The sequence below is a fragment of the Phalangium opilio genome, unplaced genomic scaffold (genome assembly GCF_054372755.1).
Source record: "Phalangium opilio isolate 3A_F unplaced genomic scaffold, DU_Popi_V2 ptg000054l_1, whole genome shotgun sequence".
Lineage (NCBI taxonomy): Eukaryota > Metazoa > Arthropoda > Arachnida > Opiliones > Phalangiidae > Phalangium > Phalangium opilio.
In genome coordinates this window covers 6,380,430-6,449,534 of record NW_028324173.1, presented here as the reverse complement: position 1 = coordinate 6,449,534, position 69,105 = coordinate 6,380,430, and the positions used below count along the sequence as shown (strand labels likewise).

General features: G+C 36.4%; 5 protein-coding genes across 6 annotated transcripts; 1 reads left to right on the top strand and 4 right to left on the bottom strand.

Annotated features, from left to right (window-relative positions):
• Positions 1–6,019: 6,019 nt before the first annotated feature.
• Positions 6,020–9,414, bottom strand: LOC149672213 (uncharacterized). Its single transcript, XM_089840416.1, has 6 exons — positions 8,917–9,414; positions 8,420–8,855; positions 8,181–8,354; positions 7,066–8,112; positions 6,654–6,972; positions 6,020–6,587 (listed from the first exon to the last, which is right to left on the bottom strand). Exons 1-6 carry the CDS (start codon positions 9,264–9,266, stop codon positions 6,130–6,132), a joined length of 2,784 nt encoding a protein of 927 aa, XP_089696542.1. The 5' UTR covers positions 9,267–9,414; the 3' UTR covers positions 6,020–6,129.
• A 6,708-nt stretch (positions 9,415–16,122) lies between these two features.
• Positions 16,123–16,581, bottom strand: LOC149672212 (poly [ADP-ribose] polymerase 2-like). The gene has a single exon (XM_089840493.1). The coding sequence runs from the start codon at positions 16,579–16,581 to the stop codon at positions 16,123–16,125; it is 459 nt and encodes a 152-aa protein (XP_089696619.1).
• An 18,577-nt stretch (positions 16,582–35,158) lies between these two features.
• Positions 35,159–37,688, top strand: LOC149672211 (uncharacterized). 2 transcript variants are annotated; one of them, XM_089840414.1, is made up of 7 exons: positions 35,159–35,683; positions 35,760–35,983; positions 36,059–36,189; positions 36,253–36,707; positions 36,773–37,016; positions 37,075–37,322; positions 37,409–37,548. In XM_089840414.1, the coding sequence occupies exons 1-7, from the start codon at positions 35,266–35,268 to the stop codon at positions 37,417–37,419; spliced, it is 1,731 nt and encodes a 576-aa protein (XP_089696540.1). In that variant the 5' UTR covers positions 35,159–35,265; the 3' UTR covers positions 37,420–37,548. The 2 variants fall into 2 exon arrangements, with proteins under 2 accessions (XP_089696540.1, XP_089696539.1); XM_089840413.1 differs by having other exon boundaries at positions 37,075–37,688.
• Positions 37,482–39,619, bottom strand: LOC149672210 (uncharacterized). The gene is made up of 3 exons (XM_089840415.1): positions 39,165–39,619; positions 38,558–39,078; positions 37,482–38,495 (listed from the first exon to the last, which is right to left on the bottom strand). Exons 1-3 carry the CDS (start codon positions 39,465–39,467, stop codon positions 37,679–37,681), a joined length of 1,641 nt encoding a protein of 546 aa, XP_089696541.1. The 5' UTR covers positions 39,468–39,619; the 3' UTR covers positions 37,482–37,678.
• A 5,677-nt stretch (positions 39,620–45,296) lies between these two features.
• Positions 45,297–46,290, bottom strand: LOC149672209 (uncharacterized). Its single transcript, XM_089840511.1, has 3 exons — positions 46,101–46,290; positions 45,913–46,039; positions 45,297–45,825 (listed from the first exon to the last, which is right to left on the bottom strand). The coding sequence occupies exons 1-3, from the start codon at positions 46,111–46,113 to the stop codon at positions 45,636–45,638; spliced, it is 330 nt and encodes a 109-aa protein (XP_089696637.1). The 5' UTR covers positions 46,114–46,290; the 3' UTR covers positions 45,297–45,635.
• Positions 46,291–69,105: the final 22,815 nt, after the last annotated feature.

Here is a 69,105-nt window from a genome sequence, read left to right as displayed (position 1 = left end):
AAAAGTTCTACAAAATTTCCGAAGACCTTTTTTAAACAATCATGCCAAAGAAGTAAAGGATAAAAAAGTTAAGGTTAAAAAATTAAAGGTTATGAAGGGGTAAAAAAATTCCTTTTATGGTATATTAAAACTGTGAATTAGCAACTTCAAGAAGTTTTCTTTTATTTAAAAAAAACAAGAATGTTAAAGTCTCATAGTTAATTTTGTTGTCCATACAATCTAACCAATAGATTCAATAAAAAGTGAATAGCCCCTAAAACAATAATCTTAATTTAAGGGTGAAACCTTTCTCATTCATAATTATTTTATAATTTGCCCCTAAAATATCAACGATAATTTATGGAAGACCCCGGTCGCAACGGTAATAAAAGCGCCAGCTTGTAGGCATATAGGGTGCCAATGTTTCCTCTATGAAACTGGACATTTCCCCACATAAAAATCGACACGCACGGGCTTAGATAATTTCGGAGGCTTCGGCCGTATAGAGTAATGGCAGTAATACGTATGCAAACGTCATACCATTCTATTTCTTAGCTCAGTCTCATACCCCTACTGGGCGCGTTCAGTATCCTCTCTTACAAGAGCGCGACCAGAGGGGGAGGGGCTACACAGCCTACGCCCCTCTCTACCGCCACTAGTCTATACATCTTTAATGATGTGGAATTTATAACCTTTCATTAAAATTAGGATTTAATGGCCAAAATCCCGCTGGTAATTAACTTGAGTGGGTTCGCCGCGTCGTTTACTCTAAAGTATTGCATAGGGTGCTTTGGAAAAAAGGTAAGACATAAAGAACGTAATTCGTTTAATTGAAGACTGAAATTTCGGTTACCAAACATTTATGGGCCTTGAAGAAGATGATTCATTTTGTACAAATTATCAAGTTGATCGTAAAAGTGCAATTTTTGTAGGCTTCCTACGTATTGGGTGTGATACTTGGAGTCACCGGTTGCGTATGGATCGGCCTAGATCAGGGTTACCCATTCTGCGCCAAAGGTATTTACGGCGTGGCCGTTTTACTGGGAACTGGTTCCTCAGCCATGGTAGTCTGTTCCCTATCGTTCGTTCCGGATTTAATAGGCACAAATGTTGTAAGTATACGAGTTTAAACACGAATACACACAGCTAATAGAAATCATTGTGCAACCATATACCCGGCCGATATTGATTTCTATGCTAGTTTTGTGGACCGGCCTTGTGAACGCGTCTTCATTCTGACGTCTTTGTAATTGCGATTCCATTAGTATAGCACAGCGAGTTCAGACGCGCTATGAGATGAATAATTTTCGAGGTAAAATTCAAAAGGTATACGGGACTTACGAGGTTACCGCCCCCTTGTCGGAGAGTTGGTCTGCCAAGGCTACGGAGCGCGTTCGACGACAGGGAATGTCAGCCACTACCTAAGGGCGGCCCTTAGGTAGTGGCTGACATTCCCTTAAAGGGCCGCCGACAGGTTATGGCAGCGCCCACAGAAATACCTCTCGTAAATCCCGTATAGTAATAGGCGAAACTCCTCCCTCAAAAACCACCTAGATACGTTGAGAAAATGGCAAATACAATTATTCCTATTAGCTTTATGTATTCGTGGTTTTAACTATAAAAATTGTCTTCCCTTTCAACCTATATAATAATAGGAAAGTGGCGCCTATGTCTACGGAGTCATGAGTTTTTTCGATAAAATGTCAAATGGACTTGGTGTTTTGCTAGTTCAGTATCTTCATGGGTGAGTGTTTAAAGCGCACCCTTGGCTAGCATCAAGGTCGTTTCATTCACAATGTACTTTTCCAGGGTTTATTGCAGCGACACCTGCGTATTTTTCTACCGTTACGTCTTAGCTTGGGGGACCGGAGGATTGGCCTTTTTTTCGGCAATCGTGGTTCTGACGATAAACTCAAGAACGCTTTCACACCGATCCAAAGGACTCGCGAGTAAGATTTAAGAATTTGTTCAAAAAACATCGCCCGTGAACTATGACAAGTTAACAAAGCGTGGCCTTGGTATATGTTTTCCCGTCCCCGGTTTTTAAAGAAGAAACGTGACTAAGAGTTAATAATATAAGATACTAGCTGTTAACCGCGGCGTCGCTCGCGTGTAATAAGAACTTCTATCAAAATGTATAAAGAATGAGTAGATTTTACTGATGACTAATATTTTTGTAGGACCCTAGGAGCGAAGGCACTCGGCGTTGCCCGTCAGCCCCTAGGGATGCATTTTTTATTACTTTTCACGCGGACATTATTCATAAAGGGATTTTAAGTTTTTGGCCGCCATTTAAAAAGATGGCAACAAATCGAACCCAAAAGACCATTCAGCCCGTCTATAGCTTAAAGGAAACCAATGTACTAAATATTTAAGAAATCGCTTCAAACGCGCGGATTTAGCTGTATTGAGAAGATTTTTTTTACATTTCTGGTCGCCATTTGTTAAGATGGTGGCGGATTGGAAAATTCTTTCTTAGGACGCGCCTACTACTTATGAGTAACGTTCCTGCAAATTTTCAGCCTTTTAGGGCAAGCGGTTTAATCCACCTCTGAAGCGACATAAATTAAATAGAAATTTTAAGTTAAAGGAATAGCGACGTGGTTTAAAAATTATCTCTTCTATTTAAACTCTTCTGATTCCAAAAATATGCCTTATAAATATTTAAATAGGAGAGAAAAGATAGAACAAACACCTCGAAAACTTGAAATTTGGGGGGTCAAAAGCAAAGACGATTTTTGGTGGGTTTTTCTCCTTGATACGTCACTCACGGCATCTCGCGGAAAAGCCAAGCGCGAGTGCCCGAGTCTACTAATGCCGCGCGAATCTGAATAAAATAGGCTTAACGCGACGGCGTCACGAGAGCGACACATAGAGAGAAAATTTCTCCTTACTACGTCATCAAACGAAACAAAATTTTAACTAGGCCTTTTCCAAACACAATACTTTTAAAAAATTGCTACGAAACCAAATAGAACAAGTTGGGAAAACCAAAATATTACCTCTCCGAGTCAAGAGGTCTACTACTACAAACTTATTTACCTAGATATGGAATTATTTCTCTTTTTTGAAGTAAAAATTTACGAAATATTGTAGCAGTATTCCAAGCATAGCGAATAATACAGTAAAGCAGACGACATTTTACATCCAATAAGGATAAATCTTGGACACATGGAAATCAGTCAATGGGGAAAAGATCAGGAAATGAAGTCTACGCTTCAGCTGTTTACCGTATATTCTGATAGCTACATTCACAACTGGTTTGCAGTGTAAACACTATCGTCTCGTCTCACCTCAACAATATTCTTAGTTTGCCAACATGAATGTTAACGTTAAATAACACCAAAGCTAAATTGTAGCTAGACGCACTAATAGTCAATGCATACCATAAAGAGAATAAAAAGTCTGTAGCTACTACCCGTTTACCATTAGCCCTTTTTCTATTCTAATTGCCACCACGATCTTTTCTTCTATTATAAAATCTTAACCTGATTATTTAATAGTGTATTTAACTTTCGGCTCACTCAGAACCGTTGATGTCTCTTCATTTGAGACACGAAAATCAAAGCCCAAAGTTTACTTCACCTCAGGCCTCAATTATTTACTCTTTGTTTCACTAAGCCTATTACGGATGATACATAATATACCCGCCGGAGTCTAGGTCTTAGTTTTCTTCATGAAATCTCTAAACCAAGGATTATTCTATATACAGATGTAGTATAGCTTAAGTAATATATAAACAGCCATTTCAAATAACAATATTAAAAAAAATCTTTGGAATATCAAAATGAAACAGAGCTTTAAAGCTACAAAAGTACTAAATGCATCATAATTACGAAAAATACTTCCACATATTCACTTTATATTATGGAAATAGGGAATATTAAGGTTCTGTATGATTTCTTAACACATCAACACAAGGCTAACTGCTAACGCAACGCACTAGTGTAACAATGGACGGACACACACAGACAAAAACATAGACTGCTTTTTAACTCTTTCCGTATTAATTTTGAGTTGAGAAACAAGATTATCTTTAATATTTAAATAAATATAATATTTTTTAATTATTTTAATCTTCAATAATTAACATTAATAATAGTTAAATCGTTTAAAATAAAGTTATACCTATTATCATCTCAAACTTTGCTAATATTGACGTTTAAAGTGAAGGGTACCCCTCTTGCCCGCTTTCTTCACATTTTGGGGTATATATACGATTCGTTTCCATTATAATAGTATGGAAAATGCGCAATTGCGAAAACCTTTGGTGGCGATCCCACCTTAGGGAGGCTAGACGTTTCTCGTAACCCTAGCTGATCGCCGCGTATATCCTAAAACCAAACGATGATAATGGAGTAGAAGCCAATGAGACAGATTGGTGTCTATGTGGAATTAGAGACGAGTCGGGCCCCCGATTTAATCGGGCTTTTTCGACCCGACCCGACCCGACCCGAACCCGATTCGGGTCGGGTCGGGCCAAATTAATTTCAAAATTTTTCGGGTCGGGTCAGGTCGGGTTTTTATTTTAATTTTTTTTTTCGGGTCGGGTCGGGTCGGGTTAAGTTTATAATTTTAAAGTTGGACTCGGGCCGGGTCGGGTCGAAAAGAAAGTCGACCCGACTCGTCTCTACTCGACCCGACTCGTCTAGAGACGAGTCGGGCCCCCAATTTAATCGGGCTTTTTCGACCCGACCCGACCCGAACCCGATTCGGGTCGGGTCGGGCCAAATTAATTTCAAAATTTTCCGGGTCGGGTCGGGTTTTTATTTTAATTTTTTTTTCCGGGTCGGGTCGGGTCGGGTTTTTATTTTAATTGTTTTTTTCGGGTCGGGTCGGGTCGGGTTAAGTTTATAATTTTAAAGTTGGACTCGGGCCGGGTCGGGTCGAAAAGAAAGTCGACCCGACTCGTCTCTATGTGGAATAGACGGAAGACCAGTAGATGGAGGTGTTTAGAAGCCAGAATGTACAGACTGGTGTCCAAGTGGGATGGACAAAGACCAGAAGATGGTGGTGATTATAAGCCAGTATGTACAGACTGGTGTCCATGTGGGATGGACGAAGATCAAAAGATGGTGGTGATTAGAAGCCAGTAAGTACAGAGTGGTGTCCGTGTGGGATGGACAAAGACCAGAAGATGGTGGTGTGAGAACTCAAGTAGAGGAGCCATTTCCGTGACTGTGAAAGCAGTTCGGAAATGGCGAACACGTTTGCTCCGATTTGGAAACTGCGAACGCGGTCACATGGTTGTAACAACAGACACACACACAGACACACACACAGACAGACACACACACACGATCGTTACAGAACCTCTCCGTGACATACGTCACTCGGAGAGGTAAAAAGTAAACTTATCATAATAAACTAGATTTTTCAAGGATGTTTTTCGCATTTTAAGTTTGTGGATGACGAAAATTATGTCACTAACACTTTAAAGGGAGTGTGAAAAGAAATATCAGTTGATTCTGTTATATATTCTTCTACTAATTATATTTATAAGACCAATCTGCCTAGTGAAACATCCAGGAAATACCTCGGAATGAATTTAAAATTCAAATTATTTTGAGATTTCGTGGATAATTTGAAATGTTTGCACCCCGACCAATTGCTTCACGGCCTGCCTTCTTGTTAAGGCCCCTTCTGAGTTTGGGTACTCCGTCGATGACCTTGAGGTTTTTACCAAGGAATATACAGTTTTACTTGATATACTATGTAGTCCTTGCAGTTCACTTTCGCGAAGAAGTAAGTGGGAGAGAATAGTAATAAAAAAGGGAGCTCTTAACAACCCCATACCCCTAGGGCACGGCCACCTTTTGTCCGGTTGTCCCGCTCGTCGGAGCCTTATCTAAACATCAATAGATTCAGTATCTTTCTTCCTTCTAATTTTCAAGAATAGCGAAAGTAGTTTTACTACAATAAACGAGAAGCTAAATTACTATAGAGCATCCTGCATGTTTAGACGATATGGGACGAGAGAAATTGAAGCACTACTTTCGCTGATTCACCGATCAAACGAAATAATATAATTTGGTATAGTTGCAGATCCTAACTTGAAGTTGAGCAAGTTTCAGTAATATATAAATAAAAATAATTCAATGTGTATTATTCGAGCCGCGTCTAGGTAAACGTCACACCCGATATTTCACTTCACAACTTAGTATCACTTTTAGAGGCTTCTTTCTTTAGTTTCAGTTTATTTTGGGCCTCGATTATGTAAAGCGGATCTTTACAAATCTGACCTTTCGGAATTTGTGGGTCCAGAATTTCAGGCAAAAGGCAATCGTTAAAAAAAGCACAAAGTTTAGGAAGCATTACGTTTTGCCATAAATGCCCATCTCTCTCTATCTCTTCCACAAAAATTGGGTTATTTTCGTCTATGTACACAACGAAGAAACACTTGTTTTTATCAGCGATATTTAATTGCCCCTGAATTTGATAAAAATAGGCGTGTGATCTCTTCAGTGTAATGTTGGTTTTCCCGTCCTCATCGGTTGTTAGGTTTAAAAATTTTATTTTTTTGTTTTTTATGGCCTCAGTTAAGTTTAGGCCTATTGCTGATGGTGCCGTTTTCACTTCAACCAAAGCTTGTTCATCGTCTATGACGCCTGTAAAACCGAGACATATTTTTAAAAACCCGCTGACCAACAAATATTCCTAAAAAATTAACATACCATCAGGACTCGCTGCTAGGTATCCGTGTTTCAGGTCAACGTACAGACCGCTTGGTCTAACAAAATAGCCCGTTTTGTCCATGAAACATCTAATTGCCACAGTTTCGTTGGTTTTTCCGTATTCCGTACACTCTGATGAAAACGTTTGCTTATACAGTATGCTCTTGACAAGGTTGTGACACGATGTGGTCGCTTTACGTTTCATGCAAAGGCCAAAAGTGGAGGCAGTAAGGCGATGCTCTCTGTGCGCGACATAGACTGGGTTTGCGTGTTGACCGCGGGATATCTTTTCGATTTCAATTTGTTCAGAAATTGTAACCTGTAGAATACGTAATATACATGAAATATTACATTTACGTGAAACATATACGCCACCAAAGCTTTAGGGTCATTGTTGACCAAATTGACCTACCTGAAAATTCTCCAGTCTACTGGCTTTCTTTGCCTCAAACTGGTCCAGAGTTAATGGCACCGTATCCGCTTTAGGTCCATAGTCTTTTTCAATTGGTAGTAGAGTGGCCATCACTTTTCTGCGTTTCTCTTTTGGAATGTCTTCTTTTTTTCTGTCAACTTCTCTCTTTCTTTTTCTCTTCTCCATGAAGGTTTTGAAATGAGCTCCAGGACTCTTTCCCATAGCGTTCTTCCACGGACTTCCGTGCCAAGAAGAACCTTTCTGGTAGTTGAGTCCAGATAGCAACGATCTCCTTTGGTAGCTTCCTTTTTGAGAAAAGTTAATTCTTTTACCCGAGTTAATTTTGGCTAGGATGCTCATAAATAGCTCGGCTCGATTGCTCGTCTCGTTGGCGTATAGGCGGTCAGCCTTCGCGGCCAAGGAATCGACCGACGCCATTATAAACGGGAATATCCCGTTCTTCTTTAACTCGGGTAAAATGTTTTCTTCTCCTTCTTTGTCACCTTGACAGAAATAGGGACGACATTTAGCATGATCGCCAAATACGTGTGCCGGTCCATTATGTAGGTCATGACGTAAGTTAGCCACAGACGAATCGCCTTTTGAGTTGTGCGTGATTGCTCCCCGTGCGGCAGCTGTTAGTTTGTGTATTTTACCTCTCAACCTTTTTCTACCATTGCAAGGAAGCTTTGTGTTGAGGCTAATTTTGTGCAGTGCCTTAGTATAATTTTTAACCGCGTGGTTGGCACACTCCAGTTTTTGCACTTTGCGTCCGTAAGGCACTTTTTCGAATATTCGACACTGAACGCTGGAGTCACCATCAGCTATAAATTTTAGGTACCGAACACCGTGCATAGCCTCGCTACATTTAAATCCTTCAACTACGATGTCGGCTTCCATAGCTGAGGAAGATTTGTCCCAGTTTCGATAGCAAAGGTGTTCTTTAGGCGTCTCATTTCTGTTGGCAGATAAGGCGCAGGCATAGCAATATTTATTACGTACGCCTAGAAACAGAAGCTTTTTCGTCGCTCGTCCAATAATACAAGCCTTTCAAATTTATAAATGATTAAATATGATGCGAGTATTACTCTTAATTGTAGTATTTTAATTATTACCACGCCAGAGGCGGCGTTGTAGTTATGACCGTAACTTCTTTTGCACCAACCACCATCAAGATAAACCGTTATACATGGAACACCATCATCGTCTACGTGGTTTTGGGCAAGAGCTAGCTCCCTTTCGTCGTTCCCAGCTTCGGTCATGGAACGAAGTAAAGATTCTTCCCAATACTTGGCAATTATACGAATGGTTTTTCAATTTAAAATTAACCAATGCGTGGAGTAAGAATTAGTACCTTTTCGAGGAAGCGTTCTTGACCAGAAAACTTATTCCAAGTCATGGATGGAATGTCCATTATTCCAAACCATTCGTCAAGTTGGGAGTATCCGTTACCAACTGAAAGAGTGGCCCACACGGCTTTTGAATTTATGTCAGTTTTCTTTCGGGTGGACATAGTTTTTTCATTGGGCGATTCGGATGTTTTTAAAAATCGTTTTTTACAAGTTCGGCATTCGAACACGAATGTGCTTTGAATGCCACGTCTCTTTTCTTCTAATAAATCAAAATACCCCAGAGTGCAAATCAACCGATGATCGAAATTTAGCTTGAGACACCAATTTAAAAAATAATCTATTTCAACTATTCTATATCCTTTAATAATTGACTTTTCATTGTCTTTGCAAGGGCTACCAATGACTAACTGGTAGTTGTCGAGATCATTATTTTCCGGTCTAAAAGATTTAATTAGTTTTACAAGCCTTGCCTACATTTAAATTTATTTTAATTACTTACGATGAAATTTCGATTCTCCTCCTCGCCAAGCTTTTCGCTGATGATTTTGGCGTGCTATGAATTCTTGATGAATTTTGACCGACGGAACAGATCGCGCCTGAATTATCTAAATCATCACTAATCACTGAACACGACACGCAATCAGAAATCGTTTTGCAACAGTTGTAACATGTCTGTGTCGATGTGGACACGAAATGTATTGGGGAAATGATTTTGTTTTTACTAGAAAGTTGGGGGTCAAGCGGTTCTTCGAGTTCTAATTGTTTTCTCTCGGCGAAAAGTTTTCTATGCGTTTTAGCGCGTTTAGTTTTAGCTTTCTTATTACGCAGAGCTCCTTTGCTATTACCCATTTTTATGTTTTAGCGAAAAGGTTTTTTCAAAAATAAACAGACAAGCGATGCAGTTCGTTTCAAAAATAATACTGAGCCTCTGAGCTTGAAAAGATGTAGGTCTATCTATAGATATTCGTATTTCACCCCGTTGTCTTGAACATATTTCGACGAAAAAGTCAGAAACTGCATAGGGTGTTATAATACGGTGGAGTGATATATAATGTGAAACCCCATAGAATTGGTATACATTGGCTATAGACGGGCTGGGGAGACGGCAATAGCTTTTACGACCTGTCGATGAATCTTTGTTGTGCCGCGGACCCATTAGGCTGGGGGTGTTAAGGGGTGTCATAATTGGTAACAGAGGCCGACGGATGCCACTGATTTTGAAACTACCCCCCTTTATTTTTTTTTTCTTGACGTCATTTGTGGGTCAGCGACGTTTTTTTGACAACGGCGAACGCTTGAACTTCTTTTAATTGAGGGGGAAAAGATCATACAACTTGAAACCTTATTTACTTTCAGTAGGAAAGAAAGGGCGGAACAGGGTTAACTTTATACTTTTCAAAGAAAAGGCCTTTGGTATTGTTGGCGCTGACAGGCAACATCAGTTTTTGAATAGAATTTGTATTACGTTGGATTTAGCTCAATAATTTTTTGACTTAAAATTTTTTTGAAAATGATATATAAGGAACAAAAGCATTTTCTATGGGATATGAGGTTCTCAAGAGGATCGGAAGAAAAAATAATGTTCTACGGTCAAAAAAGCAAAACAAAAACACCTCGAATTACAATTAAATGTCTGTTAAGTTCATAAGTTTTAAAACTAGAAATCTATAACTTTCAGAGGCCGTAGCTCGAAAGATACTTCAAATTAAGACACTTTCCCTGTTGAAATAGGATTACTTCCGTAGGAGATGTTTCCAACGGAAACTTTTCAAGTTTGAACACTTTATAATTAATTTATAAAACAACTAACCCATTAAATCGCGAGTCGATTGTTTTATACGAAAGAGAAATTTGTTTTCTTCATTGGGTAAAATTCTTATAGCTTTTCATAACGATCATCGACGTGAAAATATGATTTTGGTTAAAGTAGTTTTTGAGTGAATTTTCGACCAGCTTGTTTTTTTATTCTCAGAAGGGGCCTTAACAAAATTACCGTGGCTCCAATGTCGAATGACATTAGTCGCGCGCGATGTGACAATTATGGCGCTAGATGTAGAGCGTGCAACTGGAAATTTGTCAACAAGAAGGAATGGCGTTACGCGATTGGTCGGAGGTCCACATTTCAAAATATCCATGAAATCCAAGATGAAATCCGAGATGAAATCTCAAAGTAATTTGAATTTTAAAATCATTCCGAGGATGTTTCTCTAGATGCAGATAGGTCTTATAATTAGTAGGAGAATCGATATTAAATCACTTGATGTTCCTTTTCTCTTTGGGATATTACGTATCCAGTAAGAAAAATAAATGACAAATTCCGCTTCAACTCCATTTCTCCCATCCACGGAAATGGCGAAGAAATGTTTTGAGCATTAACCGCAGTGGTTGATTTATTTGCAGGTGTAGAAACAGAGGCTAAACGCTACGATCGAACCGCGATGGAAGCGGAAGAATTTGACAAACGAATTCGAATTCAGAGAGCTACGGATTTGGACGATTCAACGTGCAGCGAAACTAAACCGTTATTAAGATAATGATTAATGAACGAGGAAAAGTCGTAAATTAATTAGGTATAATTACGAATTATTGTCCTTCAACCAACCTCGTATTTCGTATCATTTAACTCACTGTAGAAGGATCGATCTGCTATAAATATTGTATTTGCGCTAAATTACTTTGTTTTTCTTATTCTTGTTTATTTCAATAAATATTATGTTAACTATACAGCGTATTTCTGATAAGTCTGCCATAAATTAAAGGCAAGCTCACACCTAACGTCATCGGACGGACCGCACGGATCTCACGCATCGGATAATTTTCTTCAACTACGCACACTAAATTCGTAGCATTCGGATTTCTGAGATTCCAACGGGCGTATGAGCATGTAGCGCTAACAGTTTCTAGTTAAAGGGTAGATACTAAAACCAATGCGGTTCATCATATCTTTAAACCAAGAAGTATAGCTAGCTACAAAGGGGAATGAAATAAATGGTTGGTCCGGTTCGGTTACCTATTTTCATCTATAGGCTTATAGCGTTAATTTTAAGAATGGTCAGTTATGTCTAGGGGATTTGTGGGGAAATAATAAAAAGGCGGTCTTGAGAGTTACCATGATTTAATGATTAACAAATACTTAAGAAAAGCTAACAGTTCTGACTGGTCGTGACCTTTGACTTTTTAATCTAACCTAATAATAATAAACACTAATCATAAAAATAAAACTAAAATACTATACAATGCATAGATAAGATAAAATAAACAGTAATTGAAATTAAAACATAACGATACGTGAGTTTATGGTGTCCATAACGCGAAGTCTTATTAAGCGCCCTTTTCGCGAGGCACGGTCCCAAGGGACGAACGAACGGTATATATAGATGGGATGGTTTCCTTCGGGCGAAGGTTTTAGACGATGGTGACGGCGTCCAAGTTTATCGGTCCGGTCTTTGTTTTAGGAGTCCGGCATTAGTAGTAGTCCAAAGACTAACTCCAGCGGCAAAGTTCTTTTTGAATTCGCGATTATGGTAAAATCGGCATACCCGCGATTAACATAGACTCGAGATCGAGTTAGAGTTCTTTTAGGATTTTGCGATCAAGTTCGGTTTCGGGTTAGAGTCCTAACATTTATTTTGGCGCGAACTATAGTAGCCGTGAGGAACGGAGTCTGGTCATCTTTGGGCAGAGCCTTAGGCTGGAACTGGCCGGTGTCATTTGATTACTGGTCTATTGAAGGCCTGAGTATTTATACTTTTCCTCTTGACCTTGTTGGCGAATCATCGACTCGCTTTCTGTGGTCTTTGCATATGACGTCAATGGTTATTTGACGTCAGTCCTGCCTTCATCGTCCCGTTTGGGTATTTCTGGGGATCTGTGTTTTGTCCCACTCGCGCAGGTGTTAGGGTCCTTGACCGTTTGTTTCGTACATCGGGTACCGCGGGTGAAACTCTTCTTCGCGCTTATTAAAGAATTCTATGTACACTTTGTTCGGTATTTTGAGTATATACAATATTTAAACTATTTACAACAATATACTTGGTAACTCTCAATGACTTATATATTTGTAAGAAGGCATGGGTTTCTATGGAGACGCTTTATACCAGTAGATAAAAATAGGGGTGTAACTTCACGGATTGTAATTTTGAGGTAGCATCGCTATTCTCTTGGCCTAAAGAATGCTAGCTAAGGGTATATGACCTTTCTATTACGACCCACGACCAGCGTTAAGGCTTTCATAGAAAGGGGTCAAAGGGGAATTTATTTAAAATAAGCTGTGGATGATCTGGGGAAATAAGTATTTTAAAGGGATAGTGAAATAAATATAAAGGGATAATGAATTTCTAGTTAGATAAATAAAATGTCGTTACAAGCAATTGAGCACAGAGCACGCGCAGCGGAATGGTCGCGAGTTTTCAAAAGACGCGAAATTTCAAACTAGGCTTAACCATAAGGACATTATCTCTCCTTATGGCTTAACATAGTGGCTAGTTGTGTTGTTTTATTTGTTTGTTTTTGTTCTTTTTTTTTTGGTTCAGAAAAAGAAGCATTTTTTTTCTGATTTTCTCGCATTAAATTCAGGGTTGCCACAGTACCTGGAAATCCTGGAAAAGTCAGGGAATTTAAAAATGGGCCGAAAAGGTCAGGGAAAAGTCAGGGAATTTTTAAAGTTTCAGCAAAGTCAGGGAAAAGTCAGGGAATTTGATTTTAGTGGGTAAAATTTCTGGGGATAAGTCTTTATTGAAAGAGTAATGAAAGTTTCTCCTCATCCTCTCTCAACACAGAAAACTCTAGAGCAATCCTTAAAAATGCTGTCTAGAATTGTTTTTATAGAGTAAATGCCTCTAAAAAATCTCTTAGACTGTTATTTATAGTTAAAATGTTTCTTAATCATTTTGGTGCAACCAATACATTGGAAAACTAAATGTAGAGGGTTTATTTAATTATAAGCACTTAAAACGTGCTGTAAACATTTACGCTTTGGACCCTAAAAGGTCAGGGAAAATCCCAGAAAAAGGTCAGGGAAAACCTGGAAAAGTCAGAGAATTTGGTTCTGAAAATTCCGTGGCAACCCGGAAATTACTTACCGGAAACACTTTTAAAGGCTAGCGCACACCTAACGTCATCGGACGGACCGCACGGATCGCATGAATCGGATAATTTTCTTCGACTGCGCACACTAAATTCGTAGCATTCGGATTTCCGAAATTCCGAACGCGCGTATGAGCAATTAAGCATGCGCAGCGGAATAATAGGGAATTTTCAAAATGCGCGAATTTTCAAACTAGGCTTAAAATAGTGGCTAGTTGTTTTTTTTGTTGTTGTTGTTGTTGTTGCTGTTGATGTTGTTGGTTTTGAAAATAAGCATTTTTTCTGATTTTCCCATATTAAATTACCTACCGGGAACACCTTTCAACTTTTAAAGTAGTATTATTTTGGGTATTTTTTTGGAAAAATGTGGTAAACCTAGCGAATTTGCCTAATCTTAAAAGAACGCCATTTTATGTTTCAGCTACATATAATCTCAGCATTCGCGGAGAGATTTTGTCTTAGCTCCGTACGGACAGAAGTAAGATGAGACTAGAAGTACTGCGCTAACCAAATTATTCACTTGGCGAAAGTGAATATTCTTGATAGCACACCAACGGTTGGCCCTCTGGTAGCGGTTTCTAAATTTTCCCTCCGAAACGTGAGACGCTCGCGGCAGTAGACGTCCGAACTAGATTCCATCACCCGCGTCCGTGTTCCGCGGCTTTGGGTTGAGGGAAGGGGGTAGGAAATTTTTTGGAACTCGACCAATTTTTTCTCTCTAGTGTAAGTGCGATGGAAGCGGCGTGAAATCCTCAAATTTATTCACTAGTGCCAGGATCTATTAACAATGCTAGAGCTCTTTACTTCTAGTCTTACTTCTGCAACAGCTTATCTAGCACGTGGTACACAATCTTATCATTTAAACGGTGCAAGGCTACACGCACGCGCTAGCAAACCACGTGAGAGAGAAAAAAGTGACATGCATGCCTCGTAAATATCGCGCCAAAAACCATGCATCGCCTCTTATGAATAAATAGAAAAACAAGACGGCTCAAGGGCTCGTAATAGTACCAAACAGTTATAGAATTGACCTCACGGTGCGATGCCCATCTATAGTTTGATGAGCAGGAAAGCAAACAAAAAGGGTGAGCCTGGAAAGAATAACGTTACATAACTAAAGTATTAAGAGAATACAGAGTATCATCCTTCTTCTAATTATCCCCTTCTGATTAAATGTACCACTTAATTTTCCTCAAAATTTTTTAAAATGATCCGAAAAAAGTTAAAATGTTTTTTTAATTTTGATATAAAACCGTTCCCAAACATAAACAAAAGTATATTTCATGGAAAACGGTGGCGATAAAATGGCTAAATTGGAAAAAAAAACTTCCATGTTATTTCTAAGGGCAAATTTCAAGGTTTTCTCCAAAAACAATGATTAATTTTATGCAAATGAAAACCACCCTTTATTTTTTATAAGAAAAACTTTTGCAAGGATTTCTCTGAAATTTTAACCAAATATTTATGGCCCGGATTTTAGTTCAGTGGCAGTATCAAGTTTTATTTAAGAGAGCTGATTTGAAACATGACATAACAAATTTGGAATAAAAAAAACCTCTGGGCAAATAATAATAATAATAATAATAATAATAATCTAGGCTTTGTCCATGAAGGGATTTCCACACTAAGCCTGTGGCTTGTTTACAGGTGGGTCCCTTTACAATGCATAAAAAGATGGTAATTATTATCACCCCTTTAAATGTTCAATTACCAGATGCATCACCTCAGGCCACAACAGATGTGCAAAATTTTATCAACTGCTTCATTGTAAATCTGTCAAGTAGCCATAAGTAATTTGTCAGGGTTCATACAACTTTTGGAAAACAAATTTCCCTGAGATTTCCATGAGGTTCTTCCCCATATACTTCCCTGAATTTTCCAGGTTTTTCCCGTATATGGAGTATGCTATGGCGCAAATGTTAACGAAGGAGGGGGGGGGGCAAATATGACTATTATCATAAGTTTATAAGATATGTTCCATAAGTATGACACTTCCTATACTTCGTAATGCTAGAGACTTACTGAGAGCTAGTTCGAGAACGACGCGAGAATTGACTACACTCGATTTTGCAGTCCATCTTCCTATTTAGTCTGTCCTTAGCCTTTGACAGCGCCTCACTAGGCGTCGCTTTACGAAAATCTATGACGTTTCGCCTACGTCACTTCATGACAAGCTCTCATTAACCAGTGACACACTTATGGAACATATCTTATAAACTTATGCTATTATATAATCAAAGGACATCCCCGTACCTCTAGTAGACCCAGAGTTTTGAGCCTCCAAAGTATAGTGTAATGTTAATCCTATGGAGGGTATATGTTTATGAACATTTTGGTTAATTACTCGGCCCCTGTTTGACGCAAATTTCCCTGATTCTCCGGCCTGAATTTAACTAAAAATTATGAATTTCCCTGAGGTTTTTGTCAACTATTTATTTCCCTGATTCTCCGGCCTGAATTTAACTAAAAATTATGAATTTCCCTGAGGTTTTTGTCAACTATTTATTTCCCTGATTATTCCAGGTTTTCCAGGTTTGTATGACCCCTAGCTGTTTCTATGTTATGTTTCCCTTGAAGAAAAGTAGTGAACTAAATAATATTGATAAAAATATTGTATATTTTAGAAGCTTTCAAATATTTCCTTAGCTTCCTCTAAGTTAGCTCCGCAATGATGCAGCTTACTTAGACCTCTGAATCCGATTCTCCCCCCACGAAACCAAACAAAATAATTAGTTTTATCATTGTCTTTCAAGAATTCCATCAAATAAAACTTGTGGTTGTTATTTTTAACGTCAGTTTGATTCAACATTGCGTAGTAAATGATATTATCTTCGTAATAAACGTGGCAAGAACCAATTAATTCCTTGCATTCCTCATCAACTGGAGCCTTTCTTTGCCAAGTCATAGCTTTGATTTTCTCTTCTTCTTTGATTTGTGGGAGACCAGTCGCCTTTGATTTTGCTCCTTTCTTTTCGGGAGCTTGTGGTTTCTTTGAAGTTCTATCATCATCAATGTCGGCATTATCAGAAGATGGCATAGTAACTTTTTTATCAAGTACGGTAGCATTCTTTGCTACCATTTTTGAAACTGTACCTTCACAGGGTTCATACAACTTTTGGAAAACAAATTTCCCTGAGATTTCCAGGTTTTTGCCCATATACTTCCCTGAGTTTTCCTCTATATGGAGTATCCTATGGAGCCAATGTTAATGAAGGAGGGGGGGGGGAACAAATAGGACTATAACATAATCAAATGACATCCCCGTATCTCTAATATAACCAGAGTTATGAGCCTCTAAAGTTTAGTGCGATGTTAATCCTATGGAGGGGGCTATGCTTATGAACGTTTTGCTTAATTACTCGCCCCTGTTTGTCGTAGTGCTAAGTTTTTAGTATGGTTGGATGGGGGCAAATAGGGCTATAACATACTCAAAGGACATCCCCGTATCTCTAATATAACCAGAGTTATGAGCCTCCAAAGTATAGTGTAATGTTAATCCTATAGAGGGAATGTTCACGGAGATTTTCCTCAATTACTTGGCCACATTTTTGACGCAAATTTCCCTGATTTCCCTGAATATTACTAAAAATTCCAAATTTCCCTGAGTTTTCCCTGAGGTTTTCGTCAACTATTTATTTCCCTGATTTTTCCAGGTTTGTATGAACCCTAATAGTAACTTTTTTATCAATTACGGTAGCTTTCTTTGCTACCTTTTTTGAAACTGTACCTTCGGGTTTTCCTCATCATCAGAAGTCTTCTGAGTCTGCATTTAGCTGCTTTCCCACCACGACCACGTTTATTTGGCAGTTAAGAAGCATCTTCATCATCAGCGGCAGCACGTTTCTTGGGTTAAGTAACAACCAGAGGTTGATTTTCTTTACTTTCCAAGTTGCTGGCATAAATAAATGCAGCTGTTTCAACTTTAGCACCAAGTTATAAGAAAATTGGACCAAATATCACGTGTTCTATGACGTCAAAATTGAAATCCTGCCTAAATTGGTCGCCGCCATATTTAAAATCCGCAAAAACTATTTATTTTGCCTAGAGATGGCGCTATATTTACATCAGTTTTGGTCCAATAAATTGGGGAAATAAAGAGGGGAATCAAGGAATAATTCGGAACATGTAGTTGGCGATAGAAATACACGGGAAACACGGTTAATGAACAATCCCTAGCGTTAGTTAATCCATGGTCTCACTGTACAGTAGATGTAGACTTATTAATGCAAATTAATTAGTGGTTAAATTCTTTTAATATAGTAAAATAAATGCTTAAAAAGATTGTATGTTAGAATTAAATACAAAGTGTTTTTCAGTGTTTTTTTTTTGTTTTTTTCCAATTTTGAATTTCACTTTCCAATTTTGAAAATGGCATGTTCTATTTTCACAATTTGGAAAATTTAAGTAGTGTCTATCTCAAAAGGAATAAATTTGTTCATTCCCTTTGAAAGTTCTTCTATTTTTCACAACTTATAAGAATTCATCGCACCAATCGGCTAAACACTGATAACAGTCATTAGCTTGTTTGCTGTTAGCGTTACACAAATCCTTCATCCAATCATTGAACAGCTCTTGATTCTTTTTTAACACCAGAAATTGTCCCAACACTACATAAGCCTTCAAAAAAAGAATAGACATATTAGCTAAGAAAAATCAACGATTACAGGCTAACATTCCCTTGTCATTAGCTGAAAATTTATAGGGGTGTGGCTTAAATTAGCTCCTCCCCTTCCCGCAAGAATGGCGACATGCATAACATAGTGGAAGGCAAAAGGCGGAATGCCCTCTAAATTTTAAAAATAATTACAGGGTGACATTCCCTTAAAGGGAGATTGAAGTGGAAAATCAAGTGGATTTTTTATCGATTCTTTTACTAATTATAAGACCATTCTTCATAGTGAAACATTCAGGAAATACCAACTCCGAATGATTTTAAAATTCAAATTTGCTTCACATTTTATGGATAATTTGAAATAAGGACCTCTGACCAATCGCGTAACGCCCTGCCTTCTAGTTAATAAAATTCTCGTGGCACACTCCATGCCAAATGAAATTTATCGCGAAATTTGATGAAATTTGCTCGGTATGTAATAATCGTGGAGCAATTAAGATGTATAGCGTGTAACTGGAATTTTGTTAATGCAGGAAGGCAGGGCGTTATGCTATTGGTCAGAGGGGCTTATTTCAAATTATCCTTAAAATCTGAACCTAATTTGAATTTTAAAATCATTCGGAGACTGTATTTCCTGGATGTTTCACTATGCAGAATGGTCTTATTAGCAGTAGTATCGATAAAAAAATCACTTGATTCTCCATTTCACCCTCCCTTTAATTCTCTTTACTTTGAATTAAAATTTATAACAGGCTAGCATCTCAAACAGGGTTCGTACAAAACTTTTGGGATAAATTTCCCTGACTTTTCCCTGATTAAATTCCACAAATTTCCTTGACCATTTGCAACAAGGATGATAGGGGGTGGATACGAATTCTGAGAGAAATACGCGCCGTAACTTCGGACGCGATTGGGTCTGGTGGGACGCTAAAAATGGGGAAGGAATACTCTAGTACAGTCATTTTAGCCCAAAATTAGAGGGAACCCGCAACAAATTGAAACAAAGCTGAAAATTTCAGATCTTATAGATTTTTGGGCGCTCTTTAACGTGGTGTGGTCTCACACACTCTCCCATTGGAGGAATTTCCGCCATTCTGGAAAATGGCGGACAAAATCGAGAAAACGTTTAATAACTCCGGTTCTACTTAACTGATTAACACGTAATTAGGCTTCAATTGTAGATCACCTTCAAACACATAATTCACCTATTAAGATATTTTGTCCTACAACTAACCGGAAGTTCACAATCTGACTCTGAAGATTAGCCTCATATAAAAATGGAAATTTAAAGCATTTTATGGTTTCTATATTCAGAATACATTTCCAAAATCGAGAAAAAGTTTAATAACTCTGGTTCTACCATAAGGAAATTATCTCTCTCTCTAAGGGCCCAAGCGCATCTATTATTAAAAACATCTAGTTCTGCTAGATGTGACGTAGATTTTGTATAGGGGCTCCTTCCGAATTTTTCGTGAAATTCGCGGGAGAGAAAAATAATTTTCAAAATCAGCCACGACCGATATCGATATCCTAAGCCGGTCGTGGTCTAGAGGCGAGCTCTGAGATAACGCTCCCAAGCGGTTAGGAATCAAACTAAAACAGGCGGGGAGGCGAGTGGCGAGACGCGAGAGAGGAAGGAGTGGGGTGAAAAAATAAGTAAGAGAATTTCCAGAACCCCCCAGTTCTCTCAGACACAAGAGGTAAATTCGCGCTTAGTAAAAATCACGAAGAGCGAACTGTCGTGAGACATCTTTGAAGGGGAGGGAAAAATGTTCAATGCCGGGTTACTCTGCAGCGAATGCGCTCGGCCTCTGTTTAGGCTATACAATTATTATACCACTTGAGATGAGACGGATGGCTGACCAAATCGGACATACATACATATCAACCGTAACATAGAATCTTGGGCCCTTAGAGAGAGAGATAATTTCCTTATGGTTCTACTAACCCGATTAACAAGTTATTCGGCTTCAATTGTGGATTACTTTCAAACACATAATTCATCCAAAAGATATGTTGTCCTACAACTAACCGGAAGTTCACAATCCAGCCCAGAAGGTAAGGCAAATCTAATTTTTGAGTATTTCGAAACGGTTTCAAGCGAAGTAAATGCAAAGAGGGTTTGAAACCTAAAATATATTATTCCCACTATATTTTTACCTCTTTAAGTGACGATGACGTCACGGAGAGGTATTATACTGGACGTGTGTGTGGGGGGGGGGTCTGTCTGTCTGTGTGTCCGTCACCGCGTCCGCAGTTGGCAAATCGGAGCAAACGTTTTGCTTCTACTCCCAACGTTAGGATCAAGTGCGTAGCGATCGGCTAGGGCTACGAGAAACGTCTAGCCTCCCAATTGCAGGACTTCAACCAAAGGTTCATGCAATTGCGGATTGCTTATCATTTATTGTGAATCAATCGCCTTATAAATATCCTAAATTTCCAAAAATTGTTAAAGAGGCATAAGCTAGAATACAAACGTCAACAATAGCTATGTTTAAAATTATTTTAGGAATTAAGTTTCTTAAAACGACTTCAGTAGAATTACGTTAAACTACTGACGACTAAAGTAATTAATATCAATTATATTTTCTTAATTATTTTCTTAATATTATTAATTGCGTCTCGTATCGGAGAGGTTTATTTTGGTTTACCAACTTGCATATTAGTATATTTATCAATATTGGTTAAGCTTAAGTTTAATCATAGTCCTCTACTTGAGGTTGAGCCTCAAAATCTCAATGTTCATTTGAACAAGATACTCGCTTGCATTGTCTACAAATTGAAGAACAGACTGGACCAGTTTTACCGCATTCACATTTCAAGTCACAGACTTCCTTGCATTTACGAGTGATCATCTGCAGAAGCTCAGCTGGAGCAGGATGTAGAGTGGTAACGATTGGTTTGAGTACAGATCTTACCTGTCTCCAACCCCATTCTCTAGCATTTAGGCTGCTTCCAAGCCACGTTTGAACTCGGTGATAAACTCTTATTTGAATGCTGCTTTGCTGCCGCACTTGTTGGTGGAAAAGAAGCTAATTCAAAAGCTCAATTCCATAATCTTCAGTTTAAGTATACACTTGGTTATGTTAACTTTGTTTCACACGCTTTAACTCAACCTTATCCGTATTGACAAGTGTGGGCGAACAATGGTATATATTAAAACATTAAGTTTTATGATGGTAAAAAGGCTGTTTTACCCTCTCCCGTACTATACATTATAGCTCTTGTCAGAAAAGAAACAAAATTTGTCAGTAATAGGAACTATATGTTTAATTTTGGAAACGTATTCTGAAAATAGAAACCATAAATGCTTTAAATCCCCATTTTTTACATGAGGCTAATCTTCAGGGTCAGATTGTGAACTTCCGGTTAGTTGTAGGGCAAAACATCTAAAGAGATGAATTATGTGTTTGACGGTGATCTACAATTGAAGCCTAATTACGTGTTAATCGAGTAAATAGAACCGGTGTTATTAAACGTTTTCTCGATTGTGTCCGCCATTTTCCAATATGGCGGAAATTTCTCCAATGGGAGAGTGTGGGAGACCACACCACGTTAAAGAGCGCCCAAAAATCTATAAGATCTGAAATTTTCAGCTTTGTTTCAATTTGTTGCGGGTTAAAACCTATTTTTCCTGTACTATTACTGCTTTAATAAATTCGGCGCGTATTTCACTGTGTATCTAAAGTAGGGCTGTGTGAGCCTTGAATTTTTGGTTTAAAGCTACTACATCCCATTTTCAGAGTTAAAGGCCTTCCAAAAGCAGGTTCGAGTATTTATCGAGCCTTGGTTTGATACTCGAAACTTTTTCGAGTCTCAGAAAATCTCTTATCGAGTACTCGACTCGATACTCGATCGAGTACTCGCACAGCACTAATCTAAAGTAACGCAATAAAATCAAACTGAATGATTACAACACAACCCGGCCTAACCAAACCCGACCCGACCCAAACTAACCTAACCCGACCCGACCCAAACTAACCTAACCCGACGCAACCTAGTCTAGCCTAACCTAACCCAACCTGACAAAACTCAACCTAACCCAACCCAACCCTACCTATCCTAACCCAACCTAGCCTAACTTAACCCAACCCAACCCAACCCAACAAGGCAAATTTTTCCTAGGTCTTTTTTATTTCTATAGGCTAAAATTAGATCTCAACTTCCTGGCTTGGGCGAAACGGGAAAAATCTTTTGGGCGAAATTATACTTTTTGGGGGTTATGGGATTGGAGAAAATGGGAACTTACCAAATGATCAGCCTTAGAGGTAAACAAATACCGGACTGCCAGGCTGTCTCTTACGCAACAATGATAGCCATTCTCGTTTATGAGAAATACTTCCGTGTCCAGTGTGGGAAATAAGGCGGTGGCACAGGGCAATGACCAGTTTAAAAATTAACCCGTGTAACAATAATTTATTTGACCTCCCTAAAAATCAATGTAAATATCGCTTTAGATGTTTTTTTAATATGTTAGCAAAACAAACTAACCCTTTATGAAGGCCCCCTTTTTTACTGGTTCTGGTCGCGTTTGGTTTTTTACCTGGTCTCGCGAAATCACACTCGCGACGTTAAAACGCGGGCACGAAAAAACTATAAACCTCGCGAAATCACATTGGTGACGTCAAAACGCGGGAACGAAAAAACTATAAAAGGAGGGGGCACACAATGGCTCTCTCGCTCTTGCTCTCTCGCTCTGCTCGCTGCCGCCACGCCGGCCGATGACCATCGTTCCAGGACCCGAACTCTAAGGACGTTAGCCGCAAGGCCCCGGGATGACCCGAGACGATCCAGCCGCCCAAGGAAGGATCATGTTGGCGCCAAGACGGAAACGCTGCTAGTGCGCGCAAAATACTTTGAATATCGTGTCGAACAAAGGGTCCGGTAGGCCTGGAAATTTAACGCGCGGGATAACTATGTCGGAACGACGGGCAACGCCTCTTCAAGAAAACCATGGTATCGTACTTTCGATTTACTTAACATAAGAGCTCTTCGCGATTATTGACCAGAACCAAACCAAACGTTTATAGTGAATATTTTAGTAGTACTATGTTAAACTGTAATTTTTTAATTTTATCAATGCTGACACTGTTAAATATTAAATATTAATTCCCCTAGACAACCGATCAATTATTATTATTACTAAACTTATATCCATGCATCAAAATAGTGTCGCATTATGGGGGTCAGTCCTCTGGGATCAATAATTGAAACCCATTTTAATTTTAAACGTAACGCTAAGAGTAATGTCTTGTAGAAGGAATGCTAGAAAGCATGTTTTAAAATAGTAATTTGAAGTGATGCCCCTATTCATAATTTTTTTATTTATTGTTGTTAGTTAAAATTACGTGGTTAACGTAGGTTTTATTTTGTACGTGGTTAACGTAGGTCTTTTTTTTAACTTGTTATACGTGGTTAACGTAAATTTTTGTGTAGTTTTTTTTAATAGTTGGTCACTATTTTTCTAGCATTGAAACAGCCCCGTATTTTATAGGTATCCATGGTCATATGGTTTTATTTCGGTTATCCGAGTTTTTAGTGGGTCAAAATTGCTACGTTTTTTTTGTCTAAATTTAGTAGTTCGCAAAATTTTATTCACAGTCTTATTATGATTCATGTCAGATCACGCCCTCTGTAAACCAGTTTTAGGTAAATTTTATGCTTGCGACGAATGTTATCAGGTGCATATAGCTCAGCAAATTAGTGCCCGAGAGTCTCGATCCCTTAAACGCAATTTAAATCAAAGCAAAATGGCCGCCGGAGCCAACAATGCGGCGGGAGCAACGGGAAACCCCAATAGTGACCCTAACGCAGCCATTATCAGAGATCTACAAGATCAGATAAATCAGTTAACTGCCCTTTTAGCCAATCAAAACAGCGCGAATAGCGCGCCAAATAACCAAGCAGGTGCAGGTAGTGCTAACGCGGGAAACGTGGTCAACGTGTTGCCTTCTTCATGGGCACCCCCAATTTCTACCCCCTCTTTCTCTGGTAGTTTCAACGAAAATACCAAAGAGTTTTTGCTTAAGGTTAGGCAGGTACTGGCGTCCCGCGATTGTCCAGAAAACTTGTTTGTTAAACACTGGATCCCAACAATGCTCACAGGTGCAGCTCTCGAATGGTTTCATACAAAACCCCCCTTTGCCGATTTTAACTCTTTTTCCACCGAGCTTACTGCCGAATTTAACGCATATGCGAATGATGACGTAATTTTAGAAAGGTTAGATTATCGTATCCAAAAACCTGGCGAACCAGTCGCTAATTATATAGAAGCATTGCAAGGTATAATGAGAAAACTAACTGAGCCTCTCTCGGTTGCTGCCCAAATTCGCGCTATTAGGAAAAATTTAAACGAAGATCTTAGGGTTAATTTAGCAACAAAGAAATTTACTTCAGTTAGGGAACTTCTAGCTGATGCAGTATTAATAGAGCAAGCCAAGAACTCGCGTAGAACAGAAAAACCCAAAAACGAATCGGCCGCAAACAACGCCCCCTCTAACAATGGTCAACGCGCTGCAGGTACCCTCGAATGCTTTAAATGTGGAGGTCCTCACTTTCAGGATAAATGTAAGAGATTCAATAGAAATTCTTGGGCTCCAAATTTCTATCAAAACAACGATAGGCAGGATTATAACAGGCAAACGTTCTACCCTAGTCAAAATTTCACCCCCCGCTTTAACAACCATAGAAATGGTGTAGTGTGTTATGAGTGCAATGAACCAGGTCACACCAGGACGAGTTGTCCAAAACTAAGGGAATCGAACAATACCAATCGAAACACCCCCCAACCACCTGTACAGGGAAACTCCCAGCAGGGAAGGACTCCAAACCCGGTTCCTTCCCAGCCTCGACAATAAACCCTTTATCTTGTTATACGGGATCCACCAAGAAAAACACGAAAACAAATTCTAAGAAATCAACAACAAATCCCAATTCAAAATTTAAATTGCAAGCTAATAAAATTAATAGTAAATCTACAACACTAAATTCTAGTTCAGATTATCAGAAAAACCCTTGTTTAGCAAAAATTACAATTAAAGTTAATGGTTTAAATTGTGTAGCACTTGTGGACCCCGGATCAACTTTTACCCTTATAGATGACCAGTTTCGTGATAAAACAACAAACATAGTTAATAAAACCAGTAGAATTAAGTTGGGTATAAAACTTGCGAATAAGACTAGAGTGACTTCCACAGGTAGTGGCATTGCGCAACTTCAACTCCCAGTACTGTTTATTTTGTTAAGAATTTAATTTTTCCATGCATTCTGGGTATGAATGTATTACATACGGATGGTATGATTTTAGATTGTGGTGAGATGACGTTTAGTTGGAAAAATTCCCCTGGAGAGAAGTTTCAGTTTCTGCGCGATTACCCCAAACACGTTCCCAATAGTTACTTAGAATCTAAAGTAGTCTCTCTTAGTGCTCAAGCGATAGAAATAGATGAAACCGAGCTAGAAAAAGCCTTGTCATTGGCAGAGGTTATGCCCACACAGGGGTCAGAACTTGAAAATTTAGTAAATGAATTTAAATGTTTATTCGCTAAGAAACCTGGTATAACTAATATTGCAACCCACTATATCAATACAGGTGATGCATCCCCCATTTCATGCGCCCCCTATCGGTACTCTCCCCTTAGACGAACGCAAATAGATAACATCATAAACGAAATGCTAGCCGATGATTTAATAGAACCTTGCTACTCCCCTTGGTCCTCCCCTTGTATTTTGGTTTCCAAGAAAGATGGATCTTTTCGCCTGTGCATAGATTACCGCCCACTGAATAACGTAACAATAAAAGATAGTTACCCCTTGCCACGAATAGACGACATTCTCGATCGCCTAAAAACCCCTAAATACATAACAACATTAGACATGAAGGCAGGGTACTGGCAAATTCCCTTAGATGAAGGTAGTAGAGACAAAGCAGCCTTTGTTACCCATAGAGGCCTCTTTAGGCCAAAAGTCCTTATGTTTGGGTTGACATCCGCTCCAGCAACCTTTCAACGCATGGTTGATAATTTATTAGGACCACTAAGAGATCTTGGTGTTTGGGCATACCTCGATGATATCATTGTAATATCACCCACTTTTGAGGAACACCTGTCAACCCTACAAAAGGTATTTTCCACCCTTCAACAAGCTGGTCTCACTATAAAGGCTAGCAAAACAAAGTTCTGTCAGAAAGAGGCAAAAATTTTAGGGCACGTAGTTTCGGAAGAAGGAGTGAAAGTAGACCCCGAGAAAACCTCCGCCATTAGCGAACTCCCCGCACCCAATACAGTAAAGCGGTTACGTAGTTTTCTCGGTATGGCATCATACTACCGACGTTACATTGAAGGCTTCTCCACCATAGCTGAGCCTCTGAATACCCTCTTACGCAAAGACACCCCCTGGAATTGGACTTCGGTCCAACAGGAAGCCTTTGACCGTTTAAAAACCCTACTAACGTCCGCCCCTATACTATGTCCCCCTGATTACACACAATCGTTTCAGGTCCACACAGACGCTAGTAACACCGGTCTAGGTGCAGTTCTTAGTCAAACAATCAATGGTAAACCAGTTGTCATTCAGTATATAAGTAGTACCTTAAACAATGCAGAACGCAATTATTCGGTAACCGAGCGTGAATGCTTGGCAGTGCATTGGGCAATTAACAAATTCCGACCGTATATTGAAGGTAGTAAAGTAGAGGTCTTTACTGACCATTCAGCTTTGCAGTGGTTACGAACAGCTAGGGATCCCACGGGCAAATTAGCTCGCTGGCGCTTAAGCATAGAACCTTATATTTCGGCCATACGTCATGTGCCCGGTAAGCTTAATGAGGTAGCGGACGCGTTATCTCGTTCTTCGGAGGAGGAGACTGACTCGCTGGTCGAGAAAGAATCCAACCCCGATGACGCACCTATCCTGGCATCTGTCGCGTGCAGCGAAACCGCCATTGACTTTGAGGAGGACGTCATCATCAAAGCTCAATCGGCTGATATTAAAATTAATGCTATTAAACTTTATTTAACTAATCAAACCGAACCCACGGACAATAAGTTGAAGGAATATGTTAAGACCCACGCACCCAAATGTACGATTATAGAGGAAATTGTTTATCGTGATATTTTAAGGAAAGGTACCTCGGACAGCTCGTATAGAATTTGGATCCCAAAGGAATTAGTCCCACTGGTGTTACAGTTGAACCATGATTTAAAGATTTCAGGGCATTTAGGAATATTTAAAACGTTGAAAAGAATTCAGTCCCGTTATTATTTTGAGAATATGACTCATTTCGTTACCCATTATGTAAGATCTTGTAAACCATGTCAGGCGAATAAAAACTCCCAACGCGCTCCAGCAGGCCTTATGAAATCAGCCGAACCGTCCGACCCATGGCAGGTAGTGTCAATCGATTTGAAAGGACCGTTTCCTGCTAGTAAAAGAGGAGCTACCCAATTGTTAGTAGTTTCTGACCTTATGACCAAATGGGTTGAGTTATTTCCCTTAAGGCGAGCCACCACGAAAACTATAGTTTCAAAATTAGTCGATGAAGTTTTTACACGGTTTGGAATACCCTCTACAGTTATTAGCGACAATGGTAGCCAATTCGCTAGCAAAATTATGACTTCCGTTTGTAAAGAACTGGGTATTAACCACCGGTTTACGTCATTTTACAGTCCACGCGGAAACCCAGTAGAAAGGTTTAATAAAACGTTAGGTACTATGTTGGCAACATATGTGGAAAACCATAGGGAATGGGATGTCGGAATTTCGCAGCTCGCGATGGCATTACGTACCGCACCCCAGGAAACAACCAAGTTCACGCCTGCATTTTTAAATTTTGGGCGCGAACTCCGCACCCCTTTTGATATAACCCCAGCAGTCGACCCTCACTTAAATACCTCTAAATCTAATATTGTTGAGCAAGCCGCAAGTATTCAGGAACGTGTAACGTCCGCACTTGAGCAGGCAAAGGATAACATTTTAGCAGAGCAGTCAAGGCAGTCTGCCTATTTTAATGAGAAAAGAAGAGATGTTGAATTCTCTGAAGGCCAATTGGTCTGGCGTAAGAAGCATAATCAGTCTTGCGCAGGTGAGAGAATAGCTGCCAAATTATTAGCTAATTGGGATGGGCCTTTCAAAATTCATAGGAAATTAAGTCCTCTCACCTATAGATTAGCTACCATACGCAATGGTAAAGTTTTAAAGGGCACGTACCATATTACGCAATTGAAGCTCCATAATTCTCGCGATAGCGAGATGGAACCAGTTCATGCCCCTGAAGTTAACGGCGGTGAAGCCGGCGATCTTGTTCGCACTATTCAGTTCCCCAGGTCTAGTTCCCCCGATTCCATGATAAGTGACCAACTATCGTATCGCAGGAGGCTTAGGCCTAGGAATAGGATAACTAATAGAGTAATTAATACTCGGAATAATTAAATATAATTCATGTCGGATTTAAGAAATTTTGTTTCAGTATGATTTAGAGTGGTTTTCTCTTGGTATAATCAGATAATTTAGTGATATAGAGTGGTTATCTCTAGGTGTAATTTAGTATGATTTTTTTTTACTGCAGTATTGTATAATTTTTTATAGGATCCTTGTATATAATATCATGATTTGTTTAACTTATTCTTAGTTTTTGCTGTTCATTTATTTTAGATGTTAATTTGTTTTTGATATATTTTTTTGGCATCACTTCGTGCAATTTTTTTTTCTCTCTCGAACTGTATAAGAGTTTTTTTTTTGTAAATATGTTTTCTTATCGAACGAGGTCGTTCGAAGCCTAGTGGAGGGGACTGTAACAATAATTTATTTGACCTCCCTAAAAATCAATGTAAATATCGCTTTAGATGTTTTTTTAATATGTTAGCAAAACAAACTAACCCTTTATGAAGGCCCCCTTTTTTTACTGGTTCTGGTCGCGTTTGGTTTTTTACCTGGTCTCGCGAAATCACACTCGCGACGTTAAAACGCGGGCACGAAAAAACTATAAACCTCGCGAAATCACATTGGTGACGTCAAAACGCGGGAACGAAAAAACTATAAAAGGAGGGGGCACACAATGGCTCTCTCGCTCTTGCTCTCTCGCTCTGCTCTCTGCCGCCACGCCGGCCGATGACCATCGTTCCAGGACCCGAACTCTAAGGACGTTAGCCGCAAGGCCCCGGGATGACCCGAGACGATCCAGCCGCCCAAGGAAGGATCATGTTGGCGCCAAGACGGAAACGCTGCTAGTGCGCGCAAAATACTTTGAATATCGTGTCGAACAAAGGGTCCGGTAGGCCTGGAAATTTAACGCGCGGGATAACTATGTCGGAACGACGGGCAACGCCTCTTCAAGAAAACCATGGTATCGTACTTTCGATTTACTTAACATAAGAGCTCTTCGCGATTATTGACCAGAACCAAACCAAACGTTTATAGTGAATATTTTAGTAGTACTATGTTAAACTGTAATTTTTTAATTTTATCAATGCTGACACTGTTAAATATTAAATATTAATTCCCCTAGACAACCGATCAATTATTATTATTACTAAACTTATATCCATGCATCAAAATAGTGTCGCACCCGAAGGGGGGTCAGTGGCCCACGGGAAAATTCAAGGGTAACCAGAGTCCAGACATTAACTCAAATATTTTAATTGTCCAATTCCTAAGTTTAGCAGACGACGTGCCCTGGTCAATTATTTTAATTTTAACATCAATTTCGAGCCCAGTTGCACATTTTTGTATACACTCCTAGGTTGAGACTAGAGAGAGTCCAGAGAGATTTTTTTTAGAATAGAGACCGACCACGGCGTCTAGGCTGGTATATAGCAGTTCTGTAGGAGTTTAGAGAGTCGGTACTTGTGAGACGTCACACATACGAATGACTGGCAGCTTAGCCCTCTCGATCACGCGCTACACGACTCAAGTTATATAGCGCGAGCAGCTTGCGTCCATGAGCGTGGATCGAGTGGGCAGGCAGAAACTTTGTCTCAGTTCGACTGTTACAACGAAAACCGAAAACCAGTAACATAAGTCGAAGCTATTGAATATCAGTAGAAATGATTCTAGATAATCCTCAGATTTATTTTAAATATTTTATACTCAAAGCCAGGGGATAAAGAAAGGCCAAAATAATTTTAGTATGGAAATTTGATGTTTTCAGTGATAAATTAATCTCATTGGTGATAACTGATTAATTGGTACCTGAAAGCATTAGTAACTAGCAATATTAGGTCCCTTATGCTTACGCTCCACTATATTTATGTTTCTGCTTAGTGCAGATTTTAAAAATGCAACAGTTTATAACAATTTTAATTAAAATTAAGACTGAAGGAACAGATATTAATAAAAATGTCTTAGTGGACAAAGACTAGAACAAGTACGAAAAGTTGGGAAACCCAACGTATTACCTCTCCGTGTCGAGATGACTATCACTACCCCCTTAAACAACCTAAATATGCATCTATCGCTTTTTACACACACAAATATTTACTGGTAGATAAATTGACAACCTACAAGCAAAGAAAAATTCTCAAAAATGGACCCCGCAAATTTAAAAGGTCTATTTTCAACTAGGTGGGCGTATCTGATTAGATCTAAAATATATATTTTTGACATTTTTGGTCTGACTGTTATCTACACCTAGATGGTTTTCAGTCAAACAAACAAGGAGCATAAACACAATAGTGTGTAGAACCATGGTTATATCGAAGGTCATTACGCTTTTTTTTAGAATTTTATTGATATTCTCGGCGTAATACAAAGACATACTTATTACTCTTTGTAGTCACTTTGTGGCTTTTAAGCGTTCTGAATATGAGTAGATAACTGAAATATAATAGCCAATGTTTTTACTATAAGCATCGCCTAAAGAAATTGAATAATTAAAGTGATGTGAAGCGAGACTTAAATATGTTGTTTTTTAGGCCTCACGTGTCGATTAACAGTGAAAAAAATATATATCAATAATTCGATTATCTCTCTTAATTATTTTTCATATGAGGATCGCTCAGGAGAAATGAGCAAAGATGGCAGAAAAGCTAGGGTATAACATTCTTTTAATAACTGTGTACTTTACTATTGGAAACCAATTTGTCTACGCCCTACTCGTTGTGTGGTGTATGTCTTTGGGAAATGCAAACCATTTTTTTTCTTCTCTTTTTTTAGTAACACTTTTGATAAAATCGGGAAAATACTGTTTGAAATTAAAAGTGATTTTACATTAGTAAAACCATTGCTAGGGTAATATGGGGAGCAATGAAGCTTCTGAATATAGAATTTGGTGGAATTTCGTGCACTTGCGTTTGGTTTGTGTGAAACAATAGACAAGCTGTGCCGTGGAAGTTCGTACGTTCAAGATGACAGTTTTGCTAATATGAGCAATGGCATCTGAAACTTTGAGTTCAGAAATAGAAGTATCCCACTGAAACGAATTATGAGTATGATATTTAATGTGAGAAAAGTGTTAATGAATCATACCCATATTCGTCACAATTCGTGGATGGTGACCCCTAGGCATCCAGGGTAGGGAGACCCCATTTCCGTTCCTAGTTGGACTACACTGTAAAAAAAATGGGATTTTGACGTGGTGTATTTGTACCTTAAGAAGTATTTTCTTTAAAAAAAACCTTAAGGTGCTTATTCCAACCCTAAGGGGTGCTAAAACAAGCCTATCGTTGTTATCGAGGTGCCTTTTTGGCCCCATTAGTATATTTTTGGGTTTTTGAGGGTATTTATTTGTACCGCCAATGGAATTATTTTCGTTAAACGTAACCGGCGCATGCGCGATGCGCCAACGTGAAATAAAATCACGGCTTCGCGCAGGTCACGAGATTAGCGAGATAAAAATTCAAACTAGGCCTAACGGTTAAGTAGTTTTGCCGACGTTGATAACCGTCCGTAACAAGATTAAAGGAGGTAATAATTATCTTTAACATCTATTTTTTTGCGTTTCAAATTAAAATTATTCCGTATTTCAGTCGTCTTTGAGGAAATATTTGAATGCTGATAGAACTTGGATGGAAGTGATGGACAATGAAATTGATTCTTTACTCTGGTAAGCCCATGACTAAGTGTATTTTTAATTCTTAAAAGGCAAAAATTAAACGATTTGTTGTATAAACTACTAAAGCAACATTTTGGAAAAGTTGATAACTAACAAGCTAATTAACAATTATTTGGAAAAGATAGCAATATTTTGGGGTCAAAAACTAGTATATTTTATATTCAGTTGACAACAAAACAGGCATTCATAAATTGAATGTCTTATATCTGTTAGCGTTATGAGAATTTGCTTTGGTAGTAATTTGAATTAAACTTAAGTAATACTACTAAAAAGGTAAACTACAGAATCTACTAAACAAAGTTGAAAGTTCCTTCCAAGGAGAAAATAATGGATATCTAAATAGAGTGCTTTAAGAAAGATCACTAGGTTTGACGATAATATTGTGTCGGTTTCAGAAATCAGCATCATTTCACCACCAATATTGAGAAAAATATCGAACTTCCTCTCGGCTGCTCCCATACCTCTATGGCTGCTACTATTGTTCTAGGACCATTAATAAATATGTCGCGGGAAAGGCATCTAGTCTCTTGAAACCAGTGTTGGGCAAATTGGGAATGACTTTGCCCAACCAAGCAGGGTTAAATTCGAGGAAAGAAATACAAATTCGCCAATTTCCCAACCACTGCAGTCAAAACAGTTGTCAGTTACACAGCAGCAACAGTAGAAAAAAAATTGGACTACTATGTCCCAGAATTGATATATTTACCTATATATGTATAACTTAACATTTAACGTTAAGCTTTAAGGGCTTCAAATTTTTTATCGAACCTTATTTTATTTATGCATTCCGCTATTTGTTTCTAAATTAAAATCATCCATAGTTATTGACTTTCCAACCATTCTTCTTAACGTAGCTTAAAGGATCCAGAAACTCTAGCAGACCATGAGTGTGTGTGTCTGTATGGCCAGGGCCGGCGTCCGGCAATAAGAAAACATTCTAATAAGACCCCCTTTTCTACTTTGACTGGAAAATTTATAGGACACTGGACTCAGGAGTGTGCAAAAAAATGTGTCGCATCATCATAGTTAAGCTATCAGAACTTCTGAAAATTTATTAGTGGAAATGTCCAGTGACCCACTTAGTTTTAAATGGGAAATTTTTAACTCAATTTAAAAAACAATTTCGGGTTGTTCTTGTAGCAAAGGAAGAAGAGGAATGGACTGACACCCTTTAGGGTAGGATTGCCCTTTACGTGATCCATCCAACTAACAATGGTTTGGAAAAAGCCGTCAAATTATTGAGGAATGTTTTTAGTTTACTCACCATTATTTTAGAAAATGTGTCAAATCCGTGGGGTATTTGTCAAATGTAAACGGGCTTATTTTGGGAAAATGTGTCAAATCCTTGGTGAATTGGATTGTTTGCGAAAAAATTTCAAATAAAAAGTGTAGAGCTATTGCAAACCATACTTTGGAAAAGGTGTCAAATTATAGGGAAATTAGCAAATGTCAAGATCAATATTTCAGAAAAGGCGTCTAGTTTTTGCAACTATATTTTGGGAAAGATGGCAGATTTTTTTGACCAACTTGCGGCGGCCCAATAATTTTTTTACTATATTTTCGGAATCCTCACAGTCCAATTAACTAGAAACCATTTTTAGTTGGATGAGTCACGTAAAGTGCAATCCTAACTATCCTACCCCTTTAGGCCTTGGTAAGAACAGAACATTAGACCAGATCATTAGAATTACCCATTTTATTTCGATTAGAACTTAATGTTTTTAAGAAAGAATAATTATTTTTGGCCTGGAAACCAAAAGTTCAAAATGGTCAAATAGACATGAACAAAATGGTTAAACAGGGAGATGTTACGCAAGGAAGTTCGACAACTGGGGAGGGGTGAATAGAAATGTTCAAAACAGTTGGGCAAATCTTTCTCAAATAATACTTTGATTAACCGATTATAAATAAAAATAGAACTAAATCAGGTAATCATTTTCGGATATTTAGAAAAAAATTTGGAATAAAAATAATTTTTCCAATCTAACATTACATAAAGCAATTAAAATAGCTTTTGGTACGAAATTTAGCAAAATTATATTTTTATTTTAAGATAATTAGAAATATTTTTGGATTTAAAATAATATTTTGAGCTTAAAATTATTTTATTTATTTACAGTGATGGGAATTTTTGAAAATAAAGCTAAGGGATGGCGGATAAAATCAACGATTGAATTATATCGACTACGGAACAGTACAAATAATTTGTATCATCTCAACCAACTTGTGGCTTCTTTGGATCAACTACAAGACAAATCGAAGTCATCTGTTCAACATTGTTAAACCTGAAAGTACTGTTTTAAGTACCCATCTCAAGTAACCATTTTTGAGAGGGAGGGCTTCATTTAAGATCAACAGTAGGCTATTCGGATTCTATAAATGTGAAAGGTACCCTTATGTGACCAGGATTGTAAAGTTTTTCTCGCGTTTCCGAGATCAACAATGAGAAAATTTTGCCATGTTAACAGTGCATTTTCTAGAGGTTTTTTTTGTGAGCGAGTGAGAAAGAGTGTCGTCTGATGAGTTTGCTGTGCTGAGCTCATCATGCTTTCTTACTTCACCAGCCTCTAGAAAATGCACTGTTCACACTCATTGTTCATCTTGGGAAAGCGAGGAAAGAAGTTGAAAAAAATTCAACTCTCTTTGCTCGGCATAGCAATAGGGTGCTTCCGAAATGACGTCACTCTTTGTTGTGTAGTCTGCTACTCTGTGGAAATGTGTTTTCGGTTTCGCTCGTTCTAATCTCTTGAAATTATAGTGATAAGTATATTGAAGGGTTTTAAAATATCGTGCAAAGTTTTAAAACGAATAGTTCTTAAAAAATTCCTTGCTTTAGTAAATAGGTGTATTATGCACGAACAAAATTTTCAACCCTTCAATATACCTCTCACTAAAATTTCAAGAGATTCGAACCAGCGAAACCGAAGAAAACACATTTCCACAGAGTAGCAGACTACTCAACAAAGAGTGACGTCGGACAAATGGAAGTCGGAATACTCCTCTTGCGTTTATTTTTGGCGCATGCGCAGTCGTGTATTTGTATCATGCGCTCCCTTTCTTGCTCCATGTGCCATAGCGTTAAACCACGTTTGCGTTAAAAAGTCATGGATGTTGAAAAGGATTTGGTGAAGTTAAACATAAAGAAGTTAAGAGTTTTATGCACGAATTTGGGAATAAAATTCAAAAGCAAATGGAAAAAGGCGGAATACATCAACGAATTAAAGAAAAAAATAAGCGAAAATGGTGAAAACGCTCTCAGAGCTCAGCCTCTGGCACACGGTGTTGTAGATAAGCCTCGGTCATATAGTTTAGAACTTCCAGTACAAGTTCCAGATACAGATAGTGATGGAGCAATTTTGCAAAAAATGGATAGTACTTTCAATTATTTTCAAGAATTATGTTCCAAGTGCAATGATGCAGAATGCTTATGTAAAAGAAAAGCTTCGACACCCATATCAAAGCCAGAAAAAAAGAAGAAACCAGAACTCTGCTTAGGCACAGGGGTGCATTCATATTTTCAAGGTTTGTTAAATGTTCTAGTTTTGAAAAATGGGCATGATTTATAGTTTCTGATTATGTTATTATTTTTAATGACTAGAAATTTGTGGTCAAGACGCTCCGCAACCTGACTCTATATCAAATTGGAATAAGGATCCTACTCCATCTACAATTCCAATGATTACAAGCGTAGAAGTTTACGATTATCTCATTCAAAGAAAGTCTGTGATAGACAATACCTCAAATAAGCATTTCAAAGGTTTTGAGAAAGCAGTCGCGCATCTTGAAGCCCAAGATATTGTTGGAGGGCTAGAAACTAGTCTTGTGAGTTTATTAATTTATTGTGTGGCCCAGTAATTTAATTCATGCTATTAATATCTTTCTTTTTTATTGTAAAAGGTTTATAGCCAATTCTTATATATAAAGTCCAGATGTTATCCATCTATGAAGGCCGAGAGCTACCGAGTTGTTGTGGTACTAGACAGCTTGGATCGAAATATTTGTGGAGGAGCTTGTGAATGCACAATCGGGTACGTTAATTGACTAAAAAGTACTTAACCCTCTTACCTTAATAACAATATTAACCTTTATAGAAAATCTGGGGCATGCAGTCATGTTGGAGCCTTGCTCTTATATGTGGAAAATTATACGAAGTTGAAAGGCGACGAATTTAAGGTGTCATGCACTTCACGACCTTGTGCTTGGAATGCTCCGAAAACTAGGAAAATGGTCTGCAAACCATTAACAGAAATAAGTTTCAACAGGCCCCGATTATATGTGGAAAAAAAGCAACAAACAGATACTATCATTTATTCTAAGTTTGACCCAAGGCACCCAGAGGATAGAGTTAGTGATCCAGAGCGTTTAAAACAAGCTATTTTAGACCTTTCGAAAATTCATCCGAAAACAGGAGCATTGCACTTTTGGGATTTAGAAAGCTCCATAGAAGAAACTCCTTCAAACATGAACTTAGAATTAGAAACTACAGTTCAACTAGACGAAGAATTAGAAATCCATCACGATCTACAACAGTTAATTTATACGCCAGGTAAGATAATATTGAACCGTTGAAACTTAAGTTCTCAAATCAAAATGAATCATCTTTTATTTAAGCTATGATATACCGTGATATGGAAGAAGATTTGCGTAATGATTTTGTTAGCCATCAAGTGGTTACTCAAGAAATAGTCGAGTTCATTGAAAATAAAACTAAAGAACAATCAACGAGCAATCTTTGGAAAGAACTAAGACGAGGAAGAATAACCAGTTCTCTATTTGGACGAATATTGAGTTGCCGAGAAAAAACGTTTCCCTCTTCTCTTGTAGATACAATTTTAAATCCTTCAAAACTAGATAGGTAAATATTTCACAATAATAGCTGGAAATGAAAATAATTAGTTTTTATTTTCATTTAGTTATGCCAGATTACCTCCTGCAATGGTACGCGGGCAAAAATTGGAACCCATCGCGAGAGAAGCTTATGAAAAAAAATTCAACGTTACTGTGGAAAAGAGTGGTTTGTCACTCATGTCAGAATACGCATTCATTGGGGCAAGTGGTGATGGCATAATCACAGACGCAACTGAAGATACAAAGGGAATATTGGAGATAAAATGTCCCTGCTCTATAAAGGGAACAGATATAACAAAAATGAAAATTTCTAGTATAGTGGATTCCTTTCCCTCATTCTGCCTTCAAAAGAAAAATGGAAAAATTACATTAAGTAGAAAATCTCCTTATTACGCGCAGGTCCAAGGTGAAATGGCAGTGAAGAAATTAAAATGGGCTGATTTTGTTGTTTATAACGAGTCATCAGAGGATGGTATTTTCAAAGAAAGAATTTTATTTGACCAACCGTTTTGGGAGAATGAGCTTTTACCAAAAATATTACGGTTTTTTACAAAATACATAACACCTTTTCTGATAAATGAATTAGATTGATAGGTTGTAAACATGTAACTCAAGGTCCTAAAAATTACTAAAATGAAAGTTCCTGAAATAAAAGTCATTTAAAAAAAATTAAACTAAAGGTTCATAAATGTTTGTCAAATAACAACATACAGCAAATATATCACTGCTTAATTTAGCTAAAGTAATTGGCATATTACCATCAAAAATATGAAATTTTTTAGTTCTAGCTATAGCCCTTTCTACATGGATTCTGAGTTCAGCTATTCTCCTGGTTTCGATAATTTCTTTTTCTGTAAATTGTGGCCGATCTTTAAGGAATGGTGGCAAATTTAAACCACATTTCTTTTCTTTAAGCAAATCTTCAATTAAAAATCCTTTGTCTGCCATAACATTATCACCTTCATCCAACAATAATATGAGACCAGAATCTCTCGTTATTACTTTATCCGATACTCGGCCACCCCAACCATCAGATACGAATGATACCACACCGCCAGGGGTTATACCAACTAAAAATTTAAATGTATTGTGACTTTTATAATTAGAGAAGGTCATGTTTTGAGTTTCTAATGATTTTGGGCGTTCTATGAATATTTCTGTGCAATCTATTATAATTCGGGTTTGTGGATATTTTAAAAAACATTGCGGCATATATTTGTCGACCAAAGCTCTTGTAGGGAAGGGAAATAGTTCTTTTAGTTCCAACTTCATTAGCTTTATCCATGTACAAAATATTCGAGAATACGTTGTGCTGGAGATTTCAAACCGATCAGCAATGTCTTGGTGAAATAGTCCGACTTTAAGTCTCATCATAACTGCGAGAAACTCATCCTGCAGGGCAAGTTTACGAGTCCTCTTACTAGAAGTTTTGGTTTTTTCCTTCGCACCCCAATACGTCATTCTTTCAGCTTTTGGCTTTAGAAACCTTTGAAAAATAAGGAAATTGATTTATAAGCTCTTTTCAACGTCTTAATTTTAACAACTTACGTAAAAAGCCACATGAAAATGTTGAAACTTGGTAACCCAGTGTAAAATTTCGTCATTTCGTCATTGTCTCTAATTTTATCAACTCCCCAAGCCTTCTTCTGTAATTTCCGCATTAGTTCCTTATTTTCTTCCCGTAGAGTTCTGTTTTCAATTTCAAGATCAATGTAATCGGTCTGAGATCCTCTAGAATAATAAACTCTTTGTTGATGCGACACCGAAGCTGAATCTGTTTGAATGTCGTCTGTATCGTGAATGTCCATCTGTAAAGTTGCTGTACTAGAGATCTCCAATGTTTCTTCGAGACTTGTGACGGAGAATGGCGACACTATTTCATCCTGTATGTTCATGCCAGAATCCATATCTTCTATCGTGTCCTGTCTCACAAATTCTATTGAGTTATCAGTTACATGGATTGTTTCTTCCAAGCTTATATCTTTGCTACAATAATCGTGAAACTGCAGGGAGAGGTTCAGATTCTGTTGATGTACTAGTTTCTCTCTAAAACAGTTATAGTTTTCTTCCTAGAAAAATGAAACCCCTTATATTATTTCTGAACATGACCAAGGCTTAGGTGATTAAACATTTTAACGAAATTTTCGAAACTTACCCTTTTTTTACTTCTTTCCAGACACCGGATCGCCCTACGCTTAGCTTCATTAAGTTTTGCATTAGATATTATCCTATTTGAAGGTATATTGAGTGATGGAATCCAATCCGGATCACTTGGCTCCCAGCCTGGATAACCAGACACAAAATGACGACTACACACCCGCGAACTTGGCAACGGTTTCCAATCTTTTCGATTAATTATTCTTGCCCAAAGACGAGTTCTCTTTATAGGGATGCGATGGAATTTAATATTTCGGGTTCCGAATTTGCTCCTACAACCAACAAAACTACAGCAAACCATTTTAACTAAGTTTAAAATGAAGTACTTAAACGCATCCTAGCTCTCCATAGAAAATACTAGCAAAAATGCGCGCCGAAAACGGAGAATGATACAAACACGGTTTGGCGCATGCGCATATTTCCCCCCCTTTCCTCCCCGATTTTTAGCGCAAATGGTGTATGTAAACAAACTTCTCTGACTTTTTTCTCTCTCGGTTGCGCCGATTGCGCATGTGCGCCACGCTCTTAGAGAGCCACTGGCACTGGTAACGGAGAATTTGGTCTCTCCGAGAAACGAATTGAAAGCGCGACGTAGAGAGAGAACTGCCTGCCTGCCTGCCTGCCGTGCCTGGTATATAGTGAGAGGGGGAGGAGGGAGACGGGCGTCTCGCCCGGAGAGGAGAGAGAGAGGAAAGAAATGTAGTTTAAATTTCGCGGGCTTTTTGAATGCAGAGGCATAGTGAATTGATAGAAACTACTTCCCCTTTCCTCTCTCCCGAGCGAAGGGTCTTTGAGAAGGGGGGGAGGGAGGGAGGATGGTAGGGGAAAAACACGTTTATTGGGAGAGAGAGCCTTCAGCAAGGAGGATATTTAATACTTGGAAGAGGGAACTATACTGGAATAGAAAATAGGAAGCCTCTAGCGCGGGCGGTAGGTACTCAACCGCGGGACCAAGTTTGGTTGAACGTACTACTATAGTGGCGCCTAGTGGAGATATTTATTTAGATTTCGTCTGCTTTTTACGTTAAAATAGGTGTGGCTGTTTTGCGACCTGTAGCCTGTAGGGCATCGCGCAACCTTGGCGCAACGGTTAATGGTTTTAAAATGGGAAAGTATTGTTGTTTTGAAACCTGTAAAAGCGATTATAGATATCATAAAGATAGAAAGTTTTACGCTGTACCTAAGCCAGGAAAAAATAATTCTAATTTAGAACTGAGTAAAATATGGGTTTCGAGAATCAATCGAAAATCGATTACTGTTTGGAATTTAAAAAAACATCATTACGTTTGCAATTTGCATTTTGTTGATAAGAAAGGACCAACGAAAGAAAATCCATACCCATCCGCTTTACATGATCAGGAAGAAGCCAAAGAGCGAGCACCTTTCTTTCAACTATGTGTAAACAAAAATGGAAATAAGAGTTACTCCGCTTACTCAAGTGACCAAATTATTGAACCTGCTCATTCAACTATGACGGAAGTACTGGAGCTAGTAAGAATTTTTTATATTATCTAGGCTATTTTCATGAGATGGAAAACCAACGGTGCTAGTTTCTTTTCAAAATATTTCTCTCCAGGATAAAACCAGAAATGAAATCACACCAATCACCATTGATGAAATACTTCAAGACAAAGCTGAAGCTATCAGCACTCCCGCAAATCCAACGGAGTTCAATTTTAAAGACTTCAAGGCTCAATTATTAGAGCACCAAACATCCAGTACATTTTCTTGGGCAGTTTCCTGTGAAACTAATACCTTGAGCCTTTGGAAAAAAAGTGAAGGTGTCGTAACAATCCAAATAGACATTTCTGATGCAATGGGAATCAAGATTTTTATATTTGACAAAGAATTAGACACGAATCACAAACTCCTGGCTTCCCATGGATCTTACATATCAACTTTTGAAAGGTTTCTCAATTTGTTAGATCAGTTAGATTTGAATTGGAGTGCCTGTTGGGGTGTTACATCAAACATCTTTCAGCCATATTTTCATACAAATATTCGTATGGCTCATTACTCTCACAAATCTAACAGCCTTCGTTCAAATAATTGTGAATATTTAATCTCTAAGAAAAAGAAAAACCATTGCCAAAAATGTAATTTATTGCAAAGAATTTTGATGAAACGAGTTAAGCGCAAAAAAGCCCGAACTGTTTTCCCGAAACAAACAAATCTAAAGACTTTAAATTCTCAAGACGTCAGAATTAGATACGCCGCTCTAAAGGTTAAAAACAAAGCGCTATACAGGAAAAATAAGTCATTGTTAGCCAAAATCCATAAATCAATTGAGAAGGATGGGGTAGAACTAACTCAGGAAGAAAGCAAAGAAATGCAAGAGACAATTGAGCGTAATCCTTTTGAAAATCCTGGAAAATTTCAAAGATTCTTTTTACAACAGCAGCTTCGCTTGGCCAATTCTAAAAGCAGTAGACCCAAAAAGTGGCACCCTGCTATAATACACTGGTGTATGTACATAAAGAGCAAATCAGCTAGCACTTATGAAACTTTGAGGCAAGCATTTACACTTCCAACTCGAAGGACACTCTACAACTATTCCAAAGACCTTGGAACGGACAGTGGCTTTAAGAAAGAGACTATTCATGAAATGCGAGAGGCCATCAAATATGAAACTCTTAGTGATCATCAGAAATACTTTGCTCTTATGATTGATGAAATGAGCATTAAACAAGATCTAATATACCGCGTTAGTAATGGAGAGATTGTAGGCCTCATTAACTCCAACGAAAGCCAGAATAGGGCTCGGGGATCGGTTAACTATTATTCGAATAAATTAACATACTAAAATTTGTAAAACGAAGATTATACAGAAGTATTTTGTCTCGATTTATTTTGGAAAAAGGTTGATTGATGCAATTATTAATCGTAAGTATTTTTTCCGAAAAACTAAAATTTTCAACATAATCAGAAGAATTTTACTCAAAAAAGTTTTTTTGCGATACGTTTTATTCGATTTCGAAAAAGAAATTATGATCCATATGATTCTTGATACAAATGTGGTTTTGGTTTCATTTATCGATAAGTAATTGGACGAGTAACCGCCACTATAATTTTTTTATGATAAAATCTGATCTTTTAAAATTGTTTGAGCTCGTTATTAACGAAAAAAAGCAAAGTTTTAATCACTGACAAATAATTGTATTAAAAAACCTGATAATGATATGAACTATCAATATAAACATTGTGATTGGCAATATTTTCAAAAGTATATAATACTTCTCTTCGAGAGAAGTGTACCACAAAGCGTGGTAACATAAGAACATTAAAAGCAACGTTACTAAACCGAATCACATACGCGATAAATAGTACCCTCATCACTACTCAATTAGCAATTGAGTAGTTCCTAAGGCGTGCACTGTTAAAAAATATTGTCCAAAATTGGATGTAAATGGATCCAAACGGCTGACTCTGAGACAGCACAGTTTTTAATCTATTTTTGGATAACGTAACTAGTGTCCAAAAAGGGAGGGTCGAACGATAAGCCAGATTTGAAGCATCATCCAAAATTCGATCCAGAATCATCTATTAAGGGATCGATTATTACCCAGAAATGGTAAAGATATTATTCACACATCAATCAAACCCACATTGGACAAATTTCAAACCAATATAGGACTAAAATCAAACCCTCATTGGACAATTCTAACCGATATTGGACTAATATCGAGCCCATATTGGTTTAATATCTAACCGACATTGGACAAATGTCGAACAATATTGGACTCATATGAAGCCAATATAGAGGCTAGATTTTTAATTTCACCGAGTGATGATTGTTTTGGAAACGTTCCGTTCTCGACTTATTCATCAGTCTGTGTGTTTGTTGGTCTGTCTGCCTGTTGTTACACCCCAGGGGATCGCGTTCGCAGTTTCATAATCTGAACAATAGGGTTCTCAATTTCGGATCGTATTCACAGTTGACGGGTATCTGAAAAACTGTACTGAGCACTATTCTATTAACTGTCATCAACAATCTAACTACACCATTTTAAGGTCTTTCAGACACTCGCGAAAGAGGCATACTCTAGGAAAAACGTCTCTTAAAACGATACAACTAGAAGTATAATAAGTAACTTCAGATAAAAATAATTAATATCATATAATTTTAATAAATTATTTGAGAAAAACTTCTCTTAACTGAAAAATCTGTAGTCAAAGTTAGTAAAGGACGAGTAACGAAGATTGGGTAAGAAGTCGATAGACTGGATTCAGTTAATAGTTTGTATAAAGCGAAAAATTGAGACATTACTCCACTGTATCATGAAACTCTTTCCAAAGTTAATATAGGATGAGTATTGATATCGTTAGTTAATAAAAACGGAATAGAGAAGTCGTTTTCAACTAAATGATCAAAATATGTTTCGAGTGTGACCTTCTGAAATATAGTTGGCGGTAGGGACGAGTGGATTTTTACTTCTCCTGAGAGACAGGCTTTGTACCTGACGTGTCTGTCTGTGTTTTGTTTTATCTTCTGCAATTGTTTATCAATAAAGAGAAATGATTGCATATCTAGGTAAATAGGTATGTTGGTGATCCTCAAATATTATTTCACTTCCCCTTTTTACTTTAACCCTTTTATATTACACTAACCCCTCTTTGTTCGAGTCTAGGGCGTTTATGTTGAGATAATATGGATGGGTTTCGAACACATCCATTTTCGAATTAAATCCAGCATTATATATTATCCCCTTCTGATGTTACACATTAATTGTTGTTGCTTTTATCGTCATTTCGACGATACGGTAAGCGGTATCACGAGATCCCTATGGCGAAAATATCACAGATAGAGTCGGTGTCCCCTCATATCACCCAATCTCATTTGTCCCAATCAGAAGAATTTAACCCAAATCATATATTCCTGATTCACCCAAATGTATTTCTCCCAATTCCCGTTTGCCACAAAAGGCGATAACACAGGAATTTGGCACGAATAACATACCCGTTTTATTAATTCGTATTTTCCATTAAAAAAGCAATATTTTAAAATTATTATATAAGAGACTGTTGATCAGTGTAATTTATTAAATATGGAAGTCGAATGGCTGAAAACTTCGAAAGGAAAATATGCCCCCGTAATTCTGAGTTAGGGTTAGGTAGGTTAGGTTTGGTTAAGTTAGGTTAGTAATATTTTATAAATCATTTAACTATGGTACGCCTTTTCCAAAATATCGATGTTTAGGTTCATTGACTTCCCAAATAATACGCCTTTTCCAAAACATTAATGTTATGTTAGGTTAGGTTTGGTTAGGTTAGGTTTGGTTAGGTTTGGTTAGGTTAGGTTTGGTTAGGTTAGGTTTGGTTAGGTTAGGTTAGGTTAGGTTAGGTTAGGTTAGGTTAGTAATATTTTATAAATCATTTAACTATGGTACGCCTTTTCCAAAATATTGATGTTTAGCTTCATTTACTTCTCAAATAATATGCCTTTTCCAAAACATTACTGTTAGGTTTGGTTTGGTTTGGTTAGGTTAGGTTAGGTTCGATTAGGTTAGGTTAGTAATATTTTATAAATCATTTAACTATGGTACGCCTTTTCCAAAATATTGATGTTTAGCTTCATTTACTTCTCAAATAATATGCCTTTTCCAAAACATTACTGTTATGTTATGTTAGGTTTGGTTAGGTTAGGTTAGGTTAGGTTAGTAATATTTTATAAATCATTTAACTATGGTACGCCTTTTCCAAAATATTGATGTTTAGCTTCATTTACTTCTCGAATAATATGCCTTTTCCAAAACATTACTGTTATGTTAGGTTAGGTTAGGTTTGGTTTGGTTAGGAGGACGTATCTTCCTCTTTGGAGCGGTTATACACTTCAAGTAAGTGTATCCCTTATGTTACGAAAAAATAAATAAATAAATAAAACCATCAAATTCTACTCTATTTGAGTCTTTTTGGGTATGCAATATTGGGTTAATTGGGATAGGCGAACTGGGAATTGGGTTGAATGGGAATTGGGTAAATGGGAATTGGGTGTTTTAAATTGGGTGAAATGGGGGGTAACCATAGAGTCCACTAACGTAATAACTATGGCTTTTTGGAATTGGGTTTTATCGAAAAGATTGTAACAATAATTGAGTTTGGCTATCTGATCATAAATAACTGATACGGAGATAAGCGTATACATGTTAAATTCTAATAAAAAATATTAGTGACAATATTCCAGATGAAAGTCTACTTCAAAAAAATGATTTGCATATTTTTTACAAAGCTTAAATTACAAAATATTACGCTAAAAGTTAGACTTCAAAGCAAGTGGATTTTATAACATAAAATATTTTTAATTTAACCGAACGTAGAGTACGACCCTTTTTTCTACATAATTTTTTTTCGAAAAATTTTGTCGATTGCATACATTTGTCGTTTAAAATCTTACTAAGATTATTCAATCTCAAAAAATATCATCTAAAATTGTTGTATTGTTTAAACGAATAAACTTCTGAATAGTTTTCGATTATTTGTAGTTAATCGTATTTTCCGAAAAAATCGACCAAAAAACCCCGAGCCCTACACGCCGATAATGTCTTTGAGGAGGAAACCCTGGAGATGTCATCATCTCAAATGTGGTAATGGGGTCAGTTTGAGTAATTTTCTCAGTGGTATCAAACACACTTTGGGTCCATTTATGACACATTTCCCCCTGGCTTGTTTTCAATAAACATATAAATATGTATTAGCTAACAGCATAATAATTACTGTGAAAAAGAGGGTTGGGGGCCTTAAAAACTTACTGCAGTTTGTCAAGTAGGAATGTCACAAATTTATCATTTGGTGATCCTATTCCCATACCCCACCGATTCTTCTCCGTTGTCCATCTTTCAAAAACTGCTTTACTAAGCTTTATTCTATGGATAGGTTCTGCAAAACATAATGGATTTCTAATTTGTCAGACAGTAATTGGTTTAGTTAAATTTTTTACCTTTAGTCGCCATAGTAAGTTTACTTATAAATGAATTTCCAAAGCCAAAATTTCCAAGTTTCCTAAGCCTTGGTCAAAACAAACGTTTCACTCACTGTGATATTTTCCTAAACTACAAAAATTTTTCTAATATTTCAGTTACTAGTACTATTAATTCTTAAATTATGTTATGAAAATTATAATAAATGTAACAAAAAATTATAATAACAGCAACAAATTCGTGTCAACTTTATATTCAAATCGTAACGAACTATAGTCTAGTACAGCTCTCTACGACAGCAAAGTTAGAATGAATTTCAAACTTAGAAAACCGTTGCGAAAACCGGATGAAACCGAATCCTGAAAGAAAAAGACGCGACAATATACCCTAAACGGACGCCCTACGCGCGGGTTCTAGCAAGCCATGATTGATATTGTATTGGACAGTCCAGAATAGGGTCTTTGTATGACGTCATATAATTCAGCCAATCGTGGGGTATGGACTTTTTTGGAAATCCTATACAACACTGTCTTCTCCTGGCGCCATCTAGCGTTCCAGATCGGTAATAAACGGCGCCGACGTAACCTTTAAGGCATATCACATGGGCAACCATTACAGTTTGATTTCCGTCATGTTGTAGTATCATCAATTTGACTTATTTGCAAAGCTTTTCCAACCATCTAACAGCGATAACTTGAAAATGGTCCAAAGAAACATTCAATTTACAGTATTTTAATACCTGCAGCTATATGGCTACTTAAAACTTTTGCAGCTAGATTTAAGTCAGATAAGCTAAACTAGCAGCTGTAGTGCAGCTCTTTATCGACATTAGCAGAAAAATACAGATCGATTTTTTAGCTAAATAATTTGCGGGATGAGTCTGCAGTCAAATGTAGTCTAGGTTCAGAGAAGGTCCAGCCAACTATTCTAAAAACAGCTATAGTTTAACCTCATACTTTTGATATATACCTGGTTTTTCGTTTTTTTTTAGTTTCGATTAGTCTTGATAATTTCTTAACGTATTAAATAATTATAAACGTATTAAATAATTATAAACGTATTAAATAATTATAAATTATAATCGTAATCAGAGATTCATTTATTTGTAATAGAGAATATATCTCGTTTTGTGTTTTATTTGAATTTTTACGTTCGATGTGGGGATTTCACTTCCTACAGCTTTTTGTGGTCTTTGCTTTAGATGAAAATTATACATAATAATACATAATAATGCATATACATACAAAATACGTATTTTTTTCGCATCTTCCTAATTCATTAGACTTAAAAATCAATCCAATATGATTTTGGTGTGAGTTTTTAAATTCGATTTTGGGACCCTTTTTCTTAATGACTTTGGAACTTTTTTTGCGTTTGATGAAAATTCTTAAAATTCCAAATGGAGATGTTGAGCTCTCTGATAAAATTACTCAACAAACATTACTTCCTGGAGTCAATGATCGAAATTATGCAAAATTGGGAAAGAAAAATTGACAATATTACTATTAATGAGGAAGTTTATTGCTTATGTGGATTCCGAGGAACCGCTTCAAATTAAGAGTGTAGTCCCACCCGAAGATGTTAAGGGATACATTTCTATCGAAACTTACAAACGCACGTCAAACGAGCCATCAAAGGTATAGGCAATCTCAGAATTGGACAACAGGCTGACACTATGGTGCCCATTATAAAAATGAGGGATGTTTTGAGAGTGACCAAGGACCAGGTTCAACTTAAACCTAAAGTTCGATTTAAAGAATTATCTATAGACTCGAGTTTTTGATATATACCTTTATAATTGAAATGTATAATTCATCCCATATTGTATGTAATTTTCAATTTTTACATCTGCTATGTGGCCCCTCGTTCTAACGTTTTTCCATAATCGCAAGTACGTTGAATTTTTGGTATCTACCTATTTCATTAAAATTTACAATACATACAATTTTTTGTTTCATTTTGATTTTCTTCATCCGGTATTAGACCTCTTTTCTTACGGTTTTTCATAATATTTCTTACAACGCACTAAAATTTAACTATCATTTTTGATATATACAATTTTCTTTGAAATAAATAGAAATTTCAATTTTGGCTTTTTAAATCCGAAGTGGCAACCCTAGTTCCAAAGATTTTTCATGTTTTTTAGTTTCTATTAATCTAGATAATTTCTTAAGTTATCAAGTAATGCACTACGTAAGAATCGTAATCAACATATACATCTGTTTTTCTAAATTGAGAATAAATCACACTTTGTGTTTTATTTTAGTTTTTACATTTGATATGGGGACCTTTTTTCCTACAGGTTTTCGTGGTCTTGCTTTAGATGAATATCACACTTAATCAAGCCAGGTATTTCTTCTATCTTCCAAATTCATTAGACTTAAAAATCAATCAAAAATGTTTTTAGTGTTGATGTTTTATTTTGGGACCCTTTTCTTCATGATTTTTAATTTTTTTTTGTTGAAAATTATTAAATCTCCTAAGGTACAACGCACTGAAAATAGCCTCGAATTTAATTTATAAACATATTAAATTGAAATTTAAAATAATTTCATATGAAATCAATTTTAGAATTTGGATGAAACTAGATAATTTCTTAAGATTCTAAATCATGCAGTAAATTAGAATCATAATTTAGATATGTTTAATTGAAATCTAGAATAAATCTGGATCTGTTTTTAACTTTGACTTTTTACCTCCAGAATCAACGGTTTTTAGTTTTTTCATAATGCTATGCACAGAAATTTGAAATTTTGTTTCAAAGGTATAAAACATTTAATATAGCCTTGTATTTTCAATATCTTATTTACTTGAAATCCAGAAATGTCCCATCTCGTCTCTAACTGTTTACGTCCGTTATGCTGATCGTTGTTCCAAGGGTTTTCATTTGTTTTTAGATTAACTAAATAGATGCCCAATGGTGTACTTAAAATAGGCTAAAATTTTTGATATATACCTCTATTTTTCAAATTGAGAATTAATCCCTTTTTGTGTTTAATTTTGACTGTTTATACGCGTTATGAGGACCATTGTTATAACGGTTACACATTTTTTCGTCGAAAATTTCACGAGCTATCTCCTATTACACTTCAAACAGCTCGATTTTTTGAGGTATTCTAAAATTATTATTATTATTAATAAATCCAATTTTATGTTTAATTTGTCACTTTTACATCTAATATGGGAAAATTCATTAAGAATTTCCATGTGGTTTTTTTCTCTGTTTAAAGGGAATTACAAAAGTGACAATAGGATTCAAGTGTATTTATAGTCAAAAAAGTATATCTGTTATATTTACGACTTAATAGTGTTCTTTCCTAAGAAAAGTAATTAAATGTATAAAACAGTAGCATTGAAAATCAAGAGCTAAAATTGAAAGTCGTTAAGGCTCGCCATAGAAATTTAAGGCGCGATAAAAGCCCGAATTTTCAACATGCAGCTAAAGGCTCGATGCTGGATAAGAAACTCGAGACTCGGCTCGAAGCTCGAAAACCGAAAAAAGAGAGGCGGTAGGCTCGACTCGAAACCAAAAAATCAAGGCTCGCACAGCCCTTATATATAGTGCGTTATATATCAAAAATCTTAGTTACGACACCTAACCAAGTTTACTATTATTCAACCAAAAGAAAAATAATGAAAAAGCGTTAAAAAAGGTCCTCATAGCGGATGTAGTAAGTCAAATTTAAACAAACCATTTTATTTATCACAAATATCAATTAAACGGGAAGATATAAAAAACACGAAGCTATTTCAACTTCGTTATTATAAAAAACCGTCTTGGTTTGGACCAAGGCCGAAAAAACAAACGATATGTTTGAGGTTTATCAATTGACTGAAGTTCAGATATTGAAATTTTTTTCTAGTTCTTTTTATCCACTCAATCCTTAATCAATATTTAATTCAATCAACTACTGATTTTACTCTTAATCGATCTAGTCCCTCTAAATTAATTGAAAAAATTACATATCTACGCTTTTTCAAGAACAATTACATTTTCCGAAAACATTTTATCATGGAATTAATTATTTTGAAGGAAGTACGTGTTGAGGGATCAGTATTGAATATTTGAAATGTTCTACTGGATGTCTAAAAAGAGCAAGCGAACTTTGCCATAACTCGAATGGAAAATGTAAATATTTCATAGATGCCAAACCAGGGTGTTGCGCAAATATATACATTTAATTTCGTATATCGAAATGCTACATTTCTATTGTCGCCTCTATGAAGGTAAAGTTGCACTGGAATTTCTTGGTCATAACTCAGTCTTCATTTGAAACGTCACCCCCTACTTTACAGCGGTTACGTATTACGCGTAATCATTTTAGCAAGCGTAAAGATCATTTCGGAAAACACAGGGGCGAGGCCACCATTGGGGTGTATTCTCCCTCGCACCAAGGGTCATCGCAAGACGATGCCAAAGTTCACTACGGGCAGGAGGCTAGTCAACTAGCACTGCCTATAGCGGTGCTTCTAAACGAGCGAGAAAATGAAAGAGAGAAAACACCCCAATGGCGGGATCACACCTGTGTTTTAGTTTCTCTGTATGTAATTTTCAAAATGGTCTACTCACTTACAAATGTACACCAATTACACTGAGTGATCGGTCGTTCGGGCGCTAGCGAGTGTCAAGCCATAACCATAACCATTCATGTACACGAATGTTTTATAGTGTTAGGTTAACAAGGTTGGCGGTAAAGTCCAGAGTGTCATGTACCGTTTACTAATGTGAAAAGGTTTCGATCTATATGGTAATATTGGCCGAGTGTGTTGCGACGGCTCAGATGACCCATACACTGGAACCACTGGTGATTATAAAATGCAATATATTGGGAAAATAGAGGAGGGGAGGGGGTGTCGGAGTTAAATGTGACCTTTTTGGCATAACTAGTAATGAATGATGTGTTTAACCATATTATCTCCGCGGGAAATGAATACAACAAGTCATTGGTTCTGAGAAGTATTTCTGTTTATGTGATCTTTACCCTTAACCACGCAGGATAAACTTTGTTGCTTTGTCTTAAGTGGACGACATTCACTGTAAACGACAGTCTTATCAACAACTTAAAACAGATTTAAACTTCTTTTGGTGCAAACTTGAAAATTTGTCAAGCCAGCAACAATTAAAAGAATGTTGGTCAAGGTGCTTACAAGTTAGTTATCATCGACATGAAATCCCTTCAAAATAATTAATTCCATGATAAAATGTTTTCGGAAAATGTAATTGTTCTTGAAAAAGCGTAGATATGTAATTTTTTCAATTAATTTAGAGGGACTAGATCGATTAAGAGTAAAATCAGTAGTTGATTGAATTAAATATTGATTAAGGATTGAGTGGATAAAAAGAACTAGAAAAAAATTTCAATATCTGAACTTCAGTCAATTGATAAACCTCAAACATATCGTTTGTTTTTTCGGCCTTGGTCCAAACCAAGACGGTTTTTTATAATATCTGTCACTTCAGTCTTAATGTAATTAAATTTTGAATAACCATGTTTGCTTTACCGTCATACATTTGCACTCTAAAATATAACGGTGCATTCAAACACCATATATGCTGTTTTTTCCGGTTCCAAAAAAGACATCATTTAGGGTGTACTTTAACCCCATTTTTATGATCAATTCACGCCATTTGCTAATATTATTTGCAAGTATTAGGCATTTATGCACCATTTACAGTGGTTTTTAACATCTTTGTTAGGCAATCTGTTGAACTTCTAATATTACTTAGTTTAATGGTGTTAAAAGTATGGAAAACGTACGCTACCTCTGTCACATTATTAAACCAAGTGAAGTGAAATAGTTGTTAAATATTTATTTTTTCCATATTTAGCACCACATTTATGGTGTAAAACAAATCCGTCAATACACCATTTCAAGTCCCTGTTTACCCATTTAAAGACCCTATTTCCCCCGTTTTAAGGCCCTATTGACCCATTTCAAGTTAATTGTACTATGATAATTAACCGCTTGCCTGTCTTACGACCGAATTCCAATTCGGCTGAAAACTACCGCAATTTGGCGGTTTTTTTTCTAACGGGATAAACATCTTGGCTTAAATTAAAATTCTATCTACGCCCGTTAACATCTGATTAACTCGAGTGGTTATGTAAAATGAGCAATAATCCCATCTATTTTGTAAAACATTAAGCAAAATTTATAGTTTAGAAGAATGAAATATTTTTAAATCGCAGAAATGCACCGTTATAAAGCGATTCGCTTATTCTAATTTTTAAGTCAAATTACGTAACACTGTAACGAACTTAAACGAAGTTTGAACATAGAATGAGTTCCCAAGAATAATTTTCTAACGTAATATAGTGCCTATGAAAAACCACATATTATTAAAAGCAAATATTTTTATTTTTAAACGCTGTCAACGATAAAACGTTTGTTATTATTGAACTTTTTTTATTAAATTTATAACATTATGTCTACTATTAAGAGGTACAATGCTTGAAATTTGTGTCTCAATGACAAGTAACCTAACTAACATATGCCTTACCTAACCCGACCTATAAAACAAGCAATATTTTCAACGTTTTTTGTTGAGGGACCTTGAAAAATAAACGATTTTTCGTAAAAGGCCCGAGTTGATTAGTAATGACCTAATATTAATCTCGGTTTGTAAAATAAAAATAAAATTCTTATGCCATGAAATATTTTCCAATAAGCATGTATTTTTAAAAAATTGTGCATACAGACCTCAGAAAGGTTTTTAAGTTATGTTTTAAAAACTAAAACATGCTCATTATTAAAACCAATCTGACTCCATTACATTAGTTGTTGCCCAAAAGAGTTAATTTGGATAATTTTAACGGCATTAACATTTCTACTTAAAATCGTGTTCAGTCAGGATTGATATAATAAGAGAGCCTTCAACGTGTACAAACACAATAGGAAAGGTAGTGAAGTCCCACTGAAAAAGACTAAAAATATTCCTGTAAATCAGGCGCATGGTACTGAAATGGGGTGAACAGGGGTTTGATATGAGATTAATAGGGGTTTTAAATTGGGACATGAAATCGGGGTAAATACGGACTTGAAATGGGGGTAAATACGAACTTGAAATGGGGGTAAATACGGACTTGAAATGGGTCTAAATACGGACTTGAAATGGGTCTAAATATGGACTTGAAATGGGTCTAGATATGGACTTGAAAAGGGTCTAAATATGAACTTGTAATGGGTCTAAATATGAACTTGTAATGGGTCTAAATATGAACTTGTAATGGGTCTAAATATGAACTTGTAATGGGTCTAAATATGAACTTGTAATGGGTCTAAATATGAACTTGTAATGGGTCTAAATATGAACTTGTAATGGGTCTAAATATGGACTTGAAATGGGTCTAAATATGGACTTGAAATGGGTCTAAATATGGACTTGAAATGGGTCTAAATATGGACTTGAAATGGGTCTAAATATGGACTTGAAATGGGTCTAAATATGGACTTGAAATGGGTCCATTTAATTGTAAAGATTAAATAGGACAATTGATACTGGGTGAAAGATAAGGGTAGTTTTAATTTTAATTAAATAAGGTGTCCATGAATTTAACAAATAAATCGTGTTTTGACTTTTGAGTTAATTTCACCTTAATTTTACTTACGTTTAAAGGTTTATCTCGATTAAGTTTAGTTTAAAGGCTTATCTCGATTAAGTTTAGTTTAAAGGCTTATCTCGATTAAGTTTATTTTAAAGGCTTATCTCGATTAAGTTTATTTTAAAGGCTTATCTCGATTAAGTTTGATTTAAAGGCTTATCTCGATTAAGTTTATTTTAAAGGCTTATCTCGATTAAGTTTATTTTAAAGGCTTATCTCGATTAAGTTTATTTTGAAGGCTTATCTCGATTAAGTTTAGTTTAAAGGCTTATCTCGATTAAGTTTATTTTAAAGGCTTATCTCGATTAAGTTCAGTTCAAAGGTTTATCTCGATTAAGTTTATTTTAAAGGCTTATCTCGATTAAGTTTAGTTTAAAGGCTTATCTCGATTAAGTTTATTTTAAAGGCTTATCTCGATTAAGTTTATTTTAAAGGCTTATCTCGATTAAGTTTATTTTAAAGGCTTATCTCGATTAAGTTTATTTTAAAGGCTTATCTCGATTAAGTTTAGTTCAAAGGTTTATCTCGATTAAGTTTATTTTAAAGGCTTATCTCGATTAAGTTTAGTTTAAAGGTTTATCTCGATTAAGTTTAGTTTAAAGGCTTATCTCGATTAAGTTTGATTTAAAGGCTTATCTCGATTAAGTTTAGTTCAAAGGTTTATCTCGATTAAGTTTATTTTAAAGGCTTATCTCGATTAAGTTTAGTTTAAAGGCTTATCTCGATTAAGTTTAGTTTAAAGGCTTATCTCGATTAAGTTTAGTTTAAAGGCTTATCTCGATTAAGTTTAGTTTAAAGGCTTATCTCGATTAAGTTTAGTTTAAAGGCTTATCTCGATTAAGTTTAGTTTAAAGGCTTATCTCGATTAAGTTTATTTTAAAGGCTTATCTCGATTAAGTTTAGTTTAAAGGCTTATCTCGATTAAGTTTAGTTTAAAGGCTTATCTCGATTAAGTTTATTTTAAAAGCTTATCTCGATTAAGTTTATTTTAAAGGCTTATCTCGATTAAGTTTAGTTTAAAGGCTTATCTCGATTAAGTTTATTTTGAAGGCTTATCTCGATTAAGTTTAGTTTAAAGGCTTATCTCGATTAAGTTTATTTTAAAGGCTTATCTCGATTAAGTTTAGTTTGAAGGATTATCTCGATTAAGTTTATTTTAAAGGCTTATCTCGATTAAGTTTATTTTAAAGGCTTATCTCGATTAAGTTTGATTTAAAGGCTTATCTCGATTAAGTTTATTTTAAAGGCTTATCTCGATTACGTTTATTTTAAAGGCTTATCTCGATTAAGTTTAGTTTAAAGGCTTATCTCGATTAAGTTTATTTTAAAGGCTTATCTCGATTAAGTTCAGTTTAAAGGCTTATCTCGATTAAGTTTATTTTAAAAGCTTATCTCGATTAAGTTTATTTTAAAGGCTTATCTCGATTAAGTTTATTTTAAAGGCTTATCTCGATTAAGTTTAGTTTAAAGGCTTATCTCGATTAAGTTTAGTTTAAAGGCTTATCTCGATTCAGTTTAGTTTAAAGGCTTATCTCGACTAAGTTTAGTTTAAAGGCTTATCTCGATTAAGTTTAGTTTAAAGGCTTATCGCGATTAAGTTTAGTTTAAAGGCTTATCTCGATTAAGTTTATTTTGAAGGCTTATCTCGATTAAGTTTAGTTTAAAGGCTTATCCCGATTAAGTTTATTTTAAAGGCTTATCTCGATTAAGTTTAGTTTAAAGGCTTATCTCGATTAAGTTTAGTTTAAAGGCTTATCTCGATTAAGTTTATTTTAAAGGCTTATCTCGATTAAGTTTATTTTAAAGGCTTATCTCGATTAAGTTTAGTTTAAAGGCTTATCTCGATTAAGTTTATTTTAAAGGCTTATCTCGATTAAGTTTATTTTAAAGGCTTATCTCGATTAAGTTTATTTTAAAGGCTTATCTCGATTAAGTTTATTTTAAAGGCTTATCTCGATTAAGTTTAGTTCAAAGGTTTATCTCGATTAAGTTTATTTTAAAGGCTTATCTCGATTAAGTTTAGTTTAAAGGTTTATCTCGATTAAGTTTAGTTTAAAGGCTTATCTCGATTAAGTTTGATTTAAAGGCTTATCTCGATTAAGTTTAGTTCAAAGGTTTATCTCGATTAAGTTTATTTTAAAGGCTTATCTCGATTAAGTTTAGTTTAAAGGCTTATCTCGATTAAGTTTAGTTTAAAGGCTTATCTCGATTAAGTTTAGTTTAAAGGCTTATCTCGATTAAGTTTAGTTTAAAGGCTTATCTCGATTAAGTTTAGTTTAAAGGCTTATCTCGATTAAGTTTAGTTTAAAGGCTTATCTCGATTAAGTTTATTTTAAAGGCTTATCTCGATTAAGTTTAGTTTAAAGGCTTATCTCGATTAAGTTTAGTTTAAAGGCTTATCTCGATTAAGTTTATTTTAAAGGCTTATCTCGATTAAGTTTATTTTAAAGGCTTATCTCGATTAAGTTTAGTTTAAAGGCTTATCTCGATTAAGTTTATTTTGAAGGCTTATCTCGATTAAGTTTAGTTTAAAGGCTTATCTCGATTAAGTTTATTTTAAAGGCTTATCTCGATTAAGTTTAGTTTGAAGGATTATCTCGATTAAGTTTATTTTAAAGGCTTATCTCGATTAAGTTTATTTTAAAGGCTTATCTCGATTAAGTTTGATTTAAAGGCTTATCTCGATTAAGTTTATTTTAAAGGCTTATCTCGATTACGTTTATTTTAAAGGCTTATCTCGATTAAGTTTAGTTTAAAGGCTTATCTCGATTAAGTTTATTTTAAAGGCTTATCTCGATTAAGTTCAGTTTAAAGGCTTATCTCGATTAAGTTTATTTTAAAGGCTTATCTCGATTAAGTTTATTTTAAAGGCTTATCTCGATTAAGTTTATTTTAAAGGCTTATCTCGATTAAGTTTAGTTTAAAGGCTTATCTCGATTCAGTTTAGTTTAAAGGCTTATCTCGACTAAGTTTAGTTTAAAGGCTTATCTCGATTAAGTTTAGTTTAAAGGCTTATCGCGATTAAGTTTAGTTTAAAGGCTTATCTCGATTAAGTTTATTTTGAAGGCTTATCTCGATTAAGTTTAGTTTAAAGGCTTATCTCGATTAAGTTTATTTTAAAGGCTTATCTCGATTAAGTTTAGTTTGAAGGATTATCTCGATTAAGTTTAGTTTAAAGGCTTATCTCGATTAAGTTTATTTTAAAGGCTTATCTCGATTAAGTTTGATTTAAAGGCTTATCTCGATTAAGTTTATTTTAAAGGCTTATCTCGATTAATTTTATTTTAAAGGCTTATCTCGATTAAGTTTATTTTAAAGGCTTATCTCGATTAAGTTTAGTTTAAAGGCTTATCTCGATTAAGTTTAGTTTAAAGGCTTATCTCGATTAAGTTTAGTTTAAAGGCTTATCTCGATTAAGTTTAGTTTAAAGGCTTATCTCGATTAAGTTTAGTTTAAAGGCTTATCTCGATTAAGTTTAGTTCCAAGGTTTATCTCGATTAAGTTTAGTTCAAAGGTTTATCTCGATTAAGTTTAGTTCAAAGGTTTATCTCGATTAAGTTTAGTTCAAAGGTTTATCTCGATTAAGTTTAGTTCAAAGGTTTATCTCGATTAAGTTTAGTTCAAAGGTTTATCTCGATTAAGTTTATTTTAAAGGCTTATCTCGATTAAGTTTAGTTTAAAGGCTTATCTCGATTAAGTTTAGTTTAAAGGCTTATCTCGATTAAGTTTAGTTTAAAGGCTTATCTCGATTAAGTTTAGTTCAAAGGCTTATCTCGATTAAGTTTAGTTCCAAGGTTTATCTCGATTAAGTTTAGTTCAAAGGTTTATCTCGATTAAGTTTAGTTCAAAGGTTTATCTCGATTAAGTTTAGTTCAAAGGTTTATCTCGATTAAGTTTAGTTCAAAGGTTTATCTCGATTAAGTTTAGTTCAAAGGTTTATCTCGATTAAGTAACTTGTTAGCACGCACAAAACTAGGCCCTTTTAGTTGTCAACGAGAACGAAATGAAGAAATAGGTTTAAGCGCGCTATAAGGTTAGGCTGACTTCTGACCCAAAAGTAATTTTTTGACGTACTTTCAGAATTAACTAAAATTAACATACTTAGACTTAATTGTTTTTGATGACACTTGCAAAAGGCACACCCTGAATACTTAATTGTTAAATTAAAAGTATTCCGAAAAGTAACTTCGCTCTAGTTTTTCAGTTAGAGGTGGCTAAATATCACGAAAAACCCCATGTTAATCTCCATAGGAAAATTGGTAAAAGCATGTGAATTTTGCTTTAACGTTACAAAGGAGTATCAAGTCATATCTACAAGGGCCTACCGGCCCTGTAGAATACGATATCTCAAAAAATCGCATTATTTTCACCTTAAGCAAAAAACATGAAAAACCGTTGGGTCAAAGGTCCCCGAAAAGGGCTTAAAATCCAAAATTAGACACAAAATGGTGTAAATTATAATATTCAATTAAAAAGGTATATATCAAAACTTTTAGACATCATACCTTACGAAGTTTATTATTATTCATCCACAAGGAAAATAACAAAGAACCGTTGGAAAAAGGGTCCCCACAGCGGATGTAGTAAGTCAATTTTAAACTCAAATTTTATTTATCACAAATTTAAATTTAACAGGTAGATATCAAAAATACAAAGCTCTTGCTACTGCGTTATACGAAACCTTAAGGAATGGTATTATATCCACCTAAAGTAAAAAACATGAAAAACCGTTGGGTCAAGGGTCCCCACAAAGGGTGTGAAAGTCCAAAATTAGACACAAAATGGTGTAAATTATAAATTCCAATTAAAAAAGTATATATTAAAAATTTTAGATACGACACCTTACGAAGTTTACTATTCACCTGAAAAATAGTGTAAAATGGGTGATATTAAAATTACAATTCAACGGGAATATATCGAAAATTGATTTTATTTACTTACAAAGACTACTAACTAGATACATGATGAAAAACCGCTTGAAAAAGGCTCCCCATAGTGGATATAGGAGTTCAAAATTGAACAAAAATGAGATTTTTTATGCATTTCAATGAAACAGGACTGGTATATATCAAATATTCGAGGCTCTTTTAACGTGTTATACGATACCTTCGGAAATTATCCAGTTGATGAAATTACAGCTGCCAGCGCAAAAGCTAATATTACATCTCTGCAACATAATTACCACTTAGAAGTGCTGAAATTCATGTACAGAATCAAAATTAGTTATTACCCTGACTTTATTCAAGGATGGTTTCAAACAACAAATAATAACGTAAAAATTCGTGGCACAACAAATAACTTCTATACGGAAAACTTCTCCAGATATAGAAATAAAAGCTTGAAGCATAAGGGTATAGAGCTCGGGAATAGACTCCCAATGGACATCAAACAAAAAAAAATCTTATAAACTTGTTATAGTTAAGATAAACAATTATTTGAACAATCTTACTAGTCTTGAGTAATAGCAGAAAAATTAGAGCTTTTCTCTTTTTAATTTTAAAATCTTAACTTAAAAGCAGGACACTTTTGTAAATAAGAAAATTCTTAAAGGTATATCCTAAATCAGAGCCTTTTATTATAATTATTATCATTAAACTAGATTACCGATTAAACGAAGTTAAGCTAGATTACCGATGGCGGGTAATTAAGCTAGATTGCCGATTCGTAATAATTTCCAGTTAGTGTTTAAATTCCACTAACCACTTCTGCTATGAGGATCCTTTTTCCGACGTTTTTTTATTATTTTTCATATGGATAAATAAAAGTAAACTTCGAAGGTTGTCGTGTCTGAAAATATTTAAAAAACCTTTGTAATTTAAATTTATAATGCGATTTATCTAGATATCGTATAACGAAGTAGAAATATCTTCGTGTTTTTGATGTCTTTCTGTTAAATTGAAATTTGTAATAAATCACATTTTGTGTTTAAATTTGAATTACTACATCCGCTATGGGGACCCTTTTCTTAACTTTGTATTATTATTTTTCATATAAATGAATAGTAGTAAACTTCGTAAGTTTTCGTATCTAAAATTATTTAAAAAAACCTATATAAATGAAATTTATAATTTCACCATTTTGTGTCTAATTTTTGATTTTTAAATCCTTTACGGGGACCTTGAGCCAACGGTTTTTCATGTTTTTTGCTTTTGGTGAAAATAATGCGAATTAACTAGATATCGTATAACGAAGTAGAAATATCTTCGTGTTTTTGATGTCTTTCTGTTAAATTGAAATTTGTAATAAATCACATTTTGTGTTTAAATTTGAATTACTACATCCGCTATGGAGACCCCATTCCCAAAGTTTTTTATTATCTTTCATATGGATGAATAAAAGTTAACTTCGAAGGTTGTCGTGTTTGTTTAAAAAAACTTTTACTTGAAATTTATAATTTTCACCATTTTGTGTCTAATTTTGGATTTTTAAATCCTTTACGGGGACCTTTGAGCTCAATAAGACTGCTTATGGCCCTTGCTGTGGAAATCGGATTGTAAGTCCTCCAAATGGATGTCGTCACGGCCTATCTTAATGGTGAACTCGAGGAGGAAATATATATGGTCATCCCGGAAGGATTAACAGAATCTCTCGAAGAAATCGTCAAGTCAACCCGGTTCGACAAGTCGATCGTTGCCAGAGCAAAGAAATGGACCTGGGACCTGGAAGAAGAGGGACATAAAGTCTGTCGCATCAAGAAATACCTCTACGGCCTAAAACAATCGGGCCGTCAATGGTACAAGAAGTTACATCAAAGACTTTCGGAGATTGGAATGAAACCATTGAAGAGCGACCCCTGCTTATACGTTTTAAGAGTCGCGGAAGATGTTATGATCATTGGAGTCTACGTAGACGATCTGATCCTTGCAAGCATCAACCCGGATTGGATGACTGATGTAAAGCTTGAACTTGGGAGAAAATTCGATATGAAGGACCTGGGGCCAATCCATCACTGTCTCGGAATGGAATTTCACCAAGATCTAAAACAAAATACAATCCGGATTTCCCAAGCGAAATATGCAGAAACGGCCCTGAAACGTTCCAATATGCAAGACTCCAAAGCAATAGCGACTCCAATGGATGCCAACAACAAGTTGCAAAATCCAGAACACCCAGTAGCAGAAGTAGATTTTGAAGACGCTACTAGTTAGTAGAGCTATTAGAGTTATAAAGATTCCGAAGTAATGCGGCCTTGGTCTTGACCATTTCATTTCTATGGTGAATTAACGTGAAAACTATTTTATGAGCAATTGTTTTCTATTTTTTTTAGAATGAACCAGAAGTGAATAACTTCTATTCTGGGAAGTATAAGACTCGTAGTATATGCGATACCATCTCTGTATTGATAGTTCCATATGTTTAAAAGCTATGTTCCATAAATATGACTCTAGCTATACTTGTACGTGCCGAACTGCCGATACTGAGTGTTGCACAAAATGGTTTATGGAATGTGTAGATATGCTGTGGCGCATGAAAAATTTCTAACCAGCTTGGGAACGTTTTGTCAGATGGGAGGACCATTTTCGCCACCTTACGAATTTTATAAGGCAATTCATCATTCCATTAAATAATTTGAGAGAAATCAACGCACAAGGGTGGTAGGCCATAGGAGGCAACGCCAGACGGAGCCCGCGTTCAGAACACGCGGGAGGCTAGCCGACTCACGCTGTATTTTGCAGTGCTTATTGGCGCAAGGGAAATAGCCTCTGATGTAGGCCCCGCCCCTGTGGTGTTTGCTTCTCTTATTGCATTAATGGAATTGTATTTTGACAAACAGAGGTGATTTCGGTATCATACTTCTGAGGATAGAAGTCATTAACTTCTGAATAATACGTTTTTACCAATTTTTTGGTTTCCCATAATGACGAAGATAATCTCCCAGGTAGAGAATCGTTTCGACAATAATTTGAATTTTTTCGATAAGCAGATATTAACAAAAGGTATCATACACAGAATAATTGATGACAAAATCCCGATGAATAGCCAAAGCTGAGTGATATTTCATTAAAATAAGTTATGGGACCGTCCATAAACTACGTCACACTCTTATGGGGGGAGGGGGTTTCTAAATTTGTGACGGTCCGTGACAAGGGGGAGGGAGGGGTTCTTCAATGCGTGACGTCACATTTAGCATTGATTTTGTTACGAAGTCAGTAAGAGGCCGATTGGCTCTCTTATGTTATAGAAGAAGAAAGACAACATTCCATAGTCCACCGTTACAATAATTTACCAAAATTGTTATTCCATCATCGCTTAAATAGTAGAAAATTTAAGCAATTATCTACTATTTACACCTTTATATAGCCAATTTAAATAGCGCATTTAAAATAAACAGCGTAAACTCTCTTATGTCTCTGTTTATTCGCCCCTATTATTTGTGAGGATGAATCAAATCCCCCTGCCGATTGAAATGGTTTCGATTCTTTGGCAAATTTTCAAAATCTCAAGCTCGATTAGTCTGTTTTTGGTGACAGTGTCGAAACCTAAAAAGTGTGCCCCTTTAACTAAGCTTTATGGAACTTTTTTGAAGCTTATAAAAAGCACATCCAGACATTAAAATTCTGAAGGTCAATCAGAGGGAAAAAAGCTTAAAACGGAAGAGAACTTGAATTTTCAGCCGAGCAAAATATTTCTGAGAGGGCGGCATATCACTCAAGAAATTTATCAAATTAAATTTGTAAATAAAGACAAATCATAGTGCGTAAGGGGGGGGGTTAAAGAAATGTGACGTGGTTTTTAGGGGAGGGGTCTGAGAAAAGCGTGACGAAGCGTGATCTGGGGGGACGGGGGGGTCAGAAAATGCTTTTTTTCGCGTGACGTAGTTTATGGACGGTCCCTATGATCGTAATGTGTGACGATCATTAAAGTGTATTATAGTTCCACTATTTTTTTTTCTTTTTTCATATTACACAAAAAATGGTTATTTAACCATATAGTGTAATCTACGAAGCAGGCATTGACTTTATCATAACCCTAGCTATCATACATAAGTATGGGTCTACTGCAGGGTTCGATTCCAAAAAATCCTGCCCCAATGAAACGCAATTTAAATTTTAAAATAATTTCTTTTTAAAGATAGAGATTCACTTTTTTAACTACAAGAGTCCCCATTCCATTTTGAATTTTTGATGGAAGTTCTAATTACACGCGAGCGACGCCGCGGGTAGCAGCTAGTATGGACATTGTATTTACCCTCACATTTATATATCTCGAAAAAGGCGTTTACGTACCCCTTCTAATAGCATTCTAATCATTCCATTCCATTGTCCTTGTTCGTCCAAAACGCCGTATTGATTATCCGGTGGCACAGATAGTCGATACCTGTGTTGAAACAAAAGAATATTTTTAAATTTTGGCTAAAATTAAGCGATACATGTTAATGAAAATCATTTATTTATCGTTCGAACTTAAATCCAAGATGAGTCGAGAGAAGATTTATCAGCTCAAAATAACGTCCCTGTCGACCAATCAGAGTTCCATCTGGTAACTTGTCAATGATGAATTTACTAACCTGAAAAGAAAAAAAAACTGATTTAGCTGATTTCTCCTTTTTTCAGTCATAATTATGGCATTGTTAACATGTCATATTAAAAATCTTTTATCATGATTAAAATCGTGGATAAAACTATTTTTATCGTAAATTTAATTGTAATTAAAAATAATTGTATCCCTTTTCTATTATAGATTTGATTTAGATTTACTTGATAGTATTTACTGTAGTAATTATAATACTCACATTAACTAAGGCGATTGTGAATGTCACATTGAATAGCGGCAACAATTTCATTTTGAAACTTCGTTTCCGACATCAAAACTCAATCTAAACTGTTTTTCCCAACGCATAAAACCAATCATTAGTCTAGTCGCATCATAAGACTATCATATTCTGTATATAAGTATGGGTCAAAAGAACTTTTGCTACGAGAACGCATCGTTTATAGAATGGTAGAAGGGAGTCTCGTGACGGTGTATTTCTCGTAGAAGGGAGTCGCCAGGTGGCGAATACGGCGGGTACAGAATCTATCTGTCTTTACACGTAACCCGACTCCAAACGGAACTTACGGAAGGGAATTACAGGAATGCCTAGAGATATTCCGTTCTGGTTTAGTGGAAAAATACATTTAAATGAAGATGGTGCAACAGTCTCTTTAAATGGCAGGCCTCCTTTAAAATGCACTTTTTAAATACAATTTAATGAGGTAGAATGTTTGTTTTTCTTCTTTAAAATAAAAATGGTTTAGTTAAAATTGGTTAAAATTTAACCAAGATACAAATTTTCTGAAAAGCCATTTCATCCAAAATTAATTCCCAGAGCTCTAAATGTACGGGAATTGTTTTGTTTCCCTTCTACGTCATAATTACGTAAGAGATTAGCTCTCGCGCGAGTCATAAGCTTCAATTTAAAGTTTCAAACTAGGTTTAGCAACAACATTAAGCCTAAGATAAGCCCTAAGCATAAGAATTAGTTCTTCACGCTACGAGAAACTGACATCTTGCGTTATCTGAACGAGTTAACCTAGGGTCAACGGTTGTCCTACATATGTGAATAGCCAATGAAACGCAAGGAAGGAGGAATGGGCGGTTCAAAAATATTTAAGGCCTTCCCATTGAATTCAATCTGATAAAGATTCCAAGTAGAATAAATCTATGTATTCCCCATGGGGTAAAATTATTATTGTATTTATACGTACTGAGTAATGGCGTATTTAAAATTTTAGACTTAAATGAGCCTTGCACGTGTTTCATTTTCTCGTGGACAATGCCGATACTATTTATAACCCTACGGCACAAACCCATACTTAGACATTACACGTTTATGGTCCAAAATACATAAGCTCTCATTGGTTCCTGCCTTTAGAGAAGGTGAAGTTTGTTGGCGGAAGAACAATCAAATGGCAACGGACGTTTCAATCAGTATGTTTGTTTTGAAAATCAATAAAAACAAAGTTATTTCATTTTAATATCTTTTTTATTGATTTTTAACTCATAACATTTGCATTGGCACCATTATGTTTTAGCAGAGAGAATTTATAATAGGGAGTGGAAGCTCTTGCCCTTGACAGTGCTAAATACAATGTAGCTCAAACAAGTAGGCTGCGACGCTAAAACTGGCCAGGTAAATTTCCGGTCACATGACTCTCCTCTAATTTTAAAGTTTGCCCTCAATCCCTGTTGGTTGTACAATTACCCAATAGACCAATTCGAATATTACATGCAGAGAAAAAAAACTTCCAGGGGCAAGCCGCCATTCTGAATAATTTCCCTCACGCCAGGAGACATCGCTAGAGGCATGACCGGGCTTGCTAGCCTCTAACACGCAGTGAGCTTGGGCTGCCCTCTAGTGGTGTTTCGTGGCGGGAGAGAAATTATTCAGAATGGCGGCTTGTCCCTGGAAGTTTGTTTCTCTGCATGTAATATTCGAATTGGTCTATAAGGGTTCGCGATTTCGAGTGCTACTGGCGCCATTGGAGTTATTTTAAGTCAGATGTTTCCCTTTCCCTAAAAAGTTCGTGTCCATCTCCCCTAGACCCTCCCGCTACATTCTAGACCCACCCTAGAGGGAGGGGCCACAAAAAATAGTACCGGAAATAGACCTGGCCAGTTTTGTTGATCACCTGATTTTTGAGCTACATAATATTCCTCAGTTTCCACTCCCTATTATAAATTCTCTCTGGTTTTAGGTATACATTCGCGAGTAAAAGCCGCCGAAACGTAGAATAAAACATTGCAGAGAGCTTAATGTGAGTTTCAGTCACCTTGCTTCAATCTAAGCATTAATTTTAATTAAGAATGCCAATTTAATTAAGGTGTCTTCCATAAAAGACTCTAGTCATAACGTGTAAACTTTGACAGGATGGCGAATTTCGTAAACATTTTCGACTCAAAATCGTCCATAGAACCAGAAGGGGATAATAGAAGAAGGATGACACTCTGTTTCCTCTTAGTGTTATGCTTCAGTTATGTAACATGATTCATCCAAGGCTCACCCTTTTTGTTTGCTCTCCTGCTCATCAAATTTAAGATCGGCATCGCACCCTGCTAGGGTGAATTCTATAGTTGTATGGTACCAAGAAGAGATATCTAGTTTATTAGGGAGAAGGTATAAATACGCCACATTTCTAGCTTTATCTCCAGTCCAAACGTAGCTCCGGAGTTAATCGCCGCCTCTAAATTACAACCAGCATCTCATTGGTTCTTGAAAACTCACGTCATCGCGACGCGAATGACGAAAATTAACGTATTTTCCGACTGGGGAGAGGCGAAATAGCCCGGCCTGCTTTTACGTCCCCCCTTGTATTTTGAAAGGGGGACTGGGACTATGGCGCGCGAATACTTAGGCATCTCATACCTTCCCCCTAATAAACTAGATATAACTTCTTGATGGTACTAAATCCTGAGAAATCAACAAAAAACCTTGATTGCCTTGACGTGGGACAAAAATTCACAAGCGCATGCGCCTAGAGAAATAATTAAGCGCTAATAGAGTAATGAGGGAGCTATTTACATGGCGTACGTGATTCGGTTTAGTAATCTTACTCCAAATGTTGGGAATCATGTTACAATTACCCAGCTTTGTGGTTGGTACACTTCTCTCGAAGTATTATTTACTTCTGATAGAACCCACTTTGCCCCTGTCCTACCACCCATGTTGGATCACCCTGTATATATAATTTGAAAACTTTCTGTTATAATTGATCAAATTTGCTAACAAAACTATCATTAAATAGACTAATCCCAAACTCCATATGCCCATATTGATATTTATTAATGACACCAGAAGTCCATTAAATTAGCCTAGGAAGTGAACAATTACAATGGCTGGTATAGCGTACGTCTCTGCTGGGATAAAAACTCCTTCTAGCTCCATGGATAGGGGGTTAAATTTTTCCCCCTTTCCTAACACAGTTAGAATTCTCGATCTCCTCTCTAGGAAATCTTTCTTGACGTGAGCGGGGCCTGACTTCTTCAGCCCATGAACCCTGGATCTCTAAAGGGTAGATTGTTTGCTTTATAAAAAATTAAAAAAAGGAACGGCCACGGTTGTTAAAGGGAGGGTGAAGTAGAAAATCAAGTGGTTTTTTTATCGATTCTTCTACTAATTATAAAAAGGCAGGGGGTTACGCGATTGGTAGGACGTCCTTATTTAAAATTATCCTTTAAATCTTAACCGAATTTGAATTTTAAAATCATTCGGAAGTATTTCCTGAATGTTTGTCTATACAGACTGGTCTTGTAATTAGTAGAAGAATCGATGAAAAATCACTTGATTTTCTACTTCACCCTCCCTTTAAATATTTTTTTTCAATAGGTTTATGAAGAGTCATAAAAAACTGAATGACCTTGACTGTTCCAAAATTCACACCCCCATCCCTTCTCCTATGCTAAAGAGGGCTCGGTTTTACAGTGGAAGGGGGCGTTTTCGGCCAATAGTTTTTTTTTCTCTCGATAGGGCAAATTTTGGCGTACGAGTCGCACTTAAACCGGAGATCTAAGAAAAATTACCGCGAGGTGGCGAATGTGTCGCCCTTCTTCAGTATTGCTACACAAGAGAGGGGAGTTCCAAACCCCGCTTTTGGTTACTTCCTAGGCTAATTTAATGGACTTCTGATGACACCAAAGACGAAAATTTAGAACACTTTTTATATCATTTCAGTATCCATTTACACGCCGATTTTAAATGGCGACGCATTTAAATAACTTTGAATAAAGATATAGAGATGATGAACCCAATTTAAACTACATTGAAACTGTAAACTTTACTTCGTAATTAAAGTTTAAACACTCCAAAAACAGGAGAGCGTTAGAGAGGGTTTGGAGTAGGTACTTGACTGTACCAGGAAAGCTCTTAAAAGCTGGACGTGTAGCGTATTACTACAACAAGTCGTTTAAAACTTAATACATAATGAACAAGTTGCAGAGAGAGCTCTTTTAACGCAAGCCCTTAGATCGTCGTGTTTCTAAAGGTCTGAACCCATTTATAAACCTGATATAAAGATCTAAGGGGAGTTGCATTAAGTTCTATAGCATTATGAGGCCTTAAAGGCCAACTTCCAGAGAGAAGAACTGGATTCTAGTGAACTACAAACACTAGAACATTGAGACTAACAATGGAGCGACCGTGTCAATTTTCGAATCCCCGAACTGAAAGCCGTGCTATGTGGTTCTAGCGAACTGAAGATGAACAATAGAAATCCTTTTAAATCTTTTTCCTCTCGAATTTTTGCTTTCCCTTGAAGGAAATATTCTAACCCTTCCAAGTTTTGCCCCAACGGAAATTCGAACAAGCTCCCTAGCAGAAAGAACACTCGGGGCGGGATATGTAAAATATTAAAAAACTGAAACAGTAGGGGCTAAAACAGCGAGCATGAGGTTAAAATTTGTTTACTAGACGCCATATATGCCTCCAGTTCTGAGCGAGACTGATAAATATTAACTAGAGATGGCGATACCAGGCATAACCCGATACCGATCGATACCGGTACAAACATGAACCGATACCGATCGATACCGATATGGTATCGGTTCATCCCTACAGGCGCGTACTAAGAAAGATTTTCGCTTATTAGTTGTTAGATAAACTGAATTCTGGTACTTTTTAAATAAATGAGAACTCGTCACGATTGTAATTCATAGAAATGAGATATTATCACCATCGTTACTTTACGAAAAGACCTAAAAATGTCATGTAGCGTCATATAACGCATTTTAAACGAGTATCGGTTTAGTATCGGTATCGAACCAACCGATCCGATACTATCGGGAAACCCTGAGTATCGGTGCCGATACCGATATGGTATCGGTACCGGTTCATCCCTAATATTAACTTAACAGTAAACTCGCAGCAGACAGCTTAGGTCTTTAGGGGAAAAGTTATCCCTAGCACCATCCCTAAACCACCTCACCATTCTCCCCCGCACGAGTAAAAACGGCACGGTCGCGCATTGATAGTCTCGATACTCGGTTTTCAGTTCGCTAGAAGTCGGTCTTTAAGGTCTATAGTGTTACGCCAATTTTCGATTAAATTTCGATACTCTAACTAACCGTGTAATTTCCATACTAAAAGGGGAAGATTTCATTCTTATCCAGAAGCTATAGAATTATATTATAAGTTTGAATGTAGGAGCAATAAAATCACGGAGTGAATATATTTTACAAGGAGTTAGGAAATCTAGTTTTGCCGCTTTTGCGGGATTGACTTATTACCCTTAACAACCTGATCTTGAAGCTTTAGAACTGTATAATAAGGTTGGACCTAAGACCATTAACAACCCCCGGGATTGGCAACGCAATAAGATCCTCGTATTGAAGTTTCCGCCTCTAGGAGTTACGGCTGTTTTCGCGACAAGGGTGCCACCGAGCGGCAACGGATAGAAACTTATAGGGTGTACAGAACTTCCGGTTTCGTATATCGCTTAAAAAAAAT

What these genes read in the sequence shown, in the direction of transcription:
- LOC149672213 (XM_089840416.1), bottom strand. Translation starts at nt 9,266, where the DNA reads ATGGGTAATAGCAAAGGAGCTCTGCGTAATAAGAAAGCTAAAACTAAA. An exon ending in AGGAGAATCGAAATTTCATC is followed by an intron (nt 8,856 to 8,916) that starts GTAAGTAATTAA and finishes TAAATCTTTTAG; the next exon opens with ACCGGAAAATAATGATCTCG. An exon ending in GTAGACTGGAGAATTTTCAG is followed by an intron (nt 6,973 to 7,065) that starts GTAGGTCAATTT and finishes CGTATTCTACAG; the next exon opens with GTTACAATTTCTGAACAAAT.
- LOC149672212 (XM_089840493.1), bottom strand. Translation starts at nt 16,581, where the DNA reads ATGGTAGCAAAGAATGCTACCGTACTTGATAAAAAAGTTACTATGCCA.
- LOC149672211 (XM_089840413.1), top strand. Translation starts at nt 35,266, where the DNA reads ATGGATGTTGAAAAGGATTTGGTGAAGTTAAACATAAAGAAGTTAAGA. An exon ending in GGTGCATTCATATTTTCAAG is followed by an intron (nt 35,684 to 35,759) that starts GTTTGTTAAATG and finishes TTTAATGACTAG; the next exon opens with AAATTTGTGGTCAAGACGCT. An exon ending in GCTTGTGAATGCACAATCGG is followed by an intron (nt 36,190 to 36,252) that starts GTACGTTAATTG and finishes TAACCTTTATAG; the next exon opens with AAAATCTGGGGCATGCAGTC.
- LOC149672210 (XM_089840415.1), bottom strand. Translation starts at nt 39,467, where the DNA reads ATGGTTTGCTGTAGTTTTGTTGGTTGTAGGAGCAAATTCGGAACCCGA. An exon ending in TGGAAAGAAGTAAAAAAAGG is followed by an intron (nt 39,079 to 39,164) that starts GTAAGTTTCGAA and finishes TCATTTTTCTAG; the next exon opens with GAAGAAAACTATAACTGTTT. An exon ending in ATTTTCATGTGGCTTTTTAC is followed by an intron (nt 38,496 to 38,557) that starts GTAAGTTGTTAA and finishes TATTTTTCAAAG; the next exon opens with GTTTCTAAAGCCAAAAGCTG.
- LOC149672209 (XM_089840511.1), bottom strand. An exon ending in TTCCTACTTGACAAACTGCA is followed by an intron (nt 45,826 to 45,912) that starts GTAAGTTTTTAA and finishes ATTGAAAACAAG; the next exon opens with CCAGGGGGAAATGTGTCATA.